General features: G+C 37.1%; 2 annotated features.

Annotated features, from left to right (window-relative positions):
* Window positions 20,254-21,219: an enhancer, noted in NCBI's record as "OCT4-NANOG hESC enhancer chr18:25241352-25242317 (GRCh37/hg19 assembly coordinates)". NCBI's record gives its function as "activates a minimal SCP1, AML or CMV promoter by ChIP-STARR-seq in naive and primed H9 embryonic stem cells {active_cell/tissue: H9 hESC(naive and primed)}" and the evidence as "EXISTENCE:reporter gene assay evidence [ECO:0000049][PMID:30033119]".
* Window positions 71,804-72,089: part of an enhancer, noted in NCBI's record as "OCT4-NANOG-H3K27ac hESC enhancer chr18:25292902-25293680 (GRCh37/hg19 assembly coordinates)", that runs on past the window's edge. NCBI's record gives its function as "activates a minimal SCP1, AML or CMV promoter by ChIP-STARR-seq in primed H9 embryonic stem cells {active_cell/tissue: H9 hESC(primed)}" and the evidence as "EXISTENCE:reporter gene assay evidence [ECO:0000049][PMID:30033119]".

Below are 72,089 nucleotides of genomic sequence, written 5' to 3' on the forward strand. Positions count from 1 at the left end.
GAAACAGCTGACTACCTTTCATATTTGTGAGAAGTTTTTATTGTGTATAAAAATGAGTTATATAGTAATATTTGATTACCGTGTTTGTAATGCTCTTTAAACACAGAAAAATTGCATGTATTGAAAATTTCTTTTCATTTACATTAATATTTAGGTTCAAGAATCTAAGAAAAAGTACATGTATATGCACACACACCCACACACACAGGAAGGGCTACTTGAATGGCTCTTGATCAATATAATGCATTATGTTTTGAATACCCATTTAGAGATAAACACAAAATCTGATTGTCCTTAATGACTACTTTTCAGTATAGAGTGTCTTTAAAACTCATAATTCAATGAAAGTTAAACTCAAGGATCACATTCATTTTAACATTTATTTACAGGAGTTTCGATAACCCTATTCTCCCACGCCATTGCCCTAGCACAAAGTCGCTCTGATTCTCACATAATGGTGGTTTCCCTTTGTAATGAGGAAGGAGGGAAGTTAAGGAGAACCTTTCAGCTTTACTGACTGTAGTACAATACTAGAAGGAATACTCTGGAGAACATAAAAATGATTGGGTCTATTGAAATTGCATTATTAGCTGCCAGTCTTTAAAATTAAAAAAAAAATGCTTAATCTCAAGGATTTTACCTAAATAAAAGCTATGTGGAAGTTTTCAAAGAACTTACATTTTTCAGAGAATGCTGTGATCCATGTTCTGAAGGCATGGCATAAGAAAATCACATAGGAAAGTCATTCATTTTAATTATGCTTTAAGTATTTAAAATGTACCTAAACAATGAAGAAATATTATCATACTACCTTCATCCAAAAAAGACAATCACTTGTTCAGCAACCAGACAAATTGCATAACTGTTGTTTGAAATACGAATGATTATACTTCTGGGAAAAGTATTATGGCATATGTATCAGCAGTGCTGAAATATTCATGTTTGTTTTTATCCTAGATTTGCATTACTATAAAATAATTTGAAATTCTCTAAAAGATTAATACCTAAAAAAATTAGAAACAAGTAAAATTAAGGTTATAGTTATGTAAATTATGGCATAGGCATAGATAAAATATTGCTAACCCATTACAATCATGTTTTGGAAGTTTTCTTTAAGGTTTTATTGATATATAGTACACATATCAAAAATTCACATCTGGGTGAATTTTTACAAATTAAACACATATGTGTTCTCATGCCTTGACCAAGAAACCAAACATTACCCTCATTTCAGTATATGAAAAGTTTAAAAACCTAGGTCCTGTAATCATGCTCCTCAGACCAACAGCATCAAACTCCCATGGAAATTTGCTCGATTTTCTAACTTACAAATTCTCCGATTCTACCCCTGACCTACCAAATTAGAAGTTCTGTGGGTAAGGCCCAGCAGTCTGTTTTAACAAAGCCTGCAGGTGATTCTGAGGCACAATAAAGTTTAAGAACCAGTAGCCTAGAAAAATGTATTTTGTTATAGAATGGAAAAAACAAGTGCTTACACATATGATTTTACTGATATAAAATGAGCATTAAAACAATGAATAGGGCCAGGCATGATGGCTTATGCCTGTTATCCCAGCTACTCGTGAGCCTGAGGCATAAGAATCATTTGAACCCTGGAGGCAGAGGTTGCAGTGAGCTGAGATCATACCACTGCACTGCAGCCTGGGCAACAGAGCAAGACTCTGTCTCAAAAAACAAAACAAGCAAAAAACAAACAAAAAACAATGAATGGAAGTAAATATGACAAATACTGATAGTAGTTATCTTGAATAGAAAAATGGTAAGTTATTTTTATTTTCTTCTTCATATGTTTTCTATTATCCAGGTTTTCTGAAATGATTATATACTTTGGGTATATAACTGAACACACTTATTTTGGTCTTCTAAATTATGTTATCATCAGCTAAACCAGAACGGCTTCTTATCCTGGCTCTGTACATGTGGCTTGCCTGAACTTTGAGGCCCTGATTTGAACTTCTAAATGGCTTATCATTATGACTTCCTTTCTGCGTACGAACATCCACATTTGGAATATATAAGAGAAAACCTTACCCTATTATTCAATTTTTAAACGTTTGGGAGCATAAAGGTAAACTGCTACCAAATGAACACATTGATAGTTGCACAGAACAGATGGAAATAAATACTGCCTCTCATGAACACAGGAGGCAATTTTGAAATTGGAAGGCAAGTTAAATCCTCAACCACTTCAAATTTACTAAGCCCTTTTATTTTAAGGAACATGGCTTTTCTAAAAGGAAGTTTTTCAATTCTGTCTCTCCCCAGAAAGGCTAAAATACATAGTTCTTTAACAGAACAAAATGAATCTTCAATGAGGACGGGTTAAAGGAGCGATTTCAGAGCTGCAAAACATAGAACCAAACTCTGATCATAATACAGTAATAATAGTAGCTGCTATCAGTGCCCAGCCCATATCTGTCAGCCTTATCACTTCAAAAAGCAGGACTTCCACATGCCAGTACTGGCCCCTCTGTACCTGAAAATTTCTCCTGAAGGCTGCCCTGTTCTAGGGCTCACAGATCATCGGTATCAAGGAATTAATATTCTCCAAGAGCACCCCTCCGCTAATGACTGGCAGGGTGAGTGCGTAAATACCTCAACCCTCTCCACCGCTAGTGGGATAGACATGAAGCATGTGTCTCAGCAATTCCCACGCAGAGTTTTCCTGTGGAACTAAGCTTCAGTTTCAGATACACACATGTATTTTATGCGATGCCTTCCTTTCCTATATCACTTTTTCCTTGCTGGTGTTCCTTGTACCTCCCAAATAAATGGCTTGCATTTGAACCCTTATATCAGTGTCTCCTTCTTGGGCAAGCCACACTACACTAGGTGAGCATTAATCTGCTGAATAATGTAGGAGGCAGGGTAGGTATTATTTATAATAAAGTCATTAAAATGCATTTGTCAGCCTTGGGGATTACATTCATTGGTATAATAATAATCATCCATGTAAATTAACCTTGCTAATTACACATTGTTTCTTAAAGATGCGAGTAGTCCTCAGTTTTCTTATGAAGGTTTGAACCATTACTCATAAAACGAAAGAGGCATATCCAGGGGTGAAAGTCAAAATTTTTTTAACAATTAGTATGACGTAATTACTATCATAAGAATTGTAACAATATACACATCACTATAGAGCTAGGCCAAATCCCAGTTTGCCAGATAGTAACCATTTGGTGGCAGTTTGGGAATAGTTTCTGGGGTCTTGGGGAAAAGTCTGGAAAAATTGAGGGGTACTTGAGAGGCTCAAATGAGCAGGCACTTAACAACCAGTATAGAAGAATTTCAGTATTTTAATAACCAGTAAGGCCCTACTGGTATATACCAGCTGAGTAGCCAAAGCAAGATCTTGAACACTACATATATGAATATCTTCTTTTTGTCATATAAACAATCTCACATTATTTCCAATGAGATCAACATGATTAACACATAAAACAACTGCCAAAAGGTACCCTTTTCTGGGGAATAAAATTTTCAAAAAACATGAAGAATATGGATAATTTAAAACTGTAATACAGAAATGCTTGCAATTTAGCAAAATGACTATCAACAAAGGAGAAGTCCTCCTGGTGATATAAGTGCAACTCCTCAACATAAATGAAAATAACATGGCTATTCAAACACAATATCCCCCTGATTGGAACACCTCCTTATTTTTATTATGCTGTAAACACCCAAGGAATTCACTGTGAGTTGAGTGTTGAATAAAAAAAGGTACATAAAAATACCCAGTTGCTAAAAAGGCTTATAATCTCTAAGTACTACAAGGGAATTCAGAGACCAGCAGTCAGTCAAAGCTGAAATTCAAGGTGAGTGGCCAATGTTATCAAGCATGATTTGCTATAAACTTGGGCAATTAACTGAAGTGCAAAAGATGAGACCGAGTGAACAAAAAGCATAATTTCTGCCATAATTGTAGAAAAGAAGAAAGAAAAAGAAAGTAGGCAAACTCCGGTTGCAAGATGTAAGTTTTATAATTTTCAACAATATAAGCCTCAAGAACAACTTCTTGTAGAGAGAGAAAGAAAAAAATCAAATTGAAATGAACTCTTTCTGAACTTATGCAAACAGATTACACCCAAAATGATTTTTGTATTAGATTTTAATACAAGCTATTTCGAAAGAGTAGTTCTACATCTGGAAAAAGTACTTCTTCTCTGAACAAAAGGTGTTTTTCTAGTCTTCGATGCTAAGAGTTTATATTTCACCTGAAAAATAGTGGCATTATCTAACAATCACAACAGGGTACAATTAGCAACTTTTCCATTTATGCTTCAATTATAAACCATGTATTTAAATAATTTTCCCCCATTTGACCTCAGGTGCACAGTATAGGATGAATCATAATTCTTGGGCCATAATATGAACATCAGTGGTCCATGCATAGCTTGCTTTTATTAGTTAGTCATTCAATTAGTGTTTTTTGAATACTGTAATAAACACCTCCTAATTCACCACCCCAAAACAAAAGCTACTATATTGAGCATAACTTACATCTACTCACGTGTGTCTTCTGCCAGCACAGCCCTCTTGGCTCAGCCATCCATGATACACATCACTTAATATTCTGTGTTCAACATTTTCTAGCTTTTCTTTAAAAATAAATTGTTGCATTTGTATATACTCTACAATTATCATTTGCTTATTTGTTTTAGATTTTTAATGTTACAAAAAGGTATCATGCCACAGCCTTTTGGGACTCACATTTTCCTATAATATTGTATTGCTATGATTTTCCTTGGTATTGCTTTCTTGCTATCATTCACTCATTTTCACTGCTAATGTTCTATTGCATGAATGACAATTTATTAATCCACTCCCTCAAAAATGGGCATTTCAGTTGTTTCCATTTTTACAACTGGAGATAATACTGTGGACGTTTTTGTACTTGTTCCCTTTGTAAATGTGCAAGATTTTCTCTTTCATGGAGATTTCCTCTAAAGTGGAATTGCTGAGTCATGGGTAAAATGGATGCTCAAACTCAGGAGATAGTGCCAAATCACCCTCCCAGCAATGAAGTAGTACAACAGATGATGATGACCTTCTAGGACATAAGGAACCTACTGGAAGAAAAATTATCATGGTAGTAAGTGAAAAATAAATAAAGACATAGAGATATTAAATATTAATAAATTAATTCATTCATTGAATATCTTAATACTTTTAGAATTAAAAGTATGCAACAATTTCATTAAAAAACAAGGATGTGAAGGTAGCAATGGAGGCAAATAGAACATCTTGATGAATGAAAGAGGTTTCAAATATTAGGAGGGAAATTTGTGACAGATTAAAAGAACATAAAAAACAACCATTAATGGAACAGAAAAGTAATAAAGAACTTTCTAATTTACAATGGAAAGAAATGAAATAAACAGAAATATAATCAAAGGAGCAGAATACAGAAAATTGTAAAAGACAGGAAAATGTAAAATAAATAATACAGTAGGACAGAAGGTATTAACTCAGCAGTATCAGTTACTGCACTAAATGTGAATTGACTGAATTCTCCTATGCAAAAACAGATTCTAAGTAGGTTAAAATCAAAATACAAATATATGCTGCCTATCTGAAATTTATGTAAAGTGAAGTAATAAAAGAAGCTTGAGTATAAAGAATGGACTAAGACATAACCAATTCAAACAAAAAGATAAGGCGGAACAAATAATATTAATATCATATAAGGTGGAATTTCAGCTTAAAGACATTATATAGCAAGAGACATGTTATGTAACAATAAAGATACCTATAAAGGAAATATCAATACCTAAATAGCTGTGTTTTGTATACCATTCCAACTAAATATAAAAAGCAACAACTATTAGAATGCAAGGACTATAATGTACTGTAATGAGAAATTTCAATACACATCTCTCAATAAATTAAAAATAATGACCTAGAAGAACTGACTTACACAATTAGTAAAGCTGATTTATAGCAACGTAGTGAGAACCTTACATCTCTCTAAGAGATAATTTATAATTTTTGATTACTCTTGGAACATTCACAAGATGCTCTGTATATTTGGTCACAAAGAAAACCCCAACAGTTGTTCAAAAGTTGATATTTTACAGGTCTCCTTCTGTGATGATAATCCAATGAAATTAGAAATAAACAATAAAAATTGATCTGAAAAATCCAGAAGCGTATCTCATTATCCATATGTTATATATTTGTTGATTAAGTTTAATATATGAAACAAGTAGTGTTTTCATTAGGTATAAAAATAATTGTAAATGATACTGGCAAAATTGGTCATCCATCTGGAAGAAAATAAAATTGGAATTCATATAAATACAATTTCTAGATAATTTTTAAGATAAAAATAAAATAAAATTCATGGACAAAAAACTAGAGATATTCTTATTCAGCTGAATAATTCAGAGATACAGAGCAAAACATCAAAAGCAAAGTCAATAAAATAAATAAGTTATTTTGAAAAAATGGCAAAGCAGATAGTTACAGGACTAATATTTAAAATATACAAAGGTATTCTTGTATTGACCAAAAAAAAAAAAAACAAAAAACCAAAGTAATGGAATATTTAAAGCTACGCACAGAAAAAAAAGAAATCTCGAAGGCCAAAAACATATGAAAAGAAGCTCATGGTCACTAATAAGCAAATGCCAACTAAAGTAATTAAATATGCTTTTATAATCATCAGAATGGCAAAGCTTAAAAGTCTAAGAGCACATACATTAGGTGGAAACATGAGAAAACAGTACAGTAGGAATGGGAGGTGTTGGAGCTTTACTGGAAACCAACCTAGCAACATTTCATAAAATTAATAATTGGTATACCTTTTTGAGCCAGCAGTCTCATTCTTGGTAATGAATCTCCTAGAAAGAAAATCCCAAGTGAAAGTGAAACTATTCAAAGGAGACTGTTTGAATAATTCTGGTGTATCCACAGGGAATAATATGCAGCTATTAAAAAGAATGAATTTGAGCTATAGCAATTTGTCTTTCAGAAATGTCTAAGGGGTATTTTCATGTGAGAAAAGCAAAATACAGAAAAGTGTGTATAATATATCATTTTAAAAACAAGACCATTAACGATGAAAACCCTCTGTGTGGAGGAAAATGTGGAAGGTTGAATTGTAGGCTATTAAATGTGTTACTGGGTGGGAGTGGGTGGAGAAAGGGGTTGATAGATTTAGTACACCGAACCTCTTTCTCAGCCAGTGAGAGTAACTCAAAACTACCGGTGGGTGATCTAATTCAATCACATTAAAAAAAAACAATCAAAATGCAGGCAATACACCGGCATTAATTCAAAATACGCTACTCAAAACCAGTCACATAGCCTCATTTATAAAACAGTATTTCATCCTCATAAGAAGAGATTTCTTAAAAGACACAAGAATTTACTTTCTCAAGTCTTAGCACATCCTCTATTGGTCTGGAAAATTAAGTAGTCAGGGAGTTTTTTGTCCTAGGGACTAAAAGTCCTACAATCCTTTATTGTTTATTCTTTTTTTTTTCTTCTCTAATTCCTTGTCTTTCCCCCTCCCTGAGGATGAAATTAACGGTCAGCTGCACCTGTCCATCTGACCCAGTTGGTTTATTTAGAATTATAATTCACTTATTCAGCAATGCTGCTACTCCTGTAGCTCCAGAATGATAACAATAATTCCAATTAAAAATTACTTCTGTATGGATTATCTAACTCATAAACCCTTTTAATAAAGATAATTAATGCTTCTTCTTCTTGTCTTTGGGTTTTCAGTTCTCCGTGTTGATATTGCTTTGCTTTTAATCATTTGTCCCTGTTAAAAAACAGAAATAGGCAGGAAGAAGAAAAAAAATATGTCATTTGTGTCTCTATAGAGAAACTGCTTGGAAAGCTATCAAAGTTTCTTCAAGCTGTCTAAATTAGGGAGGGTAGCTTTTACAGGAATGAATGCGAGGCAAGAGACGAGGCTGAAAATTTCACTACGGCTAATTTTTTTTTTTAACATCGCGGTGCCCAGTGCATTGTGGGTATGTACTTGTATGTGGGTATGCAAATATTTATGCATTTATAAGGATTTGAAAATTCATATGCCTTAAATATAAAAATCCCCAGAATGAAATGAACTGACAGCTTTTAGTAACTCTCAGCAGTTCTAGGCTTCTTTCCACTCAATAGAATACATCTGGAAGTATCCTGATTTACAAGTATAGTCAAAATAAATAAATATTATCCCAAGAATTCTTACAAAGAAAACAGCCTTCTCATGCTTCAGACCTATTTGTACCCAAGAATGAGCTTGCCCTAAAGAGGAACAGATCCTTGGTTACTTCCTTAAAAGTGATTAGTTTTTATCCAGACTGAAACCAACCAACTATCCAGTCCATTTACAATTCTCTTCATATTTCCTAATAAACCTTTTCCTGTTTTTACATTTTAATGCTTTTATGTTATTTCATTCTATGTCTGTCTCTTGTAAAGAATTACAAACTCTATGGTTAGAGTTTATTTGCTTATCCTATATGGTGATTAGTTTTATGTGTCAATTTGACTGGGCTAAGGAATGCCCAGGTAACTGGTAGAAAAAACATTGTTTCTGGGTGTGTAAATGAGGGTGTTTCTGGAAGAAATTAGCACTTGAATTGAGAGACTAACTAAAGAAGATCCCCTCACCAGAACAGGTACTCATCACCTAATCGGCTGAGGTCCCAAATTCAGCAACACTGCTACTCCTGCAGCTCTCGAATGATGATAGTAATTCCAATTAAAAATGTGCTTGTCCCTATAGGAATTATCTAACCCCTAAACCTAATCAACAGAGCAGAGGAAGGCTAACTTTGTTCTCTGCTTCTGCGGGAACATTCACCTACTCCTGCCCTTGCACACTATGGCTCCTTGTTCTGAGTCCTTCTGACTTCAACTGGGACCCACATCATCAAGCTCCCCTAGTTCTTGGGCCTTTGAGCTTAGACTAAAACTGCACCACCAGATTTCCTGGGCATCCAGCTCATCCTATGATCCAGACAACTGATCATAGGACTTCTCAGTCTTCATAATCACATAGGCCAATCCCTTATAATCTCTTTCTCTCTTTCTCTCTTGCTATATATATATATATATATATAACCTATATTGGTTCTGTTTCTTTGGAGACCCTGGCTAATACATTCTATTAATTCTTTGCCTTTTATTATACAATTTTAAACTATTAATTAATATAATATTCATATTTGATATCTAATCTTAATTCTGAAATTGTTTTGCATACTCTTATTCTTCTTTTATGCTTCTTTATATTTTGTATTTTGTCATATGAACTGTGGTTTTGCTTTGTTTTTAGAGACTTGAATTATCTAAGGATTTTGAAATATGCATATGTTTGTTTTTTAAAACTTCTATGAGATAGAATCTTTAAGTTCTTCAAAAGTATGTATGCTTTGTTCTAAAAGTCAAGTATAAACTAATTTTTTTCACTGCCAATATATATCTAGACATGTAGGACATAATTCAATTTCCTTACAATTTCCCCACATAAGCTACACAGTTTAGCATTTTTCAAGTATTGTTTTCAGTAGCCAACCTAATTTTATTTTTAACTGATTTCAATGTCCCAATCATTTATTTTATGACTCCAAATTTTTACTTTGAATTCCTCTGTTCTTTGGCTACACTATATCTTAAAGTAGTTTTCCAGGAAAATTGCTTGAATGTCTTGCCTTTGCCTTCGTATCTAAAATTGCTGGAAACAGACTTCTTGTGGTACAACTTTTCTCCTCCCAGTACTATAGCTGCATAGTTCTATTTTTGCTGATATCTCAAACTGCAGAGAATTGTAAACACAACCTGATTTTGTGCCTTTGTAGAAACTTTTCCAGATGTTCTTCCTTTTTCTCATTCTTCCTTTTCTTTCCTTTCCAATTCCATAGAACAGTATTGCTCTGCATCCAGGCATGGTTCTCTTTTTTCATTATTCTTATAAGCTAAAATGCAAGCACTTTTTAATGTGTGTGTTTAGGTCTCTTTTATTCAGAAATGTTTTTCTTTCATTATATTTGTTATATTTCTTTTTTGAAAATTTGTTCTGGTTTCAGGGGTTTCAACCTTTCTTTAAAAATGCAAAGTAAATATAGATAGACAAATAGAAATAATTTAATCACAGAAATCAGTGATTAAACACTCAGTTTAATCATAGAATAAGTTAATATAAAAACCTTTGTGTCAATCTTAAGACCTCTTTCAGCCCCAGAACTGGCAGTCTGTTTGCCACAGAACCAATACTTTAAATTCCTAGGTTCTTTCTAGTCAGACTCTAAGTTTGAGCCCAAGTTCCTCCATGGCTGCCAACTAGACCATGTGGATGATCTTCTCATTAAAGTCCATGTAAGCTCTTCTTGTCGGGTGCCCTGAGTTTGATCATGTTTACAAACAACCATTCGTTCTTGTTCTGAACTTTAATTTCATTTCTCTAGCCCAAAGATGTATTCATTATTTTGTTAATATCCTTCAACTTTGTCTTGCTGTAAAATTATTATCCCCAAAACTCACTTCTATAGAAGAAAGGATCATGTAATGTCTTTATAATTTACGAGATTATTTATTTGTTATAAATTCTGAAAGAAAAAGTGAATGGGCTTATAAGATATATAGTATAAGACTGTCATAGGCTTCATTTTACTACTGTGATTGTGCTTTGTTCATTTACACGGAATGCTCTCCCAACTAGAGATGACATTGGTGTTTTTATAGGTGATATGTCAGAAAAGATAAGTATCAAATCATTTCAACTTTATTCACCTTTCTTAAAACATGAGATGATGAAAAGCTGAAGCTTTATTGAGAATCATGTCTTTTTTGTTCAGGAAACAAAAGAATAACTCCAAACTTTGGGACTAGATGAAATACACCTTACTCAATACCCCACCCTCCATCTTCAAACAGGCTCATAAAATCCGTAGGAGCTGTGATGAGATACCACATATTACAATAAACTCATGGCTATGTCTCCCCATTTTAACCATCATATTCCTGGTTATAACAGTTACCTATTCTAGGGTCTCTTCACTTTTCCAAATGTTCCCTTTCCTCTCCAAGTTGCTAATTTTGTAAACTCACTGAGGATGGGTACTTTAACTTTCACATTTTTGTATTTCCACAACACCCACCTCAGGGTCTTCAATATAGCACTCGGTCAAAAGAAAGAAAATATTGAATGAATGAATGAATGAAACAGTTTTTAAACCAGATTCATATCCATCTGTATTTCAATTTCAAAAGTGGGAAGTGAAGTTGAAACTATGGTGCAAAAGTTTCCTAACTTAAGCATGCCTATAGCAGGTAGATATTCTTTCTTTTTGTAACTTTGCTTGGTTCCCTGGAGAAATATCACTTAAGAAACACATCTCTCTCAGGTGTATGAACAGACTTGGCACCACTTCTCTGAGCCAAGTATAGTCAGCCCTGACTATTCTGGTTTCTGTCATCACCCTCAAGACAATTGCTGTTCTATTTTAACCTCAGTCCTTTAGAGTGCTTTGGAATTTGAGATAACTACAGAGTTACTCAATGTATTGAAAACTGCACAAATTCTACTTTCTCTTTTGTTCTTACTCTTCGGCTAACTGAGACCATTCTTACCAGCCTGTCTTCCTGTTTCCCCATGAGATTTGAGATAGCTCATCAAAGAAAAACAACAGAGAAGAGATTAATGACCATTTGATGCTTGCCAGCTCTGAAAGGTACTTACCTATGGGCTTTCATAATTACTTGACAATACCAACTGCTTACCCATCTTGCAAAGTTTCCATATTTCCTCAAGAGTACTATAGGTGGTGTAAATATCTGCTGAGTCACAACTGTGCTATATAGCTTGGTCCATTCAGGTAAATTTTCTCCATTAAAATAGTCACAGTATTATCCCACATACATTGTGTTTCAGAAGTATGTAATGATGGTGGTATTCAAAACGCTTTCTCTGAGAGGTCTCAGATAACCCCAGATGTCCTGTGGAATCTGTTTTTCTTTCTTCCACTTCAACACACAAAGGGATTTAGAAAGCTTCTTCCTTGGCCAGAAGCTATTATTTCAAATTAACTCAGAACTCTTTTACCCCATCTTGCTATGGGCTGGACCACTGAGGAAGAAATAAGTTATTCTGTGTTCTACTAAATTTTGCTATTACTTTATGAAAGACAAATAATACATAAATAAATAAATATATAAAAACAAATAAAGGCTTAATGGGGTTAAGTATAAATTCATATAAATTGTATGTTAGAGCCTTCTTGGTCTCTCAGGAGTTCTTCCTGTGTCCTCTGTTTAGCTTTAGTGCTGACATATGAGAAATGATGAACATCAGTAGAACAAGGCAAAGTGTGGGGATGGAGAGGCAGATTGAGAGAATAGCATCATCTATTCTCAAATCATTATTATTTATTATTTGGTCATCATAAAAGGTTATTCAAGAAAAAAAATCATTAGGACACTTTGTTTCATTTTACTTAAAAAAATTCTCCTGTGAGACTATTTTCTTAATTTTCATATCTAAAGAAAACTGTTCCCAAGTACTTTTTTCTTAAATTCTATTTTTATGAGCATAAAAATAAAAATAAATATTTTAAATAAATAAATGTTTTCAGAAATTCTGTTTTGAGAGTGTGAGAAGCATCAGGGATAAACTTTCTAACACAAGTGAACTAAACATCTTACAGTATAAAAATCACAGAACAAAATGGGTAGATAGGACATTAAAGGGTCTGTTTTGAGATAAATCACCTGAGGAAGATGTTTGTCAATTTTGAACCCTTTTGGAAAATGATTCTCTGACGTATTATCATTTATTCAGATCATCACATGCCATTGTGTAATTGTTCATTGCACAACTCTAAGAAGCTTCCATCACTTAGACTACAAGGGGCAGTCTGCACTGTGGCCCAAAATCCATTTTTATCATTTTAGAAACCCTTGAGAAATAGTTATCATTATAGAAGAATTGAATCTTAAATAGACAAAATCTTATTCAGAGCACCATACATAAAATAGATAAAAGCACAGCTGCTCTACTGGAAGTGGAGGTGAAGAATCCCATAGGCCCACCCCTTTATAGCTCCCTGGAAAGGCTTTTATGTCTTTGAAAAAAAAAAAACAGTTTTATAGTGGTGTTTTAAAACAAATAGTTTGTAGAAGAAAAAGACTTATATTTTACCAGATTAGTAGAAGCCACAGAAGGCAATGTGGTAGAAAGGGCATCAACACGAACATCAAGGAACCATATAACATTCTGCTGTGAGTGAGCCACGAGGTCCTGGGAAACTTCCAGTGATTCTAGGAAGTTGGACTAGATCAATGAGTGTATATGAGTTTCTTTTAAGCCAGGGGCTCTTTCAGAATTTGAAAAAAAAGTTATAGATCATCTCCTTCCATGCTGTGAAAAAGCCAGATAGACCCAGAGCTATGCTTGTCATGTCCAAGGATTGCTGGCCCCTTGGGCACCTCGTCTAGATAATCATGAAGTCATTCCAGACCTCAATATTATTCTACTTTTTAAAAACATATTAAGTACTTTTAAAGTCTAACATGGAAAGTCGCTTCCACATTCTACATTTGCTTCCTGAATGAATCTTCTGCTCCAAGATGAAAAATAAGATTGTACCCCTAGCTTTAAACAGCTATACTGCAAAGTTTGCTACCTTCCAAAAACAAGCAAGCAAAAACAAAACTGAGTGTACTGAGTGTTGTTCAATGCAGTCCTGTTCTCTCCTGGAAATATGCTTTATAAAGCAAGTGCTCCTAAAGTGGAGACACTAGATTATATTAAGGCAGCACAGCTCACTAGAGGAGGCACTACCTGCAGGTCACCTGCTGGACATCCAGATGCGTCTAGTAAAAGGGCCAGAGAGGCTGAGGACAGCCACCAGCCATTTCAAGCCAGAAAAATCTCAGTATCTGCATATATTGGGTGCTCGATATTTCTTGTTGGAAAAGGTATGGCCATGCTATTGCAATATGTAACTTTTTTATTTCCTCCTCTTTTCCAGACCATAATATTGCTTGCAGCTAGATTATTGTGGTAGAAAATGTTACCTCTGACACCAGCAGTACCCAGATTTTTAAATGTCTGAAACTGAATTTTATCTTCTTCTGAACCCTCCTGCTCACTAATACTTTGTTTCTTTTTCGAAGGGACTGATGAAATTCTAACTTGTATGTAAATTCTGTATACATGCTTTAAAAATGTGTAGTTCTGGAGAAGAGAATCTGGATTGCAAATGACAAATGGTTTCTTCTCTTGTGTCAAATTCTATTGATTGATTGAGCGAGGCTGCCTAGAGCACTGAGTTGGAAGGAATAGAACCATTCCAAGGATGGAGTTTTGTGATCAAGTAATGAGAGCAGTCAAAGCACAGGAGGTATCTTCTGGACCCTAAATGATATCTTCCCAGTCTATTTCTCAAAACCCCTGGCAGAGTCCCTGCATGGCCTGTAGCACAGGAGAGTCACAGAAAGCAGTAGTAGTTAAATGAACTGATAATGCAAAAAAGGTAAACGAACACACATAAAATCCCACAAAAACTCTGTATCTTTGCCTATTTAAGAAAATATAGGATATTTTGCATACTATTTTGAAATTGTAAAAACATGTTATCTACATATTTCAATATGCATAGAACATTTCTAGAAGTACACAAAGCAATAGTTACTGATTACTTCCTGGGAATGAGAATCCAACAGCTTGGAGGAACTCCTTTGCTAAGAGCATAATTTCTACAGGGAAGTACTCACCACCAAGTGCCTTGGTAAAGTATGAATTCTGAAAAAGTTAATGCTGAAACAAAATATTATCCCTAGACATTAACCTTCTTGGGAGGAGAAGGTTTTTCGGGTCACTGTAGGGCCCTAGCCTTTTTCTGAAGTAAAATAGGTGCTCAATGTATTTTGCTGAATGAATGATTCCATCAACCGACTAACCAGTGAATCCAAATATCTCAGATAAGGCTTGTAAATTATAACTACTGCTCAACTTCATCCAAACCTCTTTCTTGCTTATGACAACCAGGTAGATGAGAATTCACTTATTGGCTCTGTCATGTATTAGCTGTAGAATTTGGGGCAAATCCATATATTTTTTGAATTTCAGTTTCCTCCTTTGTAAAATGCGGATGATCCTCTTTTGCTTAGTTGTCAGGATTCCCTGGCATGGTGTTCACACGCCTTCCAAATCAGAGCCTGGTGAGTTGTAGGTGCCACTATAGTTAATTACTTTGAAATGCCACTTAATTCTTTCAAGGCTTACATTTTTTTCCTCTGTTTAAATAATGTGATAAGAACTTAAGTAAAACATATCCTACAAAAGTGTTATTGTTCAGCTCCTGTTATGTGACAAAATGTCCCAGACTTGGATCGCATTCCCTTTGAGCACTCACAAAAGTGGATGACATAATTTAAAGACAACACAGCTGAGCTGATTAATCATTTAGTGCCCTCCACTGAATCACACGTTTCTGTGGCTTCCCTAAGGTGTTTGCATATTTCTCTAATGCCGTTGGTGTGACTACAAGGCTATGTTTGTTCTTAACAGAAAATTTCATTCAGTTATTACATTTTGAGAGAGACAAATATAATACAGTGAAAATTTTGAAATGAATGCCATCCATATATATATGTTTTAAATTTTTTACAATCCTCTTTTCTTTTAGGCACAGCATGAACCCAAAGTGAATTTTAGTTTCTGTAAAGCATTTCTTTCATCCTTTTAGAAAAATCACATACATCATATTTTCTAGAATGACAGCCAATTTCTGTCCTTACACGTTAAGCATGTTTTCCTAAGTGTCTTAAGTGTTAAGAAAATATTGATAAAAATGGCAAATACTTTTGTCTAATCATAACCATGTTGGTCCAAATATTGAAGTTTTCTTAAGTTGTTTTAAAAGCTAATCATCTGAAGTCTAGACAGACGTTTTAGTGATTAAGTAAACTCTTTAGTCAATTCAGTTAAATAAATTAGGTATGACTAGCTCATTTTGATATCCTCTAACTCAGCTTACTGCCTTGTCTAAATGTAGTAGGCACTAATGAATATTTATTGATTTAAGTTGTTTGTTCTTTAAAGTGAAATATACTTAGGTTGAAACTAGAGCAAGTAATTTCGATAATGCATGTGAAATGCCTAATAGCCCCTATTCAGTCCTTTTCCAATTCATGTGCACCTTCCTTTGATTCATGAGTTTTATTTGCTCCTGCTACATTTTTGAGCCTGAATTTAAATGCAGATTGGCAAATGTTTTCCCAATATCTATTATCTATTTTGTTTTAATAATTGCTCATTGAGTTTTAAGTCACTCCCCATCATCTTTGTTCTAAGTGTCCCTCTGTTGTGAAACAGTATTACATATTATTTATAAATGACTTTAGAGAAAAAATAAAACAAAGGAGAAATACCACAGATATCAATGAGAGACTGCTTCTTACCAGCAGGTGTGATTCATTAATAAGTGAGTTCACTTTGAAAGGCAAATCATTAATATTTTTACTCCTATGAGACAATAACTCTGTAAGAGTTAGATTTGATCAAATAATGATTCGATGAACTGTAGGAGGATTCAGATTAACTATGAAATTATTACTTCTGGGAGTTTGCTTTAGTACTTTCAAATTTTTAAATATCAGAGCATGATATCTAGGCAATCAATAAGTCTAAGGAAAGAATAAGATTAAGATATCACCCAATGTGTTATTCTGTTAACAAGGAAGAAGGTTTTTTTATACACAACCATAATTTTACAGTTATGAAGTTTATTAAAATAGCTACACGTTGAATTATTTCTCTTGATCCTTTATAGTTTTAATTCTAGTAAGCCACCACTACAAACCACCAAGGAGAATATACTTCTATCATGTAATCTGTATTTTGTCACTGTAACCAAAACGAACCACAAAATGTGGTTTTTATTTTCTATATGACATAAATAAGGAGTTGCTATTCAAAAAGCTGAGGTTGCATTGGCTTTATAAAATTCAATTTCAAAGGTGGAAAACTGGGTGGTTGTTGTATATAAAAATCAGATTTTTTTTAACCCTCTCTTTTTGGAGAATTGGAAACAAAGAAAAATTCATGCATCCTCTTAGGATTCTCTGATCAACTTCACTATCACACATAAATAATCCATGTATCATTGAGACACAGAATTCTGTAGTGGGCCAACAGAACTACCCTTAGATATAGGCAACTGGGCAGGGCCCCACACTTAATGACCCCTCAGGTGCTTGGGGCCAGCCAGAGCCAGCAGTGCCATGTGAATGGGGTGCCCAGAGTCTGCAACAGGACACACATGGACCTCAGTCCTGGATTTTGGACTTTCTCTGGGCACTCTCCAAACCTCTCCCCTACACATTGGGTTGACCAGATGCCCTGAGGAGCTCAAACACTGACATCTCTGGGTTTATCCCTGAGACAGGACCAGATTCCAGAAAGGCAGGTTGCCAAGCATATCGCTCTGGGTCTCTGGCCTGTGATTTCTTTCACAAGATTGCGTGAGAATGGACCACAAAAACAGTGCTTCCATGCTGATTTGGGGGAAACCACAATCATGTCAGATTCAGGCCAAGTCAAGACCCTGGGCTATGAATTCCCAGCCAAACTTGAGCCGTGTGTGTAGACCCGTGTGTGATTCTGGCCTATCCATATTCTGATCTCCATGTTGCCTCCAGTCTACAGCACCTGGGTGTGGCAATGTGACCATAGGCATCCTTTACCCAGTGTGCTGCTGCGGCTGGCACCCGGGTCCCCCAACTGCTATACAGGCTCCATGTCACATGTCAGGCAGTCTTAGGGGTGGCTGCAGTTGTCTTCTCCCAGGGCTTCTAAGGACTTTTTTAATCCATAATTTTATCTTGTTTCTGACACACAATGGTTGTTTCTATACAGACTTTCAAAGATGTGCTAGAGGAGGAAGGAGCATTTCTAACTCCGTGGGATTACTCTTCTCACTCTGCCCATGGTCTCTGACTTGTGGACCCTACTGGTGGTATATGGATGGCAGTTCACATTCAGGAATGCAGTGATTACGGAGTACAAGAGTAGTTAGAAGATGCTAAAACATGTGTGTCCTATGATTACACTATAATATTCTGAATGGTAAATTTTACATGATCAGAAAAACTATTGTTCATTTTTTTCTGCATACATGAGGTAAGACTTGCCTTTGTGTTCATCTTGAATGAAACACAGTAGGAACTTTTATTTATCAGAGTCATACACAGGAAGCCAAAATTCCCAGGTGGCATAAGGGATGATGCTGCATCATGAGTAATAATGTGACCGACATTAAGTAAATTGTATCAGGGAACTATGAAACAACTATGAACACAAGATCTGTGCCGCTTCAATACAGACAAGTCCTAAAGAACCATGGCATTTTGAGAAATAGCAGCATTACCACCCTTTGCTCATGGTAGGAGATGTGATATTAGCCAAGAGGCGATGTACTTGACAATAAAGTGTATGAAGAAATGGTCCCTGAAAACTTCACCTGCACTAGATGGATAATAAACAGATATATAAATACTTCTTTCCTACCCATTGTTTTTTATCATCATCAATAAATCTCTATACCCAGTGAATTTACATAGTCATGCATTTTATAATATACTTCAAAAATAAAAGTTTATATAGACAAAGTCCTACCAAAAAAATTTGCCTGAAGGCTTGCATACACTAGTAGTGGCCCTGACGTCCTAAATTTGAAAAATATTTTGAACTATATCCTTATGCAATGCAAAAACCGCTAGTCAGTGTTTGTCCAGTTTCATCAATGTCAAGTACACTGCTAAGAAGCTCATAAAATCATCAATCAAACCATTATATTTTGGGTAAGTTCTCAGTTGTAAAAACATTCCTTCTAACATTGAATCAAAATCTATCTGTGCATTATATTCCTACAAGAGTGGACTTCCATTCTCACTGTACATCAAAACACTTGAGAACTTTAAAAAAAAATCAGTTGACCAGGCTCATGCCTCAGTGATTTGGTTTTGTAGGGGAAAAGAAATACCTTTTTTTTTTTTTTCGCCCATTGCTAGGCTCATGGCTGAGGCCCCTGTAACAAAAGACAGACTAACAAGAAAATATGAAATTCATTTAATACAAATTTTATGTGGTGCAGGAGCCTTCAGAAATAAAGACTCAAAGGAAAGGGAAACCGGTGTATTTTTATTCTAAGTTTCACAAAGAAGTAGATAGTTGTGGAGAAAGAGGTTTGGATAAAGGAAGTTTGATGTAGTGGTAATAAACCGGGAGAATTTAGCAAGGCCTGATTGTTCAGATTCTTTTCTGTGTTCCTCCCTGTGTCTTCAAAGCTAAGGACAATTCTTTCCTTCAGGTATAGAGTGGACCCCACTCCCATCACAGTCTTGTGACCTTCTTCAGAGGAAAGTCAGATAATTCTTCTATAGCCTCTTCAGGGTAGAAGGGAGAGAGGACAAAAAGACCTTCCTGCTTCTACTGCTTTCTCAAATACCAACGTTCCATATTTAGGGGTAGCATGTCCTGAACCCCATTAGTTTCACTTGGTTTGGGTGGAACCAAGATGCTGGTATGTTTAGAAGGTTCTATTGGTGATTCTAATGTATAGCCAAAGCTCTAGTGGTTCTTACCCCTGGCTCCATGATAAGATTACCTAATGACCTTTAAACATGTATCAGCATCCAGGCCCTACCTAAGACTAACTAAATCAGAATTTCAAGAGATGGGGCTCAAAGCCTGGTGATTTGTAATTTTCTAAAATATCAGATAATCCTAACCTGCAATGAGTGCTGAGAATTACTTTTATGGTGCAATTCCAGCAGGTGCTTTTATCTCTAGGTGGTGAAAAAGCACAATCTCATGTTTCCAAAGCGAGTAATTCCTTTGAAACAGACACAAACTTACTTGCAAATCTCGTTAAATGCCAATATTTGTTACGTTTGATCTAAAAATATTATGGTTCTTGTGATGTGTAACCACAAAATTCACCAGCTTTTAATGAATTTGGTTCATTATTTGCATGGAACTGTCCACATTCTCTAGAAAAGTAGAATAATTCTAATTTCATGTATGTTGTTACTCATCCATAAATGGACCCTATAAGCATCTGCAGACACTTTTGGAAATGTATAACAAGGAGATTCAGGAATATGCTAGGCAAGTTTCTACAGCCCCTTTCATTCCTAAAGGAAGAAACTTTTATGTGGTACAGGAGCCTTCAGAAATAAAGACCCAAAGAAAAGGGAAACCCCCTCTAAGATCAGAACTGCAAGATTACCCTCCAGCAGGTGGGAGTCAAAACAGGCTAACCGATAAGCAAAAAAGAGAACTGGCAGGCTTCAGAGGAACGCAACCAAATCTCAGACTTGTGTTTATCCAATCGATAAATGCCACAGCTCTTGAACAGCTGTTGTTTAAATTCATTTCTCTGTGGCAGAACAAAAGGAGCGTAATGAAAGCAATGCTATTAGAGAACTCATTAGAGTCAGTAAGGAGAAAGCAGACTTTAAGATAATCATTCTTAAGAGAGACAACATTCAGAGCATCTTTTGGTTCACAATACTATCAGTAGGCAGTACGGTGGTTAGGCAAAGCCAATTGCTTTTTCTGTAGAAAGATTACAGAAAGGAGAACGATCAATAGATCCATGGCAGAAAATCACCCTGGTTTGTGCAACCCTTTCGTTGGATCTTTTGTTGCTAATTCGCTTTTGGTAATATGAATCTCCTCTAGTGCCTTTCAGTGTTAGCATTCTAGGAGCAGTTAGCCAAGCAGAAAGGCCACAGATCAAGTCTATTGTCTGCTGGCAAAGGCTCCATTGAACCCTAATGGACATAGGAATCTAGCAAAACAAAGAATCCTTAGTGTCTTGTTCAAATGAATCCTACATCAGAGAAGGCCAAGGGAGCCCTTTGATTATCTGAAAAGGTAGTGATTAGAGGGTAGAAGGTGAACCTATTATGAACAAAAAAAAAAAAAGAAAGAAAGAAAGAATGTAAGAATAAAAGAAAGAAGAAATGAAACTTCTCTACTTGCAATGTTTCCTTAAGGATGTATTGGCCAAAATGTGAAAGAAAGCTTAAAGTTTCTTTGTATAGTGTTCTGTAGTACCCGTAGTTTACTCAAATGCAGAAATTTGCTATCCATTGTTCTAGAAGAGAAGCTACTTGCATTAGTCTTTCAAGCTTTTTTAGGTAGGTCATATTTGTGACAAGTGAGAGGAGGAAGAGAACACTCAGCTTTGTTGTACAAGTGGTTAGTTTTTAATGCATATGACTTCCAGAAATCAAATGATCTTTTCTCTAAAATCTCAAGCATCCATGTTTTAGTTTGAATTTGTAATCTCTGCTTTGGTTTTGCCCTTATTTCCTCCCCTACCCCTAAAATTCCTCTCTACTGATTGGGACCCTTTCACTATTGTTTGGTGCTTTCCTGATTAGAGTCAGGCTGCAAACAAAGAACTGGGTGCTGTAATGGCCAAAAAACAGTAGAGTAGAAGGCACTGAACCACTGAAATTAAGGGAAATGAAGGTAAACATAAGTTATCTTAACCTCCAGAAAGGGAAGTTGAACATCCCAGAAGTGTTTGCTCAAGCTGTTGCATCAACACAAATAGAAATCATCATGCACACCATTGACTGAATACTTACCATATGCCAATAAAGAGCAAACTCATTGAATATCCTCATAACTATCCTGAAGGATAGAAACAGTTAGTTTTGTTACTTTACAAGTGACAAAATTGAAGCTACAAGAGCATCAGTGACTTCCTAAAGTCATGTAACAACTAAGTAGAACAATGACTGGCACCCAGGCCCTATAGAGCCTTCCTGATCTTCCCTCCAACGCCTTCTCCAGATTTGTGTTTTCCTCCTCTCCATCCTACAGAGATTGTCTCCTAACCCTGTCCCTTCTGAAACTCCTACTAAGAAAAGGTCTGCCTTATTGCTGTCAGATTGTGAAATCTAGGACTTTGGTCAGAAATTAACATTTTATTCAATTGAAACATCTGGTTCCTCCTCACCAGTCCTATTTAAAATAACTCCTTATAAGGATCTTTAGAAAGAAAAGCGCAGCAAGGCAGATAATGCTTATTGCAGAGCTTTCAGTGCACCACATCAGCGCAGCTCTGGAAAAAGTGTAAGGCTTGTGTTGTTGTCTTCAGGAATAGCACACAACAAATGCAGACCTTTGGTCAGATGTAAGCAAGCGAGGAGTTTCACAGTGCTCTATCTGTGGCACGGGTGTTCTATTTGGTTCTCGTTTGATTTTTTGATTACTACTAAGATTGCTTGTATTAGTCCTTCTTCATGCTGCTGATAAAGACATACCTGAGACTGGGTAATTTATAAAGAAAAAAAGGTTTACTGGACTCACAGTTCCACACGGCTGGGGAGGCCTCACAATCGTGGTGGAAGGCGAAAGGCACGTCTTACGTAGCAACAGGGAAGAGAGAACAAGAGCCAGGTGAAAGGCGAAACCTCTTATAAAACCATCAGATCTCATGAGACTTATTCACTACCACGAGAACAGTATGGGGGAAACTGCCCCTATGAGTCAATTATCTCCCACTGGGTCCCTCCCACAACACGTGGGAATTATGGGAGCTATAATTCAAGATGAGATTTGGGTGGGGACACAGCCAAACCATATCATTGCTAGATCTAACAAATAAAAATGCAGGATGCAGAGTTGAATGTGAATTTCAGATCAAATATAATTGTTTAGCATAAGTAAATTTGAATTTCAGACAAATAATATCTAATATTCAATGTAAATAATTTTTAATATAAATATGGTCCATGAAATATTTAGGACATTCATATACTAAAGAGTTATTTCTATAAAACATTATATATTGTTTATCTGAAATTCAATTACAGCTGGATATGCTATAATTTTTCTGGCAAGTGTAGGCCTTGCTATGATGAGTCTTCGTATGATACACGGAACCTAGGATGGTCTATATGTGTAATTAGATCTTGTTTTTAAAATACAAAAAAAATTAAGACTCATGGTAAGATGGGTGCATATTTATTTACAATCTATTCTATGTTCCATTATGAGAAAATGAAAGGGCATGTCAGTTGGTGCCACATTTTCTTTGTAATTTTATTGTGATTTCACTGTAACTTGGTGGTCATTTCATTGATATTTCACTATATCAATTTTGGTGAAATATTTTCATTTTTCATTCATTCATTTTCTCAACAACCACTTATTGAGTGCTAACTATGGGCAAGCCATTTGACTCATTCTTTGGGGATTCAAAAAGGAACATGAGCCTGACATTACCTTTAAGAAATCTACTGTTCCACAGGAAATAGAAGAGGCAAAACTAAGTGCATAATATAAGGCAACATTAAAAAAAAAACTCCATTAAAATAGTGTAAGTTCCTGAGAATTCAGAGAAGGAAAACATCACTCTTGTCTGAAGTTAGGGGCAGGGTAGGGTAGGGATGAATAGTCCTCCTATCAGGTCATGTGGAAAAAGAAAAAAGTTGTAGTCAGTAATCAGTGTTTAAAATTCAGTCACTTTAGAATGTATTCACTTTTGTTACCCAATATTTTACAACAATGACACTTTCATATATTAATGTTTGTAATATAATAATTATTTTTAAAGTAAAGAATGGCCAATACCCTCAGTCACCTTTTGATGGGCCTTTGTTGTTTTGCCTGGGTAGTTTTATTTTTTTTATTTTATTTTTTTTTTGAGACAGAGTCTCACTGTGTCACCCAGGCTGGAGTGCAGTGGCACCATCTCGGCTCACTACAACCTCTGCCTCCCTAGTTCAAGCGATTCGCCAGCCTCAGCCTCCTGAATAGCTGGGATTACAGGCGCCTGCCACCACCACACCCAGCTAATTTTTGTATTTTTGGTAGAGACAGGGTTTCACCATTTTGGCCAGGCTAGTCTCGAACTCCTGACCTCAATCTGCCCGCCTCGGCCTCCCAAAGTGCTGGGATTACAGGCATGAGCTATTGTGCCCCGCAGGTGGTTTTATTTTTAATGTTGCTAGTAGTTAGCCTTAAGTACACATTAGTAAGCTTCACCATGTTTTCTCACTTTGCCAGGACCAACAAACACCATTTTCACATTTAGGTATTAACTCTATTCTACTTTCTCAGTGCCTCACCTAGGAAAACTTATTTATTTTCTCAGGGCCTGTTTTTCGTTTATTTGATTTTACAAATATAATGTAAATATCTGTATAATATGACTCCTATATTCCCACCAGGAATAATAATGACTGCAGTGCCTGCGGGAGACTTCAATCTCCTTAGGGATTCTAAAATACCAAGAGCTATTCCGAATAGCTCAGCCCAGCTGCGACACATTCCTCAGATTGGTGGTAGTTTTGAAGAGCTGCTGGCCAGATATTTCAACTTGCAAACTCCCCAACTTGCAAAGCTGCTGCTGTTTGCACTTTAGCTCTGGGTCTTGAAGTTCTGCCTCTTCGTGCTTATTGGGTTTACACTGTGTGAACCAGGACTGCAGAGGAAAATTGCTGCTGTTCTCATTATTGCATGTCTGGATTTGGGCTCCAGCTGACATGTTTATTTGGTTTGTTGACTTCAGCCCTGGAATTCATTTCTTTCTGCTCTCTTCAATTATTACTACTTCCTTTTGTTTATATAGCTCCAAGAGACTCAAAGATATGCCCAGGTAATTAATTCTTTCAGCATCCTCTCCTAATAGAGAAGATCATTTCATGAATATCAAGAATAGCCAAGCAATGTTCATCAATTTTTGTGTTTACCTTTCATTTCCTCCAATCCCATCAATGTTTCAATGCAAACCATTCCCTGAAAACTAAGGGTAAAGCTAATATGCAAACTAGTCATTTACTTCAAAATATCATTTTCCTGCCATGGTTAAACCATCTGTGGGGGATGGTCAATGAGCTTCGCCTGGAAGCCTCTGGGAGAAACCCCAGTTATTCCACTTTCCTCTACGGGACATTTTTTTCCTTATTATTCAACAAGAATGAGACATAATCACATCAGTCTACAGCTTCAATTTCAGCAAACTATTTTTTTGGCTTCAGTGTTATTATAGGTTAAATTGTAAGTATTTTGCATGAAGGAATTGTCAGTATTTGTCTTCCAATTAACTGATAAAGCCCCTTGGAATTTCACTGTAACATGTCAGAGGCCTTAGCTGGAAAACCATCGTTGGATGTCAAGTTTAATATGGTTGCTCAGTGACAGTTGGGATTACCCTGTGTTCCAGCACAATTCCAACTGAGAAATATTTGTCATGTTTAATTGACAATTTAGTGTTATAATTATGTATTAAGTATATTTACTCCACTCAAGCATTAAGGTAAGTAAATACTAGTCTTTTCCCCTCACAAGACTTTGGGAAAATCATGCTAGATATTTCATTATCTACTTACAGAGAGATTGTCTGTAACCACATAACTCTGCCTTTTGGGAATGGCATCTCTTACATTTTATGTATGTGATCAGTGTCAGAGCAGCATGGATTGCTACTTGGGATCCATCAAAGGAGGACCAGCCTCAGACCCCTTCTCTGCTTAAGAAACAGAGCCTGATCTTGATCCTAAAGACATCTGTTTAGGATTACCTAATATATTTAAATGCTCCCCTGTTGGCCTCCAATTTTTTGCATAATCCTGTACAATTCTTATCTCCCAAAGGTGCCACTCTTGCTTAGAATGAGATAGAGTATCTGCCTGACTAGAGATTTATGCCTGAGAATTGTGAATTCTTCCTTGTAGAAGTTTGGGTTCTTTTTTTTCAGCATTTATACTGAGTGTTACAGAAAAAGAGAATAAGGGAAAGGAGTGACACATGATTCTTTTCCATTGTCTTCTATTATCTCTTCTATTTTTAAAATTGCATTTTTTCTCCTGGGAAATGCCTTATTTGCATGGCTGTGTGGCTATGCAGAAGTCAGGCTGGAGTAAGAAGTGGTAGTTTCTATAGACTGGGTGAAGGTCCCTGCAGTGCACCAGTTTTTTTTTTTTTTTTTTCTGTACCAAGATAAAAATAACGTTTCTTTATCTTTGTGAGTGACTGAATAGGGTTGAGGTTCTTATTCGTGGACTCTCATCTCAAAAAGCGTTCGACTGTCAGGACAGGGGTAAAGTCCCATGATTTGCTACTGCTACTGCTGACACAGCAAATAAAATGAGATAACGATGCATAAGAACTGTGCACAGTTGAAAATCATTATGGTGCAAATATTACAGTGATTATTTCCAAAGCAATAAACCCACAGCATTAAGAAAAGATGATGAGCCAGGCACAGTGGCTCACACCTGTAATTCCAGCACTTTGGGAGGCCGAGGTGGGTAGATCACTTGAGGTCAGGAGTTCGAGACCAGGCTGGCTAAAATGGTGAAACCCCATCTCTACTAAATTATATTTAAAAATTAGCTGGGCATTGTGGCGGGCACCTGTAATCGCAGCTACTCGGGAGGCTGAGGCAGGAGCATCACTTGAACCCAGGAGGTAGATGTTGCAGTGAGCTGAGATCGTGTCACTGCACTCCAGCCTCGGTGACAGAATGGGACTCTCTCTATCACACACACACACACATCCAGGGACAAGTCCAAACTTATAAAGAAGCAGATAAATATAGAGATTGAAAGATTTGGAGAAGACCCTACAAATTCATTTTCTCTCCTTCCCTCTACTGACTCCATCCTCACACAAAAATACATCCATTCCAGCCATTAGCGCTTGCAGTAATTCTAGGATTTGCTTTGCTGAACCTATTCAAAATGCAAACACTGTTGAGAGCAGCAAGACCCTGTGTAAGCTACCATGTATCAGCTCAAATTATTTTACAATATCTGGTAGAAGAAGTGTGAGTAAATTAAGAAGAGGTGCTCTAGTACTCTAAATTGAGCTGGGTACTCAGGAGGAAGAGTTACGGAGCATCTGCAACCTAAGAGCTGGGCAGCTCTTCAGAAGCTCCTGTGGGGGTATCTGGAGACTTAGGTCAATTCTGAGCCCAGAGTGAGTGGTAAAGGGGAAGAGGGGCAAGATAGAAAAAAAGAGGCCAAAGGAGGTAAATGAGTTACAAGGGACACTGAAATAGGCTTCCCTCTATTCACAAGTAACCCTGGTGCTGGGAGTCTCTGAGTATCTCATTAAGAATCCGCAGGCCAATGGCAAAATGTGTAACCATTTTCCCTTACATTTTGAGACCTCTTAAGTGAGTCAGCTGCAATATAAATCTTTATTTCTGTAAAAATGCACTGTTAAGAAAATATTACTATGTATCATCTGGTGATCTAACTGTTAGAACTGGGAATTAATCAGAGGGAAACAATCACCCCTGGAAGGCTTTGCTGCTGACTAAATATGTGTAAGATAAAATTAGTACAAATGGGTAACAAGAAATGATTTCCATATTTTACTGACAAGTAATATTAGGAATCATTATCTTAATGTTTTATGAACTTCTGGTATCATCAAATGACATTCTCAAGTAATATTATGATCAGGAGCAGAACTTTTCATCCCTGCATGACATAAGCAGAGAGGTTCTGTAGTGTTCAATCATATATAGATAAAGATATACATGATATAGATAAAGATACAGAGAGAGAAAGAGAGAGAGAGAGAACAGGTTTACCTGCTTAGAGAATTATTGTTTTCTTTGTTAGGGCAGAGGAAAGAGAAATTTAAGCTTACTGTTGATAAACTCTATATATTCAGAAGGCCCTAGAAAACCATAATCATTACCACAAATTTTCTTTTTCCAGTTAGTTTCTTTAAAATGAAAAATCTGTCTGTATAATTTAAAAAGCTGTCTGCAGCTCATACTCTGAATGACGAAAGGGTAGGAGGCTGGAGAAAGCAAGAGTGAAAGGCTTTGTGCTTCATCCGGAATCACCCTTCTGTAAACCACTGGGCATAATTCCTCTGTAGCAGATGCTAAGGTTGTTGAATGGTTTAGAGCCTGTGCAGCCAATTGTGTGAGGAAAGACTGTGTTGACAAGACAGAAAGCGGAGCTGAAGAAGATAGGATTAAATGTGACCCACTTGCCCTCCCCTCCCACTGTCAGTGTGACTTCTATGTCTTTTGAAGGGGGACCTGTGAGTGGGACCTAAGGCCCTCCAGAGTCTAGGTGAAAAGACTGCAGCAGAACATTCTTGGTCAGGCCCAAAAGGAAGCTCAGGGATGGAGGTGGATCAAAATGACTAGTTTGCTGGAAGGAGCTTAGCTAGAGGAGATCCATGGTCCCTGATGAGAAAGCAACACCAACCTAGAGGAAATTCGGGGAGGAGGTGCTTGTCTCTCTCAACCCAGGGAGCTATGCAAGACTACATTTCCCTAACCCCTCATGGTGGGAGCAGGTGGCCTTCGCAGCAAAGGAGACCTGGAGGCAATGAGCCTTCCTTCAGTACCTATAAAGTGGTGACAACTTGCAGGCCCACACTTCCTGCAGCCTACCGTGGGGCCATTACCTGAGAACGGAGGCATCTGGAACCAAAGTCCAAGTAAAGAATACATAGCTACAGGTGATACACTAGAACATGACCCCACAAATAATAAGAGAACCTAAAGAGATTCAGTGAAAGCATATAAGGTACCTCTGGATCTTAACAAATATGGTTTATAAATTTTAAAATTCAGTAGAAAAAAGAAAACAATAAGTCATTAACATAAAGAAATAAAATAATTCAATTGATAGGCTCAATTAAACAAATTAAATATAGAACTATAACATACATTAAATAGAGAATATATGTTTTTATGTATCAATAAAACAATTATAAGAAATAATTAGATACTTGTGTATAACGGAAACTTTAACCAATTTTTCATAACAGATATTTTTTTCCATCTGATCAAAGAAAAGTTTGGAAATCTATTATTTTAAAATGACTCAAAACATTGTAACTCCTGGAAATTAATAAACAGTCTCACAATTAAAACAGAATAATTGAAAAAGATTCTACAAGAAAAGGGAATTACGCAGGCAGTATTAAATTGTACCTTTCTCTTGACCTTGCCCGTGAAAGCAATAGACAAGCAACATGTAGAGGCCAGAGTGGCTCAGAAAGTGAGGCTGCTTTCCAGAGTGAAGCAGCCTTCAGGCGGTTATCATAGGAAAAAACATGGAATAGCACAAGGCATTCAAGCCTGCAGAACTGTTTCTTTGAGGGTGTGAGACATCTATATATGTGTTTCTTTACATTTCCATTGTTATTTTGTATGTGTTCTGAGTTGGTATTTAGTATTAGCCATATATAATAATATGTTTGGGGAAATATATATTATATATGGTATTGTATTATATATATGTATATGTAATATGTACAAATTATATAATATATATGTGTATATATACATACACACATATATATACACACACACAGCTATAGATATCTCTGTGTGTGTGTGTGTGTGTGTGTGTGTAAACCGGCATGCCTTAGTGGCACTTTTGGAAGCCAAGCTATTTGAAGCCAGACTACAGAGAAAGCACTGAAGAGGGGGATAGTTCTAAATATTTAGGATCCATTTGACTATGAGGATGAGAGAAGCCCCCTTGGTAAAAGTTAAGGAGTGTGACTCAACAGCCATGTCTTCCCCTTGGAAATTTACTTCCTCAAAAATCTTGAGACTTTTGGGTCTCAAGGAAATATACTTCCTGGACCCAAAAGCCTTGAGAGATTTGTGTTGTGCTTATCTGGGAGTCTGTTCATGGCTAAAACCAAACAAGAACCTTCATGGAAAGTCCTTTTGCTCTGTTCTTAAAGTTTGCACTTATTTTAAGTTCTTGAGGTAGTCACTTTTTTCTCCTTTTCCTCTCATTAGCTTCAGTCATCATTTAAAACATTGTCTCTGTGACTAGTTGCTTGCTTTAGAAAAGCACCAAAATATATGACCTTTATAGAAATTACTCTTCCATTTGTCTCTGTCAAGTCTTCAAATTTAGCCACCTGCCTGCTATCACACAGATACCCAGGAAATCTTGGTCCTTCCTAAATGTATCACCCGAGTGGCTGAAATTGCAAGTTGGCAAAAACTGGAGCAGTTGGGCACCAGAAGGAGCTTCCCTCTATAGTATGTTTATTTTATTTTATTTTTTTTGAGAAGGAGTTTTGCTCTTGTTACCCAGGCTGGAGTGCAGTGGTGCAGTCTCGGTTCACTGCAACCTCTGCCCCCCGGGTTCAAGTGATTCTCCTGCTTCAGCCTCCCAAGTAGCTGGGATTACAGGTGCCCACCACCACGCCCGGCTAATTTTAGTATTTTTAGTAGAGACAGGGTTTCACCATGTTGGCCAGCCTGATCTCAAACTCCTGACCTCAGGCAATCTGCCTGCCTCAGCCTTCCAAAGTGCTGGGATTACAGCGGTGAGCCACTGCGCCTGGCCTATAGTGTGTTAAGAACAAGTATAGGCAAAACTACACCAAAAGCATTTTTCTTTGCTTTGTGCTTATGAAGCTCCATGTTAACAAATAAGGCAGATTCCCCTGAGAAATGCAAGGTCATGAAAAAGCTAACTGCCATTATGTAGATAGATAGCCCCCAAATGTTCAGGCCACTGTCATCTAGAGAATTAATAGTCTAAGATGGACTGTCGTTAAGGTCTCCAGTCAGTTTGTATAGAGATAGGGAAGAATAATATTTCATTGACATGCTATTCAGTGTCTTCTTTTTTGGTCAAATTCTTCGTTTGCCCTGTCAGGGTGTAGATGTGTGATATTCTAGACGGCTCACAGTTGGTTCCAATAAAGCCCAAACTGCCAGAAAAACATGAGTGACTTCCCACGTGGAAGTTTTCAAGGATTGTTAGTATTAGCTCAGTATTAGTTAAGGTTGTGTCAGTCAAGCTGCTGCAGAAAACTCCAAAATATATAAAAGGCCAACCCCAGCAGACACTTATTTCTTGCTTGTTTGAAGTCCAAACTGAGTGTTCGTAACTAGCAGGCACCTCTTTTCCAGATCATGATGCACAGGAACCCAGTTTTCTTCGAAATGGTGGCTCTACCATGTTTTACACGAAGCTTATAAGGTTACTTGGAGAACAATCCCCTTTCTAGCCAATTTGAAGGGGGCAAATGTGGCTTTGTCTTCTTTCCATCTGACTAAAGATTGGATTTTATTCTTTGACACTGCATAGTCTATCACCAAAAGCACACTAAATGTAGAGTTCATTCAGTTCAGCTAGCTGGGAAACAGGATAAGCTCACTGCAATTTCTCCCTTAGCTAAGGGCTTTACATCACCACAGGTTTCAGAGCCTCCACCTGGCAAACTGAAATTGCTCCTGCTCTTGTGTGGACCCAGGATAAGGTGATGGGTCAGATAACCGCCTCTTTATCCCCATACAATCTACATGCTGACACCAAAACCTTGTCTAAGCATAAGCAAAAACAGGGGAAGATTCAGTAAATGTCATTCCGCTGCCACTGGGCACCACTTGATGTTTGTGGAGACTGACATGGAGAAAAGCTCCGGAGAAATCCCCCTTTGGCAGTGCAGCAGAAATTTCACATTCGCCCTAAAATCACTTGCTGAGCTATTTGCACTCTGCCACAAAAGTTTCCATCAGCAGGAAGGACAGCTGGGAGTTTGGGTATTACAATGCCACTTTGGCCTGTGTTTGCTAAGAATCACTGACTGGGAGATTCTCCAGTTTTCCTGGTAGTTCCTGTACGGATCTTAAGGAGGTACCTCATTTGAGAAAGAAAAAAGTGAATCCATAAGGTAATAGCTTAGATGCCAAAGTTATGGACAAACAACGAAAATATTTAGATAATTTGGGTGCAGAAATGATGCTTCCAGGGCACAGTCTGATAGGCATCCAGACACTGGAAGGGTAACTACAGTAGTGTGTCCGGAATTGGTGGGTTCTTGGTCTCACTGACTTCAAGAATGAAGCCGCAGACCCTCGCGGTGAGTGTTACAGTTCTTAAAGGCGGCGTGTCCGGAGTTTGTTCCTTCTGATGTTCGGATGTGTTCGGCCTTCTGGTGGGTTCGTGGTCTCACTGGCTCAGGAGTGAAGCTGCAGACCTTCGCGGTGAGTGTTACAGCTCTTAAGGCGGCACGTCTGGAGTTGTTCGTTCCTCCAGGTGGGTTCGTGGTCTCGCTGGCTTCAGGAGTGAAGCTGCAAACCTTCGCTGTGAGTGTTAAAGCTTTTAAGGTGGCGCATCCTCCCGGTAGGTTCATAGTCTCGCTGGCTTCAGGAGTGACGCTGCAGACCTTCGCGGTGAGTGTTACACCTCATAAAGGCAGTGTGTACCCAAAGAGTGAGCAGTAGCAAGATTTACTGTAAAGCGCGAAAGAACAAAGCTTCCACAGTGTGGAACCGGGACCCAGGTTGCCACTGCTGGCTTGGGCAGCCTGCTTTTAGTCTCTTATCTGGCCCCACCCACATCCTGCTGATTGGTCCATTTTACAGAGAGCTGATTGGTCTGTTTTACAGAGAGCTGATTGGTCTGTTTTGACAGGGTGCTGATTGGTGCGTTTACAATCCCTGAGTTAGACACAAAAGTTCTCCATGTCCCCACTAGATTAGGTAGTTACAGAGTGTGGATTGGTGTATTTACAAACCCTGAGCTAGACGCAGAGTGCTGATTGGTGTATTTACAAACCTTGAGCTAGATACACAGAGTGCCGATTGGTGCATTAACAATCCCTTAGCTAGACATAAAAGATTCTCCAAGTCCCCACTAGACTCAGGAGCCCAGCTGGCTTCACCCAGTGGATCTCGCACCAGGGCTGCAGGTGGAGCTGCCTGCCAGTTCCGCGCATTGCACCCCGCACTCCTCAGCCCTTGGGCAGTGGATGGGACCGGGCGCCCTGGAGCAGGGGGCGGTGCTCGTGGGGGAGACAGTTGGGGAGACTCAGGCATGGCGGGCTGCAGGTCCCGAGCCCTGCCCTGCGGGGAGGCAGCTGAGGCCTGGGGAGAAATCGAGCACAGCGCTGGTGGGCCAGCTGCTGGGGGACCCCGCGCACCCTCCGCAGCTGCTGGCCCAGGTGCTAAGCCCTTCACTGCCCGGGGCCAGCAGGGCCCACCCGGCCGCTCGGAATGCGGGGCCCGCCAAGCCTCGCCCACCCGGAACTCCAGCTGGCTGGCAAGCGCCGGGCGCAGCCCCGGCTCCCACCAGTGCCTCTTCCTCCACAACTCCCCACAAGCTGAGGGAGCCTGCTGCGGCCTTGGCCAGCCCAGAAAGGGGCTCCCACAGTGCAGTGGTGGGCTGAAGGGCTCTTCAAGCACGGCCAGCATGGGTGCCGAGGCCGAGGAGGCACCCAGAGCGGGCGAGGGCTGCCACACGCTGTCACCTCTCAGTAGTATGTGTGGCCTTGACAATCTCTGTCACTCTCTGCCAATTGGAGCTTAATTGTAACTGCTCAAGCAGTCCCCTGCCTGATGCGGGCAAGTCTCAAGAAATCAGCCACTGAAGCTTGCTGCCCAGGAATGGCATGAAATTCTACAAAGCCCTGCTCACTTTGTGGTCTCTGTTTCTGTGGTTTACTAAGCCTCTTCTTCCTCCGATTATTTATGTTAATCTTGCATTCCAAGTCTTTCCTTGTGCCTTGAAGCTCTTCCCCTAGCCCTGTCCCGTTGATCCCTCTGACTCCTCCATTCCTTCATACCCCAGAACTACATGGTCATATGGCACTCATTTCCCAGTCCTATCTTATGATCTTGTTCTTTATACAAAATCCAAACAACCTTCCTACAGCCTGAATACAGTTATCATGACCAACTTTTATTACCCTGTATTTCATAATTTAAATATTTTCTTGTCTTGTCTCTCTTCTTCCACTTCAAAACATACCCATCTTCTTTACCTTTCCCTAATTTCTAAACTCTACCCTCACTCAGGAGGTAGTTAAATAACCTGTCAATTAAATTCTGAAACATGTTCAGTTTGGTTACAGATAAACGTGCCCTATTCCCTAAGGAATAAGTCTGCATAAAATATAGATGTTCTGAACAGTGCTTTGACAAAGCAGGTGACTGTAGTGGTAGGGACATCTGGCACTATGGTAGGGTTGTAGGGGAGATGTTTAGGGAAAGATAAGATTTTTTGTGGTCTGTAAATAACACAATAAAATGCCTCTCTGCTTACCCGTAGAACCACCACAGACTCATACTTTTTCTAAAAATGCCATAAGAAATCTCGTCAGACAATTACCACTGATATATGTATAGATTGTTTAAAATAAACTGACATCATATTTAACTGTATTTTTTATTCAATGCATTAATATAAGTACAAAAGGCTAGAGTTGCAATAGTTAATTTACCCTTTGGATTATTAAGAAATGTATATATACGTCTATCTATCATGTTCTCAATTTATTTGACCTCTTGGATAATCGGGAGATTAAAATAGTAGTATATGGAATAAGATTATGTAATGGAGAAAACATCTGAGTGTAGAGATGAAAATAGCAACAATTGTCTCTGCATAAATAAGCAATTGAAGAGTAAGAGTGACAGCTCTATAGGAATTGGTAGAGGATCAATACAAGTCAATAGAAAAACTCAAGACAAGGACAGGTAGTAAAGAATGTAAGAACACAAAGGCTTAATAAATGCTAGCTAACAACAGTGAGATTCATTGATCACAGTATAGCCAGATGGCTCACGGGGGTTTCAGAAGCCAGTGAGACTCTAGCCCAAGCTGGTGTCCAGGTTCTTGACACCATCACAAGAAAGAATTCAGGGACAAATCGGAATGAGGCAAAAGACAAGAAGATTTTCTTGCGAAGTGAAGGCACCCACTTGAGAGAGAAGTGTGGGTGTGTTCCAGAAAGTGAGTATCATCCAAGGGAGTTTGAGTTTCTGATTTTATGGGCTCTTCTAATTAGGAGGTGGAGTAATCATAAAGTTTTCTAGGAAAAAGGTGGAGATTTCTTATAATTGAGGTGCCACCCATTTTTATAACAAGTATGGGTATGCTTGGCTCTATCATGGGGCTGGTGGGTGTATGTATGGTAATGAGTGTAAAATTAGGTCTGGGCTAAGGCCTGGGTCAAATCCAGCTCCCTGTGGGACCCGGTGGTCTCAACCAGCTCAGCCCTCATCCTGTTTGTTAGGATCTTACCAGCCCAGCCTCCTCTTTGTCCTTGTAGATAATTTTTAACAGCTCCTTTCTTAATGTTATATGAAACAACTGCTTGGCATTTTCCCATTTTTCCTATGACCACCCAGCATCCCTATTTTATGGGTGTATCTTTAATTAAGGGGTGGAATAATCATTAGGTTTTCTGGAAAAGGAGGGGATTTCAAGGATCCTCCTTCCTCCATTACTGCCCTCTTTCTCCTTCATTTGGGTTTGCTTGGAAGAGTCATGGATATGTCACCTTGACTAGGGTTTTGGCCATACTCTCTCTCTTATTTTGGGTTTTCTGTTACCCTGTGGTTTCTTTGACTAGTTCTTGTTTTAGCTGTTGTTTGGGTTTTTCCACCCTCCTGTGACTACGCAGTGCTATTCCTATCTCAACAGCAATGTAGGCCCATTTGCAGTAAACTCAATCATCAGAACGCCTTCACAATGGCATACAATGAAGATTGATATACATAATAATGACTATAAATCACTGAGAATTTCAAATGCCTCTGAATCACTAAAAATTTGATTGTGCTCAGTATCATTTTAGGAATAAATGTATTTATTTCTGAATAAAGAGACTTAAAATTTTTTTTTTTTTGCAAGCAGCTATTTCACTAAGGATCATACAATTTCAGAGCTAGAAATGCCCTGTTGCAGTACAAAGTTGAGTTGTTAATTCAGTATAAAACATCAGACCAAATGGTTGTTGGGAAGATTGGAAAATGGGGGAAAATTTAAAGCCTAGGCTACATAGCAGGGGTGAAGGGAGAGGTGGGGTTCCAGGGAGGCATGGTTGGTTGGCATGGGATCCAAGAATAACAAACATGATTTGACAAATTCCTAACAGGATAAATTCATACAGCTGAACCCATGTGGTCTATGTGGACAAAAATCCATGGACAAACCACCAAAGCATGGGAAAAAATAGTGGCCAGTAGTCCGATAGGATATTCAGTGGGATTGCTTAGAATCTGCAAGGGATCTTAGTAGTCTGTCTTCTACGTTACCCCATTTTGCCAATGAGGGAAACTAAGGTTTAAGTAAAGTGAATTGTCCAAGGTCACACAGTTAGAAGTAGCAGATTTCAGCCTTATATTTAAGTTTTATAGCTTCTGTGCAACATTTCCTCCAGTCTAAAAAGCAGCCTCTAGGCAAACATGCCTCCAGGCTCAAAGCATCCAGTATATCACTTAGTTCTTTTCTTCTCTGGACATAAAAGTCAACCAGTGGCCAGAGGAGGAACCCAGAGTCAATCTCTGCTGTTTTCTTTTTTGAAAATTCATCATACGACACACAGTGTCTCAGACTAGATGACCTAACATTCTTGGATCCTCCTTCTGAAATAAAAGGAGAAAGTATTCCTCATGGGACTGTAAATTACATCAACTCACTACCTGCTGTCCTTTCACTGTTCACACAGGTAGAGCTGGGTCCTTTAGCCCTAAATCAGTTTGAAAAACAAACAGGTAGAGCTTTAGTGTCTACTTTTGCCTAATAATGGGGTAGAAGATAGATAAGACCACCTTGACCTCAAGGAGCTTACAGCTTACAGATTATTTGCCATTTAGATGAATCCAAACAAGAGAATTGTTCTAAATCACTTTAACAAATAATCGACCTTTGTCATTGTTGCTTTTTAAAAATCACACCATAAAACAATTGAAAGTGATTTGCTGTAGCAGAAGGCATGTGGTGATGGTACAGTCTTCCTGCCGTGAATGTATTATTTTTCTATTTTCAGATAAATCTTGATGCTATCAATACAACATAACTTTAATTGATTTGCTTGATATATTTTTACTAAATAAAAGCTTTCCAATATAAGTACATTTATTATGCATTAATTTTACTATACTTTATGTTCCATATTACATAGCATAGATAATGCACTAAAACAAAATTTTTGGAGCTCTTGGCTTTTTTGACATTATGAGCAAATGATCATCTGGCTTAAAATGGTAAGCACAAAAAATATAGTTGAGTTGGACTCTCCTTGGACATAACTCTCCACACCTGGCCCCAAGGTCATGCTCTTCCCCTGGGAAAGTATCTGGCTGCCCAGTTATCTTTTCCTCCCTTAGCCAGCCACCACCACCTGAGCTTTCTCCTTGTGTTCTATGGTATTATTTTTTTTCTTTTAATTATCAGGTCCATAATTATAAATACAGTGATTGAAAACAACTGGCTTTTCACTTGTGTTTTCTTTCCTAAGTGATAACTAAGAATTTTCTGTGCCATTTTACTCTGTTCTTCAACAGTGATCATGTGTTAGAAAGTGATGTATGCTTCTTCAATGTTCCTTAGCCAGAAATCATTCAAGAGATTTATTTTTAAAATTATATGTTAAACGTTTTAAATAAATAGTCCATTCACAAGTATAAATCAATAAGAATAGCATGGCCCTGAGCTAAGACTCTCATCCCTTCTGGCTGTCCATATCCATATGCTTCCTCCCACCTTTCTCAGAGGTTGCTACTGTTCATCCATATATTTTAATCGGCAGTGGCACTTTGCACTCTGTGAGAAGATACAACTATACATCCGCATTCCTTCTTCTTTAGGACAGTTTTATCATATAAAGTGCACTGTTCCACTTATTGCTTTTCTTTCCTTTTTTGGGCTTAATGCTTTCAAGCACTTCCATATTAGTGTATACGGTATTCTCATTGATTTTTCAAAAGTACATATTGATGGGTTGTTTCTCAAATACACGTTTCTCAAATGTAGATTCACAAGTACGGGTGTTTTGTGCAGGGGAATTGAGATACCTAAACACTATTCCATGTCTGTTCATAACTGAATCAAGGCAAAATAAGCTCTAGTACTTCACTCTGTAAAAAACAGTTCACCTGTTGTTAAATACACATTATTTCGCAGTTGTTAAATACACATTATTCACTGTTCAAGGTTTAGAAGAACTTATAAGAACATATATACTTTACATCATAGACTGATGTCTGTGAAGCCAGTTTAGGTATGCAAAATGTCAATAATTAATTCTTCACTGATCCATCCATGATGGGGAGCCCTAATTTTCTCACTAAGGCAGCTAGAATAATTGGATAGTCCTGTCATTCCACTGTTCCTTCTGAGGTGTGCACAGAATTAGTAATGTAATTATCCTATAATGAAGTCATAAACTCATAGAGAGTTGACACTTGTTGATAGCTTTGTAGTATATCAGAAATTGTAATGACCTTTTTTACAAGGATTATCTTAAAGTCTTAAAATGTCATAAAATTATTATCATTCTGATATAATGGCCAAGAAAAATGAGGCAAAAAGAACATAGCAATTAACCATAGCCCATAATATTATATGATCCAACCAATATTTGAACTCCTGTCATCTGAAAACAGAGCCTTAGATCTTAGTCCCTATACTCTGCTAATGAGATGTCTCTGCTAACTCACCCAGGAGTCTCATCTAACAGTTTCCAAGCCAGGTGGAACAAAGCTAACATTCTGGCTCCACTATTTACTGGTTATATCTTCTTGGGAAAGGCTCTGAACCTCCCTCTGAGCAACAAAGGATAAACAAAACTTAGGGCCACTCAGTTGAACATTGCATCCATTTTGTGTGGTGTTCCCCTTGGTGTTATGCAATGTTACATTGTTGTAAGGGTCGAATGAGAATACTTATAAAATTAGATATATCCCCTGCACAAATAAATGCCCAACAACTGAGAACTTGAAAAATAACAGAAAAATAACTGATGATAGAAGTGGCATCAGTCAGAGTTCATTTCCTAAAGACACTCTAACTCAACCAGAATTTGTGGATATAAACAAAACTCAATGTCCTTGAAATGCTTAGTAACAGCATCAACTTTTTGAGATATTGGGGAAACTCAGAAAAGTCAGAGGCTAGTGTGGTCTCCAAAGAGCTAATTTGGTTGCAAGATATCACATATAAGCACCTCTCTATTGACTCATAGTAAGCATGATACACCCTGAAAAGAAAAAAAAAAAAAAAACCCTACAAAGCAGCTGAAATATCTCTACTCCAAATTTGACTTAATTTATTTTATTACTGGAGAAGCAGCAGAAGCTGAAGTTTTCTCAGCTGCTGAAAGTCCAAATTCATTCCCTATCTCTTCTCTGGAGGACTTAATATTACCTAGGGAGAAAGTCCTTTTAACAAAGCCCTTTGGGCTTTTGAAAAAGATTTAAGCCATTTTTAAAAGTTTTATCGAGATATAATTTACATACTATACAATCCACTTTAAACTGTATACAGTATATATATAGCCATCACCACAATCAACTTTGGAACATTTTGTCACCTCCCCCCAAAAAACTCTGTCCCCATTAGTAGTAACTCTTTCATCCCCCATCTCCCCCAATCTCTGGCAGCCACTAATGTATATTCTGTCCCTACAGTGTTGCCTACCCTGCACATTTCATATAAATGGAATCATATCATATATGGTCCTTTGTGATCAGTATCTTTCACCTAGTGTAATGTTTATAAGGTTCACTGTAGCATCTATCACTACTTCATTTTTATATTGCCAAACAATATGACATTGCCTGGATACATCAATTTGTGTTTATCAATATTTCTCAGCTTTTTTTTTTTACCCATTTGTCAACATATAGATTGCTTCTGTTTTTTAGTGAATACAAGTAATGCTCCTATAAACATTTGTGTATATGTTTTTGTGTGATCATGTTTTCATCTCTCTTAGGCACATACATAGGAGGGAAATTGCTGGGTCATATGATAACTATGCTTAATCTTTTGAGAAACTGCCAAATTGTTTTCCAAAGTGACTGCACATTTTACATCCCTACCATTTGATCCACTTTGAAAGCCTAATATTACATGTTCACTTTTTAAAAAATTAATGGCTTTGCTTTGACCTGCCATTTTACATCTGTTAGAGTGACTGGTTAAGAAGCCAGGCTAAGTGATAAGACTATTAAAGCAAAATATTATCATACATTAAATCATTAAATTGCTTTAACATATTCTGTCACTTTCTTTTCTGTTGACAATTCAGTCACACTTGTCATCTAATCCTTCAGGTATAATTCATTTCTTCCTCTGAATTTTATCCAACAGTGATCCTGGTGTAAGAAAACAATTCACAGTGCTCTGCATTAGCTATCCCAGTGCTAGTGACTTTAGTCTTTGTTTCAGTCTGTTTAACCGCTTTCCTGCTGCTTTTACAAATGTAACCTCTAGATTCACAGTTATGGTTTGACAAAAAAGGAATAGACGGTGCCAAACAACAAAATGGAACAAAAAATAAATGTATGTGAAATCATGTTCCGCTATGCTATCCATCATCCAAGAAAATAAAAAGTAAACAAAAGTAAAACCTAATCATAAGTATAGTTGCATGCATGTTCCTTGTATATAATTTGTAAATGAATAAAATCATACCTTCTAAAGGTTAAGATGTCTCGTATTGATGTGCCAATAGTCATACTACATATTTTCAACATGGATTACAATTTAAATACATAGTTAAAATCGAAACACATTTCCTGCCTACGATACATATTGGAAATCTACTTACTTGTAATATCCTTTTTTTTCAATTTCAGGGAATTTTTAATACCATCTTCAGAACCTACACAATGCATTCAAAGCTATTTCACAAATATTTATTGGGTGACAACCATCTGCAAGGCATTGTGCTCAGCATCCTTTTGAAAGGATTTTTGAAAGCTATTATTCTTTTGAATGTGCTCATTTGAGGCAAATATTTTTCTCCATGGATGGTGGGTTTTACTGAAGAAAATGGTCAAAAGTTATTCAAAGTCAGTTCTGATGAATGACATGGGTATGATCCATCGAGCAAGATGACATCCTTAATGGTCAAAATTATGGGTGACTATAAATTTACGAGGCCGATTTTCTTGTGTGGTTCATTAACTAGATTTGAAGAAAATTCCACAAGAGGAGTTCCAGTACATTTTGAGTGATGGAAGTTATGGTGAGGTGTGTGGTGCAAAAGTAACCATTTTGATGGATGGCACTCTTGCATATATCAGTCCTGGCATGTTTTTAAAACACACTCAATGCTTATGGTCACACATTATATATAGTGCCTAAAAAATACTGGACACTAAAAATGTCCACCCATATTCATAGGCAGGATAATGTAATTTTCTAGTGACTGTGCTTTCACCCCTGACAAAGATAGAAAACAACTAATGGCACATGTGACTTGTCCTTTTCAAAGGAGCTGGAGCTTGAGTGTTATCTATTCCAACAAAGGAATTGAGCTACAGGAAAACATCCCAACTTACTAATGCCTTGACAATGCTTGGCTTATAGAAACTTCTCTAGGTAGCATTACTTGTAGAAGTAGTCACAGAACGATCCTGGCTCTTATCGTTTGTTTAAAGATCAAAGCTAGTTTAATAGAGCTTTAAAGTAGTGATCCCCAACCTTTTTGGCACCAGGGACCAGTTTTGTGAAAGATGATTTTCCATGGACCAGGGGGTGTGTGGTGGGGTGGTTTTGGGATAAAACTGTTCCACCTCAGATCATTAAACGTTAGTTAGAATCTCTTAAGGAGCATGCAACCTAGATCCCTCACATGCTCAGTTCACAACAGGGCTCATCCTCCTCTGAGGAGCTAATGCTGCTGCTGATCTGTCAGGAGGTGGAGCTCAGGTGGTAATGCTCACTCACCCTCACTCACCTAGTGCTGTGCCACCCAGTTCCTAACAAGCCACAGACTGGTACTGGTCTGCAGGCCTGGGGGTTGGGGACCCCCACTTTAAAGGATTAAATCATAGTCAAGTGTTATTTGTTGACTACTTACTGGATTCTAAATCTTCCCCAAATTCTTTGAACTATACTCAATCTAAAAGCTTCTCTTTTACAACCTAAGCCAAGAATTGTAGATAAGATGTATTAGTTTCCTAGGGCTGCAGTAACAAATTGCCTTAAACTAAGTATCCTAAAATAATAGTAGTTTATTGTCTTAGATTTCTGGAGTTCCAATGTCTGAAATCAAAGTTTCAGCTAGCTTGGGTCCTTCTGGAGGCTGAAGAAGAATATGTTCTATGACTCCCCTCTAGCTTACGGCAGTTGCTGGCCATCTTTGGCATTCCCTTTCTCAGATGCATCATTTCAATGTCTGCTTTCATCCTCAGATGGCTTTCTCCCCTCTATGGGTTTTTCTGTGTCTAAATTTTCTTCTTCTTATAAAGACACAAGTCATTAGAATAGGGTTCACCCTAATCGAGTATGACCTCATTCTAACTTGATTCTATCTTCAAAGACCCTATTTCCAGATAAGGGCATATTCAGAGGTTCCAGGTGGCTTTGTGCTTTGGAAAGAAAGATACTATTCAACCCAGTACAATAGGTGTACTAGAAAATTGAATATATAAGTATACAGCTCATTTGTGTAACCAATACCCTAATCAAAAATCAGAACATCACTAGTCCTCTAGAAGCCCACCTCACACCCTCCTCTAGTAACTAAATGTCCAAAGATAGCTATTGTTCTGATCACCAACAGCAAAGACCGCTGTTGCCTGTTTTTAAAGTTTATGTAATTGAAAGCATACATTATGTACTCTTTTGTGCCTGGCTTCTTTCACTGAACATTTTTTTGTATGAAATTTATCCATATTTTTGCATCTAGTCATAGATTATTGATATCCAATGCTATATAGTATTTATTATATTACTATACCACAATGTATCTATCCGTGTTACTATAGATAGATACTTGGTAATTTCCAGTTTGGGGTTACTACAGAGTGCTCCTATAAACATTATAGTAAATTTCTTTTGATGATCATATGTATACGTTTCTATTGTGTGTGTAATTAGATTGAGTGGAACCTTGGGGTGGAATTGCTGGTCATAGGATATGTTTATGTTCAGCATTAGCAAACTGGGTCAAATAGTTATTCTAAATGATTGTACTTATTTACACTGCAGTGTTTGAGAGCAGGGGTTGTTCCACATCTTTCCAACAACTTGATACTTTTCACTGTTTTTTCTTTGTTTTTTCCCTCTTCCATTCATTCCCACCCCCTCCTACACAAGCATACCTCAGAAAAGTCATACTGTAGCTAAAAGCCAAAACAGCCTATTAAATTTCTTTACTTTTCAGTCTTTCATAAGGCTACATCTCTAGAAGGGGAGGATTCAGGGTACAGACCAAATGCCTTGGCCAAAATGTCTTGGCTAGAGGCAATGAGACAGAAAATTTCGGTCACAAAGAAAATGACTTGCCCAGAAGTAAAGGAGAGTGGGAATACCCACATCAATCTAGACAGATTTCTCTAGGAAGGGTAATGCGGTGGGATGCCCAGAAGCTTCTCCAGGGAGATGACAAGACCCGATAGAGGAAATAAATTTTGGAAGTTGGTGCCTCAGGCAGACTTGAAGAAATAGTTCTAGTACTCCCAACAGCAAAGAGCCAATGAATAGCTATGTTAACCAGTACAATGAACATTTCAGATAAACCTGTGTGGGCAGTTAACAAAAAGACAAGATGGGGCCCTTTACCAAGCTCATCTCCACACATCCTGAGGCCACCACAGAAAGATAAAGGAACCCCAAGAAAGACTGAGATTAAAGAATTCAGCCAAAACAGTAGGATTGGGGGCCTGAAGTAAAAATTGAATGATTCTTTCCTGCCATTCCATAAAGGTAGGAAACTTGACTCTCAATTTCTTTGCCTACCTAAACTTTGAGCAGAGGAACTCATACACAGATATTTAATAATTACTTATTGAATAATGAATGATAACTAGCAGTAAGATCCAAAAATGCTTTAAGCTTAATCATGGGAAAACCTATTATTACAAGTTAACATTTCATCTCTGAGTATTGGGGATAAAGGTAACAGAGAAAGGGTCACAGTTACTCACATAATTGACATCAGCTCCGTAGATCGGGGAACTAAACCTGGGATGCTTCACTTATTTCTCAGACTCTGATGCTATTAAAGGTCTTTAGATGCTTTGTTTCATTCTCTGTGATAGCTGTACTGGGGTGATGACATTTCATCTTGAATGTCTAGAGGCTTGTTAGCAGAGACCGTGTCACCACCAGGGATCACAGCATTTTTGTGCTCAGTCCTTAGGGCACTGATCTTGGCTGTACAGCTGGACTCAGCAGCAGACGCCACATGGTCTAACATGACAAGCAGCTGGATCTCCAGCCAACAGGCCGTTATTTTCCTAAAATGAATGGCAGTTTGCAGAGCAGAGAGGGTGTTGCCTTTTTCCTCCATATGTGAAAACAGCTCAACTTTAGCAATCACAGAGATTTGAAGAGATCAGAAGAGAAAATGGTAGTTTATTTTTGCAACATATAACTAATGTGTCTGTTTAGAGCAGGTGGAAACGAGCATCCCAATCTGCCTAATTTAGCTCTACAAAATTGATCTGAGGTTGGATTGAGTTTAATGCAAACATAGAGATAAAAAAGAAGGCAAAACATCTAAGTATATAAGTAAACGTTTACATTTAAAGTGTTGTATATAAGTTGTCTATAAACATAATTATCAGTATACCATGCCTTTCACTTTCCCAAAAATCTCTCTTTGTTGCAAGTCAGTCCTCTGTCACTGAAAGCTGTACATCAGGAAATGAGCAATAGAATAACTGCAGACTTTAGACCCACATTTTCTCTGAGACTTGAAACTATCAAGAAACTGGCAATTTTGTTTCTTGCAGAAGTAGATGCCTGCCTTGCAATTTGAGCAGTGCTATTGGCAGTTATAGGGACATCTCCTTTATTTCCTGATGAAAGTAAAATGTCAGCCAGTCAAAAAGGATTTTTTTTTTCCATTTTTTATTGGGCAGTGGCTTATGGCACTTTTGGCCACCAGGGGGAGAAATGCATAGCATGCTTTATGTCTGAGTGAATCTTTTGAAACATTGTTTTCAAAAAGTATTCACGCTCTTCACTTCTTGTGACAGCTGAATGAGCAAATATGTTGGAAGGATTGTTTCTCAAGTAAAATACTCTACATTTTGGAGTTCATTTATTCAAAGCCATTCAAATTTGGTGAAAGGGTCAAGAAGACATGCAAATAGCACATGAAATGCTTGCATTATAGTTATAGACATGGAAAATTATTTGCAGTTTTGAGTCTTTTGAGGTACAATTATCAAAGGATATTTAGAATGTCAAACAATAAATGGGAGTAAAACAGTTGTAATTCTGACCAAGGCTGGACAACCTCTGTGTACAATAGAATACTGGATTTCGCTAAGTAGCCCTTCTGTTTCTCTATTGAAAAGAAGATAGAAGAAACAAATAATAGAGGCCCTCCATTAGTAAAAGTTTCTACTTGATTTTATGGGGTTGGGTCTAGTGAGAGATATAATGCTTTTGGAGGCTGAATAAAAGGATCTCCAGCCATAGTTACATTTGGGATTTTGCATCCTTTTAAACAGAATATATTTTAAGATAAGTTAAGCAGAATAATAAAAGATCTTATCTGGTTACCAGTGCATTGAAACTATTCCAATTGGAACCATATAGACAAGGACAATGCATCACTTTAGAAAGCACATAGAATCTGACAGAATTAAAAATAAATATAGTTAAATTTGGGAAAGAGTAGTGTAACAGAAAAAACATCATCGACTGGATCACTAAAACCAAATTCTGGATCTTTGAAAAGACTACAAAATTGTTAAAAAGAAAAACTTAAGTCTCATCAATAAGAGAAAACAAAATATATCAATAGTATTACCAATAATATCCTTTAACTGCACATAAAGAGGGGATTTACCGTATTAAAAATATATAAAACATATATAACAATACATTTGAAAACCATACCAAAACTGACTCAAAAATTTTGTAAACCTAAGAAAACATTTTACGTAGATAGGCAAAGCCTGACAAGGTATACTTCTAAGAAAGAATGAATCCAAATGATTTTGCGGATTTTTCAAAACCATTAAGGAAAAGCCATGTTCTGAATTAGAGAACAGAAAAAGAGGGAGGGCTTCTCAGTTGATTTTAAAACCTAGCATTGTCTGTGTCCTAAAATAAACTAATGAGAAGGACAAAAAATATATAGTATATGAACACTGATGCAAACACACGTGCACACACACACACTATTTTTAAATAGAACAAAGGGATATATTTTAAAATAAACAAAGGGATATATAAAGAGCTTAATGTAAGCTCTTAAAAATTAAGAATGGAAAAAAAACTTTTTAACCTGATAAATAGTAGTTACCAGAAACCTATAAAAACATCATTTTTATCATTTTCAATGTTAAAATGATTAAATGAGATACATTTTAATGTATCTTATTAAAAACATCAGACACAAGATATTTTGGCAACCATTACTAATATTCAGTAATTTTAGTGAAGTAAAGATGCTTGCCAAAGCAATAACACAAGAAAAAGTAATGTGGAAAACTATATAGAAGATAAAAGCTATGCTAATTTAGATGCTAAGAATTCCTACTTAAATACACATGGCAAGAAACAAGATCAACATAGAAAAGCAAGCTTTTTATAGCACAATAATTAGACAATTCAGTTCAAAGAATAAAAACAAGGACCCCATTCAGGGAAAAATAAAACCATAAAGCATCCAGAAAATAACCTAACAAATGCCAACCTACTTGATGACTATTTTAAAAGTTTACTACAGAACAAAGTAATAAAGATAATAAGGTATTTGTAGCCAATACTACCAAACAGTTTTCCAAAGTGGTGGTATAAATTTAGACTCCCTCCATTCCAGTAATATATGAGAGGGCCAGTTTCTCTCCTGTACTTAATATTGCCTTCATGGTTTTAATTTTCATGTCTTTAATGAGAGATTGAAACGTTTTTCAACTTTCATGGAACTGACTTTTCTACATGGTATAAGATAGGACTCAATATTTTCTACCAAACATATATTTTTATGGTTCAGAACCATTTATTTAATAGACCATCTTTTCTCAACTACATTGCAGTGTCTCCTTTCCTATAAATAGTTCACCACACATGTGAGTCTGTTTTTGGACTCTATTCTGTTTTACTAATCTACTTGTTTATCTTTGAATGAATTTCAGTTTGTTTTAATTGTAATACCTTTATAGTAGGTCTCCAGATTTAGTAGTGTAAGTCTACCAACTTTATTCTTCTTAAAGACTGTCCTTACTCATTTGGACTTTTTTAGTTTTTATATATTTTTTAAAATTAGATTGTCCATTTCAAAAAAGCATGCTTTTTGTAATCTAACTGGGGTTACATTTGATTTAATAATAAATTCAAAGAAAATTAATATATTTAATACATTGAGTCTTACAATATATTTATTTTGTTCCTGATTTCTCTAGGTAATGTTTCATAGATTTCTGTCTACAGGCATTTATAAAAATATATTCTATTGATTTATTCCTAGTTATTTAATACTTTTATGCTATTTTAAATAATATGTTTTTCTATTTTATTTTTAGTTGTTTCTTGCTTTGTACAGAAATACTATTGACCTTGCATCTAATGGCCTTGCTAAATTGACTTATTGGTCCTAATAGTTTATTGGTAGAATATTTTGGGTTTTATACATAACAATTATGAGTTTTAAGTCTTCCTATCCAATTCTCATACTATTTATTTTTATTTATTTATTTATTTATTTATTTATTTATTTATTTATTTTATCTGCTTTATGCAATGACAAATCTCCAAAATAATGTTGAATTGAAGTGGTTATATTGGCAATCTTGTTCTGTTTTTGAGTTCAAGAGGAAAGCTTTCAGTATTTCATTATTACGTTTGATAATGAAATATCAAATGCCATTGAGAATTTTCATGGGTATTCTTTAGAATTTTCATGGGTATTCTTTATCAGATTAGAAAAGTTCTATTTATTTACTGGTTACTTTCCAAGAGTTTTAATCATAAGCAAATATAACATTTTATTAAATGCCTTTTCTGAATTGAATTAATCATCTGATTTTTCTTCTTTATTCAGTTAACGGAGCATTACAGTAATTGATTTTCAAATATTAAGCCAAACTTTTGTTACTAGGGCTAACCCATCTTCATTGTTATTATCATTTTTATACATACCAGATTCAATTGATTTACTAATCTTTTCCTTGGAATTTTTGTGTCTATGTTTATAAGAAAAATTGCCATGTAATTTTTGTTGGTATCAGTGTTGTGCCAAACTCACAAAATGAGTTGAGGAGTTCAGCCTATGGAGGATTTATGTAAGTTTGTTGTTATTTATTCTTTAAATAATTGAAAAGATTAACTGCTTATGTCCTTTGTGCCAGGAGATTTTCATTATGGGAAAGTTTTTAATAATGAAATCAGTGTCTTTAATAGATAATAGGACTGCTCAAATTTTTTTTATTTCTTTATGTTTTTGTTTTGTTAGACTGTGATTTTCAATGATTTTCCCAATTCACCTAAATTTTCAAATTTATGGGTTAAATGTTCATGTTTATCGCAGCATTCTAGCCAAGTCATGAGTAATTTTTTACTTGACAGAAATACAATAGCAGTGTCTAAAATCATAAATGGATTCAGTAACCTAGTACAGATTAATGACAGAAGTCCAATAAATCATTTTTTTGCCTTGCTTAAATATGCAAGCCTAATGCCTTCCCATGTCACTGACACAACAATAATGAATCAATGTGGTGTCACCATCAAAACAAATAAGAAAAATTTTAGCTAAAAATCAGATACAAAGTTTTGTAGGTGTACATAGACATGGTTCATTCACCTAATACTTCCTTATTTATCTTGCTTTTAGACATGTTGGTGCAATATTATTATACTTTTTCATTAAGTACTAAACTCCTCTCAGCATGACAAATTGGAGTTTTCTGTTTCAATACTACACAGTAAATTCAAAGTGTAGTGCCTGCAGAGTAATCTGTTGAATTGGTGAAAGATTTTTATTCAGTATCAATAGAAGAATTGAGCTTAAGGAGGCAAAATCAATTCACGAGCAACTCTGAATCTTGATTCGTATCCAAGTGTTCAGCTCTTGAGCATGAACAATTGTAATCACATACATCCCTGAAATCTTCAGCCACGATGAAAGTTATACTGAATAAGTCATGTTCTACAGTATCTGTAAATGTAATAGGTGACCTAGGTAGTTTGGCTTATATTCTACAGGGATCTTAAATTATTTCTTTCTCAGCAATTCTTTTCTCCTTATTGTAGCACTTTATCTTCATCCATGCCATAGTTAATTTTAAGCTGATTGTTTGCAATAATAATTCGAGGACTTTTTCAGAGATTTAGCTTTCTTGAAAATGAAAGAGAAAGTTAACAGAAAGTATTCCTAAAATTAATTATCACTTAAGGATCTATGGAAATGGCTGTTTTTGTTTTTGGTTTTGGTTTTTTGAGACAGAGTTTTGCTTTTGTTGCCCAGGCTGAAGGGCAATGGCGTGATCTCAGCTCACCACAACCTCCACCTGCTGGGCTCAAGTGGTTCTTCTGCCTCAGCCTTCTGAGTATCTGGGATTACAGGCATGTGCCACCATGCCCGGCTAATTTTGTATTTTTAGTAGAGACAGGGTTTCTCCATGTTGGTCAGACTGGTCTCGAACTCCCGACCTTAGGTGATCTGCCCACCTCGGCCTCCCAAAGTGATGGGATTACAGGCTTGAGCCACCATGCCTGGCCAGAAATGGCTGTTTTTAAAATTGAAGTTGTGTATTATAACCTTATTATTTTCTGTTTCATCAAATTAATATGTCTTTATGTGAAGTATATCCCAATAAAGCTTAAAAATTAGTTTAAAAGACAAAAATTAGTTTAAAAACTAATGTGTCTTGGGCATTTGCTAATGTAATACCCTAGAAGGAAAAAAATATGTCATGGTAAAATATTATAAGACTATTTCTAATGAAAATATAATACTGAGGATTTTTTCCTTTCACTTAAAACCAGTAGGATTCTTATCATTCTGTGCTTCACATTTTTGTAGTTCCAGAAACAGTTATACATGTGTCTGTGTATAATCACCTAAAAAATTTTCTGAAATAACTATCAGAACTACCAAGAAACCATGAAGCTTGAAGGAGGCTTCTCATCTATGATAGACAATGATCCATTTAAATGAACATTTAACCCATAAATGGGCATGAAATGGTCTTGGGATCTCTTAGGCCTCTACAGTGTTTTCTAAAAATCACTTTACTTCTGCCTGCATGCAAAAAAATAAAAAAAAAAAAAAGAACCTTTCTCAGAGGCACATATTTTATGTCTATCTATGGCATCCGCTGCCTCCTCTTGTCATTGTCGTCAGAATTTTTTTTTTTTTTTTTGAGACAGAGTCTTGCTCTGTCACCTAGGCTGGAGTGCACTGGCATGATCTCGGTTCACTGTAACCTCCGCCTCCCAGGTTAAAGCAATTGTCATGCTTCAGCCTCCCAAGCAGTTGGGATTACAGGGATGCGCCACCATGCCTGACTAATTTTTTTGTATTTTTAGTAGAGATGGGGTTTCACCATATTGACCAGGCTGGTCTCGAACTCCTGACCTCATATAATCCACCCATCTCAGTCTCCTGAAGTGCTGGGATTACAGGCATGAGCCACCAAGCCAGTCCCAGAATTTCTCCTGATTCTACTTCTGCAATCTCAACCCTTTCTGTTAAATTCATCAAAGAATTGAGGACCCAACTCATTTCCTTCTCTATATCCTTGGAATTATTTTCTATTGTATTCTCTCCCTGTCAATGTCAATGACAATTATTGTGAGGATTAAAACTAACAATCATAATATTTATATCATCTTTTCCAGGTTCTAAATTGTATATCCATTATATAATTTGGCTTTCAAAATAACCTCATTTTGTTTTCTTCTTAAAGGAGAAAGAAACAGGCTCAGAGATGTAAAACTTTTTCCAAAGGCTCCACAGCTTGTACTCAGGTGTGGCTGCATTTAAACCCAGGTTTAGTTGATTCTAAGAGGATATCTATTTCTTTGTACCATGAATCTTTAGAACTCAAAAATTCACAGAGAATAATGCTACACAGTTGAATAACAATCAATTTATCTCTGTGTCTCTTTGGTCATGTCATTTGATTTGGGCTTTCCTAATCTAGTTTTCTTCTTATGCTACATTATTTGGGGAATAGCAGAATAAGAGTTGAAAATGATGTAATGTGGCATATTTTCAGATATAGTACATAATCATAGGTTCAGTGATAAAGGACAGAAATTTTAGTATTTCAGGTAAGTCTTGGAACATTCCTTTTATTGTGCAGGCATTTATTGAGCATTTACTACGTACATCCACAGAATTTTGAGGCCAAATTATAAGGAAAACATGATCTCTCCTTCAAGAAACTTATTTTGAAACTTATGAACTACATTCTGTTTGAGCAATAAAAGCATCAAAGGGTCAAGGACTTTGTCCTGTTAACCACATATCTCTAGTGTCTCTCTCTGTTCCCTATACAAAGTAGTTATTTGTTAATATTTATTAAATTAATGAATTAATACAGCACTTCTAAAGTGTGACCCAGAGTCCCCTGGGGGTCCCTGTGTCCCTCTTGCAGGGGTCTATAAAGCAAAACTATTTTAATAATACTAAAACATTTTGTTTCCTTGTTTTATTCCCTTTCTTTCACCAGTGTACAGTGAGTATTTTTTTTAACTTTTATTTTAGTTTCAGAAGATCATGTATAGGATTGTTATATATGTAAATTGCATGTCAGGGGGGTTAGTGTACAGATTACTCAATCATGCAGGTAAAAAGCATAGTACTTGACAGGGAGTTTTTTGATCCTCACTCTCCTCTCACCCTCCACCCTGAAGTAGGTCCCCATGGCTGTGGTTCCCTTCTTTGTGTCCATGGGTACTCAGTGTTTGGCTCCCACTCGTAAGTGAGAATATGTGGTATTTGGTTTTCTGTTATTATGTTAGTTTGCTCAGGATAATGGCCTCAAGATCCACCTATGTTGCTGCAAAGCACATGATCTCATTCTTTTTTAAGGCTGTGTAGTATTCCATGGTGTATATGTACCACATATTCTTTACCCAGTCTACCATTGATGGGCATTTACTATTGTGAATAGTGCCGCAGTGAACATAAACATGTATGTGTCTTTATGGTAGAACAATTTATATTCCTCTGGGTATATACCCTATAATGGGATTGCTGGGTCAAATGGTAATTCTGTTTTAAGTTCTTTGAGAAATGTTCAAACTACTTTCCGCAATGGCTGAACTAATTTACATTTCCCTCCAGCAGTGTATAAGTGTTCCCTCTTTTCCATAACCTCACCAGCATCTGTTATTTTTTGCCTAGTCATTCGGACAGGTGTGAGATGGTATCTCATTGTGGTTTTGATTTGTACTTCTCTAATGATTAGCGATATTGAGCTTTCTTTCATGTAGCTTGTTGGCTGCATGTATGTCTTCTTCTGAAAACTGTCTGTTCACGTCCTTTGACCATGTTTTAATGTTTGTTTTTGTTGTTGTTGTTGTTATTGTTATTTAAGTTCCTCATAAATCAAGCTTGTTCAACCCATGGCCCGCAGGGCACATGTGGTCCAGGACAGCCTTAAATGTGACCCAACACAAATTTGTAAACTTTCTTAAAACATTATGAGCTTTTTTGGTGATTTTTTTTTCTTTTTTTAGCTCAAAGCTATTGTTAGTATTAGTGTATTTTATGTGCGGCCCAAGAATACTCTTCTTCCAATGTGGCCCAGGGATGCCAAAAGATTGGACACAGGGGTTTCCAATCTTTTGCCTTAGATTCTGGATATTAGACCTCTGTCAGATGCACAGTTTGCACATATTTTTTCTAATTCTGCAAGTTGTCTTTTTACTCTGTTGATAGTTCTTTTGGTGTGCAGAAGCTGTTTAGTTTAATTAGCTTCGAAATGTCCATTTTTGCTTTTGTTGTAATTGCTTTTGGCATCTTCATCATAAAATCTTTGCCAGGTCCCATGTCCAAAATGGCATTTCCTAGGTTATCTTCCAGGGTTTTTATAGTTTCAGGTTTTGCATTTCAGTCTTTAATCCATCTTGAGTTGATTTTTGTACATAGTATAAGGAAGGGATTCAGTTTCAATCTTCTGCATATGACTACCCAGTTATCTCAGCACCATTTATTGAATAGGGAGTGCTTTCACCATTGCTTGTTTTTCTCAACTTTGTTGATCAGATGGTTGGAGGTGTGCAGCATTATTTTTGGGCTCTCTGTTCTGTCACATTGGTCTATATGTCTGTTTTTGTACCAGTACCATGGTGTTTTAGTTACTGTATCCTTGTAGTAGAGTTTGAAGTCAAGCAATGTGATTACTCTAGCTTTGTTTCTTTTGCTTAGAATTGTCTTGGCTATTTGGGCTCATTTTTGGTTTCATATAAATTTTAAAATAGTTTTTTCTAATTCTGTGAAGAATGCCATTCTAGTTTGATAGGAATAGCATTGAATCTATAAACTGCTTTGGGCAGTATGGCCACTTTAAAAACATTGATTTTTCCTACCCATGAACATGGAATGTTTTTTCATTTGTTTGTGTCATCTCTGGTTTCTTTTAGCAGATTTGTAATTCTTATTATAGAGATCTTTCGCCCCCTGGTTAGCTGTATGACTACATATTTAATTCTATTTTGTGGCTATTGTGAATAGGATTGCAATCTTAATTTGGCTCTCAATTTTTATGTTGTTGGTGTATAGGAATGCTACTGATTTGTACACATTGATTTTGTATTCTGAAACTTTGCTGAAGTTGTTCATCAGATCAAGGAGCTTTTGGGCAGAGACTATGGGGTTTTCTATGTATCGAATCATATTGTGGTAGGAGTTATTAAGAAATTATTTTAGTCAGATAGAAAGGAAAAGGGGTCCTTAGAAAGTTGTTTCTTTTAAAGCAGCTCCAGAAATGATTTTTGTCTAGCAGGAAAGCCCCGGCTTTTAGAGCCAGGCCGGTAACCTTTGATATGCAAATGCAGGCCATTAGAAACTGGGTCCACCCAAACATGGCAATTCCCATGGCCTTCTTGCCCTTTCCCCACATGTTCCTGGCAACATGTCCACCCCCACGTATTCCCACATGCTTAGAACATCATGGCGCCCTGCATTTGCATATTTAAAGGCTAGGGTGGGAGGGCTAGCTTTTCCAGAGCTATGTGAATGACATGCCTGGTCAAACCAATCCCCTGAGCCCTATGCAAATCAGACCAGACATCACCTCCTCCAGCCTCTGCATATATACCTAGCTGGTGTCCACCACGCTTGGAGTTCCCTCTCTCGGCTTTGGAGCCCCCCTCCCTCTGTCTCTGTACCGGGGAGCTGTTTCCTTCTCCCTTCCTTCTTGCCCCTTCTTGCCTATTAAATTCTCTGCTCTTTAAAACCACTCCATGTGTGTCCGTGTCATTTTATCTAAACTGTCACGAGGACCAAGAACCCTGATGTTCCTCCACTCAGTGGAGCCGTATCATCATCAGCAAACAGGGATAGTTTGACTTCCTCTCCTCCTATTTCAATGCCTTTTATTTCTTTCTCTTACCTGGTTGCTCTGGCTGTTACTTACAGTGACTTTTCCAGAAGCTGTATGATGACATCATCACTCTGGCAGCTAATGAATCTCACGTGTATTTGTGCACTGCTGCATTTTAAAAATGACTCAGTTTTAATTTCAAACACTGTATATGTGGATACATATAACACACAAAATTACATACAAACAAAATCTTTTTGGGGTCCTGAGCATTTCTGAGAATTCAAGGGTCCCAAAGGTCAAAAAGTATAAGGATACAGAATTAATAGTTTAAATATTTTCAAAGATAGTAAAGAAATTAAGTCTTCACTTTCTGATTGTAATTCATTGTTCCCATACTCTGGTCTCAAATGTTCAGCCAACTGTGCCTCACTCCCCACTCCCCAAAAATTATTTCATTTTATTAGGGAAAATCATTTTGCATAGGTGGTTCTACATCTGATAGGATCAATATAGTATTAGTACTGTGTAATGGGCTGCAATGCCAGTAAATCTAATCAGCTCTTGAGCTTTGTTTTGTTTGTTTTTTGTTTGTTTGTTTCTGTTTTTGTTAAGAATGTTATATCTTGGCAGAGTAGAGAAATGCCTGGGTGCCAAATAGGTCTCACCTAATGATATTCTCATAAAATCAAATTAAATGAATCTTGGTCAGCCAAGATTTCATTGGGCCTACATGAGGCTTTCAAAATGACTGGAAATATGCTGAGTAAGACTTTACTGGGGACCCATCAGACTGAATACATTTGAAAAATCATCAGAGGTATTTGTCGAATGCGTAATATATACAGTACCTTGATACAAATCACTTTGCCATTTTTCTATCTACAGACTTTTTTTCCATTGGGTATTTGCAGGTGAAAAAAACACAAAAAACAATATTAAACTCCTCTTGGACACAGAAATGACTCTTTACTGCCTGGTGGCTGAGGGAGACAGTCTATGTAGTGACAGATTAATCCTCCAGTCGGGATTCTGCTTTCTTTTCTTTAAACTTGTTCTTCCCAAATGCATAGCACTATAAAATCCCTTTTGTGTTGGAGTGGAAGAACAAGGAAAACATGGAGATCTTTCTATTTTTATGTGATTTGTTAATCTTCAAAAGGAGTTTTGTCTCATTCAAGAATTTTAAAAATCATAAAAATTTTTTAAAATGTATACACAATTATACATTTTGGTCTGTTTTCAAATTTTGATCCTAGTTTGGAATGACTGGAAATTTGAAACCTGATACATTATGGATTACATGGGGTATGGTGGCTCTTCAATGTGATTAAATTAACCAGAAAAATCAATGGTGAATTTTGCTGCCACTAAATAAAGGTGAGTTGTAAAGTTCATCAACTTTATAAAAGGCTAATGATGAAATATTTTCTGAAATCCTGTGTGAATAAAAAAAAGTATGTATTATTAATACCTCAGAGAAAAGAACATGAATAGGTGCACATTTTAAAAATATTTTTTCAGTCAAAATTCAACTAAACCTTAATTAGGAGGTAAGATCAAGCAAATGAAGAAAATCTAAAAAAATAAAAACAGGTTGAAGCTCAACATAAGAGTTCTGGAAGCTGGTTTTGCCCCCACAGTTATCTGTAAATTGGGGGCTTATTAAAAACAGGTTTAATTAATATGTATGCCAGGATTTTACATCAAAGGAATCCCTTGAACCCCCACCCTGACCCACTGGAGTGAATTTGAATTTGCCACAGATTTCTACCAAGAATGTTTCCAAAAGTATGTTTATCAGAAAATTGAACGCTTGAGAATCTCCATTAAAAAAAATAAATTAAATAAGTGTTTCGTGTTCAGATAAGCCTGGGAACTACTGAACACTGTGAAATCCCCCTTACGGAGTTTCACAATGTGTGTTAGTCCATCAAGGACCCTGAAAGCCCTTCCTGGGAAGAATTCTGTTTGATTTTCTATAACCCAGCATGTCCCCAAATTTATATTACTACAGAGCCCTCTTTAATGTAATTCATATTAAAAATCTCTGCAATAATGTTCTGTAGAACACATTTTCAGAATATTGACCCAGGATAAGAATCTGCCTCTTGGGCTCACTCCCAGCTGAGGAGGAGGCAGTTGACTACTCCACCTACTCCACCGCAGAGAGCACTGAACTAAGCAGCCCTGGAAGTGCATCCACCTCACTTTTTTCTCCTGCCTCTGCTTGCTTTGCTGAGGCCCCACAGCAAGTACCCTTATAGATACCCTGCTCTCAAGAATGTCCCTATGGTAATTTCTCCTTGATTTCTTATGGAATTTGTAATATTTCATGCTAAAGTAATTTGTGTATGATTCACTGCCTAGATGAAACAGATAAAAAATGATATAATTTTAAGCCTGGAAAGAACCTAACTCCTAAACTAGGAAATTTAAACCCAGAACCTCTGTCACTTGCCCAAAGTTGTACAACCAATTAAACCTTTTATAGGGAAGCAGAATTTAATAGAAAGGTCTGGCTAACAATGTGCTACATTTGGACCAGATTCTGCTACCCTTCAAGTAGAAAGTCAATTCCAACTCTGAGTGGTTTTATTTCTAAAATGGGCTAGGAAAGAAAGAATGTCAAGTGTGATAGAAAAGTAAGATGATGTGTAATAGACAGAAAGTCCATAACCAAAGTTTCCCTGCTGTGTTTCATTTTGTAGATGGGAGAAGCAAAATATATCATTGAAGTCTTAAGGCCAACATTATAAAAATCTTGGCTTTATAGGGGTTTACATTGCCATCAGTTAGACGCAAAGTGAATTGGTTATCATGAGCACTTTATTCCTTTGGTGTTGCCTCAAGTTTTCTTATGTGACTGTTAGAAAAAGAATTGCTGGCAAATTCATTAATTCATTGCCTTATAACATCAGGGTAAAGAGCTCTCACATCTGCCAGTTGTTATACTAGATGCTCAATTTTAATGGGTATTCCCACTTGGGTTTTTATCGGTTGCTTTATGTCAAAATTGTCATCACTTCCTTGTCTTTATGTTTCTTTTTTGTGAAGAGCTTATTTTAAAACAGTCTCCCATTTATCTCAATGTCATAAAAACCTAAGCTTAACTAAACTGAAATGAGGATGGGCCTGCCTTCAACATTTCCCTTCTTTAGATGCTCACTTCACTTTTCCATTCACAACATTATTACTCACAATAAAATTCTACAAACACTCATCTGCCTTTGGGTTCCCTTTGGCTACTGACCATTTGTTCATTCCAGATGATAACAGCTATCTTGATCTATCTTGATCATTACCACCATCTTCAACAAATAAGCACTTAGCACCTACAGGGGGCTTGCCACTAGAGGAAATTTGCTTCCGTAAGATATGGAGATCATGCAATATAACGGATGAAGGATAGAGTGGGATTTTGAAAAACACAGGCCTTATTTATGGTCCTGCCTGGGATGTGTTGCCTGGATTGCTCTAAACATGTAACAAATTGAGACTCTAGTTTCTACTTATCTAGAGTATAAATATTGCCCATACCTGCATCTCCTCTATCTCTATGATTTTATGGGAAATCATACAATGAAGTATTAAGCTCTTTAGAAATAGTCACCGTATCAGCAGAAGATATTGTAGGATTATCTTTTTTGCTATAATCCTCAACTACTGTTCACATTTTAACAGCCCTTTTTTTCCCATTTCTATCCCAGGCCTAAAGAGCCGTATCTGTTCATGCCAATATTACAAATAAAAAAGTAGAAACTCCAGCCAAACAGCTGGGGCTTGGGACATGCATTCTGAAACACCACTTGTCTGAAAGCCCTATTTTCCTCCTAAAATGGCCGGCTGGTTGACTAAATTAACTACATTATCTGCCTGTTTTGGCAACATAAATATAAATCCTTAAATAATTGAAAACAAAAAAAACCATATAGATGGGCTCATTTTCTCAATTTTCTTTTTAGAATAATTGTGGTTGGTTAAATGTGTGTCATTGATGTGTCTAAGAGAATTTAGTCAATTTAACTTTTAAAAAACATCAAAACTGTTAAGGTGTTGAAGTATTGATGGAATTATTTATGTTATAACTTGTTATTTATTTTTAATCCTTTCCAAGCAGTCATTGTCAGTCCCCTCCACAGTTTTTGGGATTACCCCCATTCCTTGGTTTTTTTCCTTTTTAGTCAAGTTTTTTCTCTGGCTACACCTTAACCTCATCCCCAAGCACTTCCCACCTCATCTCCTGACTAGTATTAGCGAGGTCTGGATTAGCTGGGACAGAGGCAGGCAGGAGGAAAGAAGAAAAAGCACTCCCCACTCCCCAATCACTCCTTCTCACCTCCCCCAAAGTCCTAAGAATAATTTTCATCCTCTATAATTCACACGTTCCTGCCACATTGCCTTATCCTCTACCCTGATCCTATTTTACTCTGTGTCTCAGAGCCCCTGTCCTGCCCGGGTTCTCTTACAGCATGTTTACGATAGACTCCTTCATGCTTTCCTCTGACATACTGTAAGAGATAGGGGGAAATAAATAGAATTATTTTTACTCTCACTCACAACATTCAACACAGAACACTTCTGAAGCCAGATATGTGGGTTTTATTTTCTTTCACATACCAAGTAATTCTCCAGCAGGCACCAACTGCTTGTCTTATAATCCAATTCAATTCTGACACTATCTCCCTGGAGGTAAAGTCAGACCGTGTGGGTTAAGGGCTCAGTCCCGCAAGACTGCCCTCCACTTCAGCCACCAATTGCAAGCTGTAGATTGTCACCTATGCATATGAGGAGAGAGGTATGAGTTGGGATTCCCAAGCCTCCTTCCTTGGGTTCGATTAATTTTCTTGGAGAGCTCACAGAACTCAGGAAAATACTTACTTATGTTTACGGGTTGATTATATTAATATAGAATATGTCACAGATGACTAGCCAGATGCAAGAGATGCATAGGGCAAGGCATGTGAGAAGGGATGCAGAGCTTCCATGCCCTCTTTGGGCACAGACACCCTCCAGGCACTCCCACATGCTGAACAACCTGAAATCTCTCTGAATCCTGTCCTTTCGGGTTTTTGTCGTGGCTTCATTACATAAGCATGATTGATTACATTACTGGCAAATGATGATCAGCTCAACCTTTAGCCCCTCTCCCCTCCCCAGAGGTTGGTGGGTAGGGGTGAAAATTCCATCCCTCTAATTACATGGTTGGTTCCCCTGGCAATCAGCCCCCACCCTGACACTATGCAGGAGCCCAACAAGAGTCACCTCGTTAGAATAAAAGGCTCCCATCGCCCAGGAAATCCTAAGGAATTTAGGAACAGTGTGTTAGAGGCTCCCATTACTCAGGAAATTATATAGGTCTTAGGAGTTCTGTGTTTGGAACTAGGGTCAAATATCAAATATTAGAATGAAAGATTCTCCTAGTGTCCCTGTCTACAAGGGTTTCAAGAGCTCTATGTCGGGAACCAGGGGCAGATATATATCTATAGATATAGATATAGATATATATTTATTTCACACGTGCACTTTTATTTTGGCCCATGCAAATAGGGATCTATAGTGAACACAATCACAAGGCTCCATTTTGCTTGTGGAGAGTAAGTATAAAAGAAAACACTTTTTAGCCTTTGTCTCACTTAAATTCCTGGGCATTTGACGTTCAATCTAGGCCACTCCTTTCTTTAAACTCTCCCCCTATTGGCTCTTGGCACAACTTTTTCTCCTCTGACCAATCTTTTCTCATCTTCTTTGTTCTTCTCTTACCTACTCTTCCAATCCCTATTGTTCTGTAAACATCAGTCCACTCTGCAATAGCTTCTTACTCTGCAATCTTGCCCTAGATGTCCTTACTCAAGATTTCTATGTTCTATCCCCATCTTCCTCTTGAGCCCTAGGTCTATATAAGTCAGCACCCAGTAGCCTAGCCACAGCCCTGAATCAGTGGGGAAGATAATGTGGGTGATGTCCTGGCTCCCAGAACTTACAGCAACCCAGCGTTCTAGGCAGAGAGAAAGTGGGGTCAGATAACACCCTTGAAGAGGGGACTATAGAAGCAGATTGAACATACTCTCCTCTCAATGGCTCTGGCCTTTGTCATGAGCTACTCTTGACTGAGCATCTATTGGAATATGAGGTTATCCTCCTCCAAAGAATTGATAGCCCTGGAGCTTGGAGTTGATCTAGCACTGGTGGTAACATCCAGAATAGAGGACTTAGGAGCGGGCAACTTGGCCACAGCACTTCAGACCCAGATCTCAACCCATGGGCACAACACTTTTTTACTCTAGGACCTATTTCTTCACTGCAAATACAGAACTTCTCCACTGGAAAAAGCCTCTTTTAAACATAGACAATGTCCTGTTCATCAGACAGAGTTCTTTGCCTGAAGTGAGAGGAGGATGTATTAAAGAGTTATAAATTGCAAAGGGAAACTAGGCCAATTTCTATCATGGCATTTTCCTGAATAATCACAACACTACAAAGGACTCCTTACATAAGGCAGTGGCAGTAAATGGAATGTCTCATTCCCACTCTCAAACTTCTCAGACAGGTGTGTCACTAGCTTCCAGCTGATGTTTTGGGAATAGGCAGGCCCACCCTAAGCAATAAATCTCTATGGCAGGCTTATTTGCTGTGGTTTCTAGTCTTCGGCAAAGGGCACCACTTGAGTTACAGTTTATCTCGACGGTCCAGGTGCAGTGAAAAAAAGACTTCCTCCCATCCACCCATACTTGAACCTGGGTACTAGTATCTAATTAAGAACATAGGGATTCCTGGAATCGGAAGGGGAAAAGGACCCTTTAGAAGAGATCAATTTTGCTTCTCACTCATTGAACAAGATATGAGTTATAGTATTATTACTTAGTATAAGGTGTAATCACACCACACTGTAAAATCAGATTGTCCAGATGTATTTGGGTGTATGCCGCCAACATACTAATGTACCTAGATAACCTACAGATAGCACTTGCACCTGAAACTTAAAACATCTCTAATGCAATTCATTTCTCCTCTCCTCCCAAATACCTTCTTTCTCCTAAATTTTCTTTTGCTGAGAATGACACCATCTAGATACTCAGGTCCCAACCAGGAAACATGACTGACTTGTCCTTCATCCTTAACCCCATTTTCGCTTTGCCCTTAGTCCCTTTCTGTCCTTAAAATTGGGGAGCCCTACCTTCTCACTATCATTCTTGTCAGTTGTCCATTTCCAAGGCCACTGCTCCATTGCATACTATTTCTTACTCCTACCCATTGAATCCCCTGACAGGTGCCCATCTTATTTCCTCTCTGCAAGCATGCCGCTACAAAATCCCTTCTGCATCCGGTTTCCTTCCATGTTACTCCCTTGCATAGAATGCCTGGGTGCTTCCCTGTTGTCTCCAGTATTAACTCCAGGTAAGTGGGTATGACAAACAATTCCCTTTCTTTGTTAGTCCTTTCCTAACTCTCCTGGACTCATTTGTCTCCACTCCCCTCCATTAGTGAGCGATTTTTAATTTTCTCAAACTAGACATGGGGTTACATCCTTCTAAGCCATTGTTTTTGTAGCTCCCTAGGCCTAGAATGGTCTTAGCCCACCTCTCCAATGACAAATCTCTATCCATTCTTGGAAACTCGGTTCCTTCCTTCCCCCCACAAAGACTCTTCTATCTCTTCTCCCCTCTCCGGATCAGTGAGAGATTCCTCAGATCTTCTTCCACAGCTACCAAGGCACTTAACTCACTATATAGTAATACTTTTATTGTCTCCCACTCACTGTCAGTTCCTTATAGAATAAAAGGACCACCTTTTATTTATCTTTACATCTCCAGCACCAAGCAAGTGTCCTACACTTGGTACTTAATTACTGTTTGCAGAATGAATGAATGAGTGAATGCAAGTAGGAGAAGGCTGGGAAGAGTTCCTGCCTTCCCAGTTTAGTCCTTACTTGTTACTAATAAACCTCAGAAGGCCTATAAATTTGAGGGATGAGAGGAGCTCTGGGACTGCACAATTTTGCCTAGAACAAGGGAGGAAGGAAACTCAGCTGGAAATAGTCAATGAAAATCATGATTTTGCTGTTCAATCCAAGTGTCATACCCAGGCTACATTAATTTGATTTACCTAGAAGAGCCAGAAAGAAATTAGAGGAGGAGAAACAAGGCAGGAAATTCTTTAGTTGCTAAGATCTAATTTTCACTCATTTGCTAAAAAATTGCTAGACAAAATTCAGTAAGGCAACTTGGTTGAAATTAGAGTCACAAAAAGCAAAAGTTACTGGTAGATTAAATCACGACGTAGGAAACCTTTATATCATATTCCCGTTTCTTCTGGCTCAGCTCCATGGAAAGTCTTATACTTCATAGATTAGGAAAAATAAATAAAAATTTACTAATGAGAATCCTAGATAAGAACTAATAAAGTGATCATAAATTTTTATTTACTCATTAACAGCTATAGCAAATATGTCACTATATATCTTTTTGATTACTTTGGCAATATTTAGAGAAAATGTTACACAGCTTCCTTTCCTTTCCATTTATCCTCACAGTTTTACTTGTAATATTTAGTAGATGAATTATGAACAAGGTCCTACTAGATGTTTATATGTTATAAAAACAGTATTATCATTCAATGTCATTTCTCTTTTGCCTGCTCATTTTCATTTTTCCTTCCATGTTCTCAGCCCTTCTAAATTGCATAACTGCATACTTTTAAGTCATTCACCCTTTGTTCTATGCTGTATTCGTTATTGATTCTTCTCAAAATTGGAGCTCCATGCCAAATTAGGGGAAACTGCCATGGTTGGAAACATATTTTTAATATATGTACAGAGGCTCTTGAAACTCAAGGTCAGTTCTTAAGATAATCTGAATATTTCTAAAATTTTAAGGTAAAAACAAACAAACAAACAAACAAAAACACTGACCTGTAAGTCGGGGATGGGGCTTCTGATCTTAAATCCATCTATAGTTCCTTCTAGGCTCTAGGCAGAGCTCCTTGGGCCTTACTCAGAGAATTTTTATCAGTGGTATTTTTCCATTCATATACCACAGGGACTTCTAAGCTTCAAAATTGACCTGCATTATGGAACTTGGAATAAATGTTTTAAGTTTGCAGACAGTTGTAAAATGTGGAAAGCAGCTAGTTCTGTTGAGGATAAATTTAAAATGTATAAAAACTATGTCTCAGAAGCCAAGCTATCATAAATCCCCAAAGGGAGCCCCTTCCTTGATTTAATCACTGATAAAGCAGAGGGAAGTAAGCTGTTTTTCCGTGGGGCCTATAACTCCATCTTAAGGGAGTGAAAGGGGACTTCAGTAATGAGGGAGGAAACATGACACCAGAAGCATCCATCCATTCAATCTATAAACATTTAACAAACACCCCCTATATAGGCCAGACAGTTTATTAAGCACTCAGAAACAAAAATTACTGAGTCGTGGTCCCTGACCCAAAGAACAAAGGGTAGGGTAAAACAATTAGAGCAGAAACAAACACACACAAAAATGTTTCTAAAAAAATGACTAAAGCCTCCCTCTGTGCCAGGCTCCATGCTAGGTAGTTTACATGCATTGACTCATTCAGTCCTGCAGTTCTCTGTGAGGGAGGCTTCTGTTAGTACCCTGTCTTACATATGAGGAAACCACACCTCCGAGGGGGTCAAGGAACTTGCTAAGGTCACAAAGCTAGTGAATGGGGGAGCCAGCTTGAACCATGGTAGTCTGGCTCAACATTGTGCTAATCATGGCAACACAACATTGCTTCTCAACATGTACAACTAACAAGGGATTCATGTATAAGATACATAAAGAATTCCTACAATCCGACAAGAGGCTGGCATCCCATATGGGAAAACAGGGAAATTGTATGACAAGAAATTTCTTCTAAGTTTAACCTGGAATAGCAAAAGAGCACTTGCAGAGATGCTCAAGCTGGCAGTGTTGAATGAAATTGAGACCACTCACATCTTCCAACTAAGTCATTCTATTTCGAAGTGTACATCCCTGAGAAACCTTCACATAGGTACATGAAGAAATATATTTAAAGATGTTCATCATAGCTTTGGTGGGAAAAGCAAAAGGTTACATCAACCTAAATGGGCATCAAAGGGAAATCATAAAAAGAAGTTATGTGCCTATGAAGGAATACAGACTCAGAAAAAAATGAATTTCCACTTATATATGAAAAATAAATCTCAGAAACATAATGATGAATAAAAAGCTAAGCAGAACAGAATGTATGATATAATAAAATGTATGTAATATATTTTAAACCACACACTAAGTAACCGTACATATGGTCCTTAGATACCTATAAATGCAAATGAAGTTGTGGAGGTAAATTGAAAGAACATATGTTAAATGGACACAATGTTCAGATACTTATGAAAATTCTGGGTAATAAGCTATTATTTTTAAATAAGATAAAATAACAACAATAGTGACAGCTAGCACTTTTTGAGTGCTTATTGTTTATCAGGTGCTATTTCCAAGATCTTTAAAAGTATTATCTCACAATAATGAGTTAGGTCTATTGTTAATCTAATTTTACAAATGAGAAAAAATGAGTTTTAGAAGGTTAAGTATTAATATCTTCCCCCAGATCATACAAGTTGCTGATGTTGAACATGGGATTTGAATCCAGAAAACTAACTACATTGTAAATGTGTTTAATTGTTATATTTTTATAATTATTATATCAATTTTTTCAGCTTTTAATATAGACTCAAGGGGTTACATGTGCAGGTTTGTTACATGGGTAAATTGCATGTCGTTAGGGTTTAGCGTACAAATGAACACATCATCCAGGTGGTGGGCATACTCCCAATGGTTAGTTTTTCAGTTTTTACCCCTTCCTCCCAACCTCCCCACCCCAGTAGTCCCCAGTGCCTATTGTTCTCATCTTTCTGTCTGTGTGTACTCAATGTTTAGCTCCGACTTAGAAGTGAAAATATGTGATATTTGATTTTCTATTCCTGTGTCAATCTTCTTAGGATGATAGCCTCAAGCTGCATCCATGTTGCTGCAGAGGACATAATTGTATTCTTTTTATGGCTGTGTAGTATTCAATGGTAAATATGTACCACACTTTCTTTATTCGGCTTACCATTGATGGGCATCTAGGTTGATTTCATGTCTTTACTATTGTGAATAGTGCTGCGATGAACTTACGAGTACGTGTGTCTTTTTGGTAGAATGATTTATATTCCTTTGGGTACATAAGCCATAATGGCATTGCTGGTTCAAATGGTAGTTCTAAGTTCTTTGAGAAATTACCACACTGTTTTTCACAATGGCTGAACTAATTTACATTCCTGCCAGCAATGTATAAGTATTCCCTTTTCTCTGTAACCTGACCAGCATTTATTATTTTTTGCCTTTTTAATAATAGCTATCCTGACTGGTTGGTGTGAGATGATATCTTATTATGGTTTTGATTTGCTTTTCTCTGATGATTAGTGATGTTGAGCATTTTTTCAGGTATTTCTTGACCACACATGTATGTCTTCTTTTGAAAACTGTCTGTTCATGTTCTTTGCCTATTTTTTAAATGGGGTTATTTGGTTTTTTTGCTTGTTGAATTGTTTAAGGTCCTCGGAGAATGCTTCCAGATTTTGCCCATTCAGTATTATGTGCCTTTGAGTTTGTCATAAGTGTCTCTTGCTATTTTGAGGTATGTTCCTTTGATGCCTAATTTGTTAAGCATTTTTAACTTGAAGCCATGTTGAAAAAGCCTTTTCTGCATCTATTGAGATGATCACATGGTTTTAGTTTTTAATTCTGTTTATGTGGTGAGTCACATTTTTGATTTGTGTATGTATGTTGAAACAACCTTGCATCATAGAAATAAAGCCTACTTGACTGTGGTGAATTAACTTTTTGATATGCTGCTGGATTTGATCAGCAAGTATTTCACCTAAACTTTTTTTGTTGCATCTCTGCCAGTTTTTGGTATCAGAATGATGCTGGCTTCATAGAATGAATTAGAGAGGAGTCCCTCCTCTTCGATTTTTGAAGAATAATTTCAGTAGAACCGGTACTACCTCTTCTTTGTACCTTTGGTAGAATTTGGCTGTGAATCCATCTGATTTAGGGCTTTTGTTGGTAGGTTTTTGTTACTGATTCAATTTCAGAGCTTGCTATTGGTCTCTTCAGAGTTTCAATTTCTTCTTGGTCCAATCCTGACAGATTGTGTGTTTCCAGGAATTTATCCATTTCTTCTAGGTTTTCTAGTTTGTGTGCATAAAGGTCTTTATAATAGGCTCCGAGGGCATTTTTTATTTTGGGGGGGGTCAGTTATAATATCATCTTTCTTATTTCTGATTGTGCTTATTTGGATCATCTGTTTTTTTTCTTTGTTAATCTAGCTAGCATAAAAAAAATCTTTTTTATGCTCTTAAAACACCAATTTTTTTGGTTCGTTGACCGTTTGTAGAATTTCTGCATCTCAAGTTCATTCAGTTCTGCTCTGATTTTGGTATTTATTTTCTTCTGCTAGTTTTGGGGTTGGTTTGCTTTTGATTTTCTAGTTCCTTTCAGTGTGATGTTAGGTTGTTAATTTGAGATCTTTCTAACTTGTTGATGTAGGTAGTTAGCACTATAAACTTTCCTCTTAACACTGCTTTAGCTTTGTCCCAAAGATTTTGGTATGTTGTGTCTCTGTTTTCATTAATTTCAAAGAATTTTTAAATTTCACTAATAAAATGAAACTTTGGCTGGGCGCAGTGGCTCACGCCTATAAATCCCAGCACTTTGGGAGGCTGAAGCAGGCAGATCACTAGAGTCAGGTGTTCAAGACCAGCCTGGCCAATGTGTTGAAACCCTGTCTCTATCAAAAATTTTATAATTAGCCCAAAATGGTGGTACGCACCTGTAGCCCCAGCTACTTGGGAGGCCAACACACAAGAATCACTTGATCCCAGGAGAAGGAGGCTGCAGTGAGCTGAGATCACACCACTGCACTCCAGCCTGGGTGACAGGGTGAGACTCTGTCTCAAAAAAGAAAGAAAGAAATTTTAAAATTTTAGTAAATTAATTTCATTCTTTACCCAGAAGTCATTCAGGAACAGGTTGTTTAATTTTTATGTAATTGTATGATTTTGAGAGCTTATCTTTGAATTGATTTCTATTTTTACTGCACTGTGGTTTAAGAGTGTGGATGGTATGATTTTGATGTTTTAAATTTGTTGAGAGTGGCTTTATGGCCAACCATGTGGTTGATCTTAAAGTATGTGCCATATGCAGATGAGAAGAATGTATATTCTGTTGTTTGTTGGAATATGCTATAGATGTCCATTAGTTCCAATTGGTCAAGTGTTAAGTCCAGAATATCTTTTTTAGTTTTTTTCCACAATGATCTAACGCTGTCAGTGAGGTGTTAAAATCTCCCACTATTATTGTGTAGTTATCTAAGTTTCTTTGTAGGTCTCTGTAAACTTGTTTTGTGAATTTGAGTGCTCCGATGTTGGATGTGTATATATTTAGTAAAGTCTTCTTGTTGAGTTTAACCCTTTATCATTATGTAATGCCCTTCTTTGTCATTTTTTTAAATCATTGTTGGTGTAAAGTCTGTTTTATCTAATATAAAAATAGCAACTCTTGCTCTTTTTTGTTTTCCATTTGCATGATAGATCTTTCTCTATCCCTTTACTTTGAGCCTATTGATGTCATTACATGTAAGATGGGTCTCTTAAAGACAGCAGACAGCTGGATCTTGCTTCTTTATTCAATTTCCTACTTTATGACTTTTAAATGGGACTTTGGCCCATTTACATTCAAGGTTAATATCCATATGTGAAGATTTGATCCTGTCATCTTGTTGTAGGCTAGTTGTTATGTAGACTTAATTGTATAGTTGCTTTATAGTGTCAGTGGGTTATGTACTTAAGTGTGTTTTTGTGGTGACAAGTATCTTTCTTTCATTTCCATGTCAAGAACTCCCTTAGGGACTGCCTTGTAAGGCAGGCCTAGCAATAACTACTTCCCTTAGTGTTTGCTTGTCTGAAAAGAATTTTATCTCACCATCACTTATGAAGCTTAGTTTGGCAGGATATGAAATTCTTGGTTGAAATTATTTAAGAATGCTGAAAATCTCCTCAATCTCTTTTGGCTTGTAAGGATTCTGCTGAAATGCTCACTGTTAGCGTGATGGGCTTCCTTTGTAAGTGACCTACCCCTTCTCTCTATCTGCCTTTAAGATTTTTTTCTTTCATGTTAACCTTTGAGAATCTATAATTATTATATTCTTAATATACACACATATATTAAATCCAGTGATATGTTAGGAGTCAGAGAAAATGAAAAATGTGAAAATAAGATTATATCAGAATCTATAAAACATTTTGGAGTTGGGAGAATGTGTCTGAGGCTCAAGTACACATTGTACTTCCATAGACATTTGTAAAATAATTATGACAAAGATGACAAATGGCTCTTCTGCTTGCACCGACCTCATAGGACAAATTGAACTCAACTGTGAAATGAGGGATTTGAGTAAAATACAAAGAGATGATAAAAATAGATTATATTTTTCAGTTCCTCCCAGGTGTCACCAACTGCATTAAGTTCTTTTTTATAAGTTATCATACTTAATCTTCCACTTTGAGGTACATATTACTAGTCTCATTTTACAGACATAAAAACCAAGACTCAGGGAAGCTGAATACCTTCCTGTCTTCCCACCATCACACACTGTAGATCTATGACAGGAACTCATCTAATTCCAAGGCCAAAGGTCTTTCCATTGCTTCATCTGGGGTAGGTCAGCTGGTCTTCCAAGCTTGCAATCTATTTATAACAGGGTTTCTATCTTTAGATAGAAATATACCAATTATTCCATCTGTCCACCTGGTAAAATTATTATGAGTACCAGCAGCATCAGGACCCATGACTGAAAACACAGGGAAATACATTCGAAACACTGTAACTGTTACTTTTATTTTTTCAACAAAAACACCAAATTTCCAAGACATCATATTTTTGAGGTGTGCCTATTTGAGGCTGGAAGATTTTCCAATGACATATGGAGTCTTTCATTCTTTGGACAAGATATTAAATTTATTTTAAAATGATTGCTTTTCCATTTATTTTGTTTCTATTTTCCCCTGGTTTAAAAATCAGCGGGGTTTTTTTTTTTTTTTTTAACACAGTGACACATACTCCAACACTTCACCTTCCATTCCTGGGCTCCTTTCTTTCTACCAGAAGCTGTCTTCTGAATCTGAACAAATGTAGAATTTATTTCTCTATTTCTCCAGCATCAATCTGCCTTGACATACAAAGCAAGTATTCTTTATGATACGTGAGGGAAAGAGGAGGGGAAAATAGATGGTTGTGACTACTTCTCCGTATTTATCAAAACCCACTAGAGTTTTTTGCCAGTGTGAGGATGCAGCTATAGCATAGTTAATAGAGCAAGGGCTTTGAAGCTAGATAAACCTGAATGTGAATCCCAGCTCTGACATTTACAAACTGTGTGACTTTGGGCAGATAATTCTCCAGCTTCATTTTCACAACTTAAAATGGAAGTAATAACACCTATCTTTCTGGATAATGTTGAGGATCCTAAAACATACATGGACTGCACCTAGCATAGTGGCTGGAATATAAGAAGTCCTCAGTGAGTGCTCATCTAGTCATGCTGTTAGTATCCAGTTTTTAAACTAAAAGGCACATTTGGGTCATACTAGTTATACCTGGAAATTTTGTAAGAAAGTACAGTTCACCCAGAGGGGCAAAATGACTTGCCCAAGGTCACACAGCCAGCTTGCAACCGAACCAGGCCTGAAACATAAACTTCCTCCTCTGCCCTATGCTCACTCCCTTTGATGCCTCTTACTCAAAGGTATTTCTAGTATTTCTAGACTTTCAACATTTAAGAAAAAAAATTGTTTTGGTTCCTAACTCTTTACTGACACAAATATGTTTAGTTTATAATACCAATGACAGATTTTTATTTTTTCTGGCAGTAGCCATGATATCTGAGACCCATTAGGAATCTGAAATCTATTCAGATAACCTCAGAGCTCACTCTTCTTTATTCTTTCTATCATATATGAACATGCATATGGTATTTGGAGGTAAAAAAAAAAAAGTTCTTAGGGGTTATTTTTAGCTCAACATCTCTTCCCAACCTTAAATTCTTCATGCTTTGTGTAATTAATTTATCATAAAGAGAGTAATGTCAAAAGAAATTTCCTCTGAGTATAGAAGAAGCTGAAAAATTGTTGCAAGAAGTCAGAGCAGTAGTAAGGCTATTGCTGAACATGGGTTTATTAGAAAGCAAAATAAACAGCATACTGCATGCTGACTTCATCTTCATTAAGCATTCATACTGGAAATGCTTACCTTGTCCACAGCCAAGATGTTATCCTTTGGAGAAGGAGAAGGAAAAAAAAAAGGAATTACTAAGCCAGCATACTGCAAGTGTTTCATGGTTTGGAGCAAGCAGTGTTAACGTAAAATCTTTTAATATGTTAGCCTAAGCAATTTGGCCTCCAAACAATTGGAATCACCTTGGAGCAGGTCATAATGTTGAGGAAGGCAGCTAGAAAGGAGAATGAATTGACTTGCACTCTGCCATGCAGAGAAATGTAAATAAAGGTTGGAGAGGCCTTTATGGCAATGCCATTGTGGTTATGTGAGTCCACCTGGCCTAATATGTTAAGAGGATTAGCACTAAAGCTGCATGAACTTTGAAATAGCCCAATGAAGCTTATGTGCTTTCCAGTTTAAATTGGTCTTCAGCAAGACCTCTCTGATAATCAGGAATTTGGCAGCCTGAGTATTCTGCCACATCCTCTGAAGAAGGTCGAGCCCCCGGGTGTCAACACTGTAGTATCCCTTTTTATTTGAGGTAGAGATGGAGAGAGAGCCAGAAGGCAAAGGGGCAGGAATCACTATAGAGGTCACAGCGAAAGCCAAAATCTAAAATACTGCTCTTTCATGCTTACCCGAAGATCACAAGGTTTAATCAAATTAAATTTAAAAAAAAACCCTGCTGTTGCATCCTGCTTACGGCTGGCTTAAACAGTCAAAAGAAAAGCCCTTTCTCTACCCATATAAACTAGAGGGGGCTTTTCTGGGTAATGAATAATGTTTTCTTATAGGAAAAAATGCATTATATCATGTGATTCATGTGGACAACTAGTTTGGATAAAGAATCGGAACTCACAGTAAAATGGTTCTAAAGAAGCCCCTAAAATTATTAACTTCACACTTAGCAAAAATAGAGCTTAGCACCAACTAAAAAGGCACACTTCAGAATCTTCCCACCAGAAGTTAATCACTACACATGCTTAATAATTCCTAATGTCCTGTATATAGAGGTGTCTGAATGTGTTGAGCATCTCAATGTCCCTATGGTTATTTGACATCTCAAAGGCATGGTTGTGGAATCAGTGTAAAACACGTACTCCCAGCAAACATAAACTAAACAAACAAAAAAAAGATTTAACTCCTTTAAGGCCTGCCCCTCCAGATGCAAATTTCATGGAGCCTTTCGCTGGGGATGCCAATGATTTTGGAATAAGTTTACATGAACTGCATCATTCAGAAAGCAGCTGGGGAATTGTGTTCCTGCAACTCTCCTGGGTCTCCTTTGAAGCTCCTGCTTCTGCTTCAAAGATATCGAATGACAGGAACCTTTCTTTGTTTC

The sequence above is a fragment of the Homo sapiens genome, chromosome 18, assembly GCF_000001405.40.
Source record: "Homo sapiens chromosome 18, GRCh38.p14 Primary Assembly".
In the NCBI taxonomy this organism is placed as follows: Eukaryota; Metazoa; Chordata; class Mammalia; order Primates; family Hominidae; genus Homo; species Homo sapiens.